The sequence below is a fragment of the Telopea speciosissima genome, chromosome 1, assembly GCF_018873765.1.
Source record: "Telopea speciosissima isolate NSW1024214 ecotype Mountain lineage chromosome 1, Tspe_v1, whole genome shotgun sequence".
NCBI classification, from domain to species: domain Eukaryota; kingdom Viridiplantae; phylum Streptophyta; class Magnoliopsida; order Proteales; family Proteaceae; genus Telopea; species Telopea speciosissima.
The window spans coordinates 82,992,622-83,058,358 of NC_057916.1; the positions used below are offsets into that span (position 1 = coordinate 82,992,622).

Sequence of the window (65,737 nt, forward strand, 5' to 3'; positions counted from 1 at the left end):
AAGGGAGGGGGGAGACAGCCATGAGGAAAAGAAGTGTCAACTTTCCAAATTCCAAGGAGTGATTTTGTTGTCAGTTTCAAAGGAAAGAAGAGGGAACATATAATTAATTCAGAAGGGGATTAATATAAGAGCTCAATAGGTAGCAAGGTCAAACCGAAAAAAAAAAAAAGAGGAAAGAACAAAAGGAAATGGAACAACGTACCCATTTGCTGATATCTGGTGGTGTTGGTGGTGGAGATGGTTCACATTCGGTGGTGGATGAGTGGATCAGCAGAGGCAGGATCAGAAGAAAGAGGCTACTCCGTCTAAGTTCAAGGGAGCAAATTTGGAGGAATTCTACATGCAGCCATGAAGGTAGACAAGAGGTCCATGAGATAATAGTGGTTCTGCACCAGGTTCTTCTATTCGGCTTCAGGCAGGTTTGAATGAGCCACAGCAGCCTATCAAGTCCTTTTTTGTGAAAGAATACGCTGAAAACTTTCTCCAAGTATGTTATGCATTGGGAATCAAAATTCTGAATATGTAGTAAACTAGAAATAACTACTCACATACACTGGTCATTAACCAACTAGGACTCTTACGAATTTTAATTAAAACAAGCTTGGAATTTATATGAAGTATTCCAACCTTACAAGGAAACTATTACACAATAAAATAATAAGAAACTAGTCCTAAAGATGACCCCAAGACTGATTCTTTAGGTGAACCAGAACCAGGACTGCAGACCAGTTAAAACTGGTTCAAACTGCCTAGGTTGCTTCTTCCTCTGATGGTGTACTTCTGAAAGTACCTATGAGCCGCATAAACTGAAATTCAAGAGCATTGAATTTGGAAAGATCCTGATTCATTGGAAAACAGTTTAGCTTTTTAAGAAGCTTCAGTATCAGAGAGTAAAGTATGGAAACCGATGGAGCATGCCAAAATGATAATTTCAGTGATTTGGCATCCAGCATGACCTTAAAATTCCTACTCCCAAATATTACCTAATGATACTAGACATTCAATATAGGGGGGGGGGGGGGGGGGTAGGTGTGGATCCAGTCCATTCTGCTTCTCCAAGGGGTCAACCAAAATAAGGACAGAAAATTCCCCTTTCGAGAATGTAGTTCAGTGGCCAATTAGCAGTACATATCCATCAAAGACTATTGATTACATGAACAATTGGTACAGGAAAGCAATTTCCCAAGAGAGGCTCTGTTGAGTAAACTCTAGCAGTCAGGTTGGGCTCTTAAGCATAGGTCGTAGCAGATCTTCCTTGTATTTATCCCAACTCCCCCCACCCCAAAAAAATAAACATAGTATAGAACAGCCTTGTAAGGAATCACATGTAAAGATGAATAGATTGATTTGGTTCATTAAAACTTCACAATAAGGATCTTGCAGATGTGGCAGATAGTACAGCTGAAAATTCCTTCTCATTGCGCTCAAGGCATATCTATAATTCAACACTTTGAGCAAAAACCAGAAGACAATAACAACCGTATGATTCCTTTACTGTAACAATGAATGATTCACTAAAATAAGTATGAAGCAAGAAAACATTACATGTTCATGGGCACGAAACAGAAAGGTGCCCAATTTGTCCTCAGAAAGCCTCAAAGCAGATCTAGAAGCAAGGAAGATATCTCAGCTATTCAGATAATTATCCTGATTCAAACCAAAGAACATACATACATATAGTTTGTCCTAGAAGCACCTCCGACCAGATTGTTTAACCACATCGAGCAAACAAGGAAAACCTGCAAAACCAAGATAGAAAATGATATGCAATTAACTGGGTTCAGCTACTACATAATCCTCCTTGCTATGAATAAAGTTGAACTGAACATTAAGAACATATTACGAGAGCATTCAGCTGTTCCTGTGCTTTTTCCTGTATTTATAACCAAATAATACAAAATGTTAAAAATTGCTGCAGGAATTTGGTAATCTTGTCTCAACTTTGCTTAACCTGAGGATAAAATTTACAAATGCACCAAAATTTCATTGCCTCGACAAAATGCACATTCTGAACTTAATCTGAAGAAGAAGCATGTGCTAATACCAATGCACCCTCACTGTTACAAGGGTAAAAAATTCTCCCAAATAAAATTTGAGAAGTTATTATCATAATAACAAGAATAAGCATACATCATGATCACACCACTGCCTTTGCCACAAAATAAGTAATCTCAATTCTTAAAAGAATATGGAGCCAAAGTCTATACAGTCACTTTTTATGCAAAAGTATTGACCATAGGGTTTACCATAAACACTGAAAAAAACTACGTATTTATAAAGGAATCAAGCTTAACAATTTTTATTCTCTCACAAAGGGAAATTAACAATATATTCAATGCCATTAGTGATGTCAGAATTTCCTCATTTTTGTTTCACAGACTTTATTTTTCTATGGTTGGGTTGGGGAGGGGGGGTGCAATCTTTTCTGATGGTCTGATGGGATGTTTAATCACATCGGTCATTACCTGTGAATGACTAGGGGAAAAAAAAAGATAAATTAACTTCTTAAAGTGATAGTCTCATGCGAGGAATGGCACTTAACCACATAAACAATTATCAACTTCACCTTTGAAGCAAGCATTACCAACATAAATTGAATTTTCACTTGATTGATAATATTTCAGTGGCCTCATGCAGAGGTTACATAACTCAGAATATGCCAAAAGAAAAAATGTCTAAAAAATCTTCTACAAAGGACTGAAGAGAAAAAAGAAGTATGAGCAGCCATCTGCCAATGAAATCATAGTGAATATAGTTCCAGAAGAACTGTAATATGGATGAGGAAAAGGATTGTGAAGCTTCCCCCTACCAAAAGGAGGAAAATTCACCAGATTCACTATGTCTTTATCGATCAACCAAAGCACCCAAAGAGAGAAAAAAAACAAAGGGTACAAAGGTCATGAAGGTATCTCCTTGGAGCACAATCTTCTTCATATTACCGCATGCCAAATGACTTGGAGTTGGAATTATACTTCCAGTCTCGACCATATCTGAAATGGCCTCTCTCTTCTCTAGATCTCCTAGGTGCATCCCCCAGCCTGCTGTCAATACCCCTGTCATAGGTCTTGGGACTCCCTCTACTATGAAACTCTGTTGGCTCCTTATTATGAGACTCATGAGCTGCAAAACCATCTTCCACATCATACCGGAACCTCTTTACAGGGCCATTCGTATCATAACGCCTCACATGATGGACAAACTCATATCTGTGGCCATGTTTCCTTCTATCATCATCACTTTCATCATACCTAGACCCTCTTCCAGCTCCAACCATCTCATTAAACCTCCCATGATGGATGGGTCTATAATACTCATCCGGCTTTGATCTCCCCGTGGAACCCACCAGATCAAACCTATGGCTTCGTGGGAAAATCCTTCCAGGCACTCTCCTTTCTGAATCCTGTAGTCGCTGCTTGTATCCATGCTCCCTAAAATGATCAACTGCATCTTTCCTATTCTCAACCCATCGGGAAGAATGTTGTGGAGAACCACGGATTCTGGACGTTGGGGTAAAACCTGCAACATGATCTGCTAAAAAACCTGGCCGCCGATGAGGTGACCTCACTCTGTCCATTCTAGCCTCAGACCTGAAATTTGGAGGACTTCTACTGTGATGTCTAAAAACTGGACCACTACTGATACCACACCCATTTCTTCCCCTTGGAGAAGGCCAAACATGGGGAGAACGAGTTCTAGATCTTGATGGGGAATTCGTACGGGATCGAGATATATGGGCAGCCCCTCTTCTATGAATGGGAGAATAGCTCCGTTCTCTTGTGACTGAAGGATGTAGCATGCGTAAGGAAGAATCATCAGGGGCAGGTCCATGATATCTCTCCCTGAGGCCGGAATCCACTACTCGTGGACCAAATCTTCCAGACCTATCCCTTCCAACAGCAATGCTCCTATCAGGGCTCATCTCACCCACCAGATCAAGATCCATGTGCATGCCAAGAGCCTCATCCCTCTCTGATGGTGATCCCCTTCGGACAAGAGAGCGGCGCACACCTTCCAAAGATGCATTTACAGATTGTCTACGCCGTCCCAAACCACCAGCTTTTACCACTGTACCATCTGGAGCAACAACAAAACCACTGCTCTCGATCTTGGCAGCAGCTGCTGCTGCAGCATTCTTTGGCCCAGGGTGCCCAAAACCAGGTGAACGATGACGTTCTGGACCCCAATGAGAAGAATCAACCCAACGATCACCTCCCCGTCCCCTGCCATGCATATGCAGCAAAGAGGATCCACCCCTTTCAGCTCTACGATTTGACTCATCCAGCTTGTTGAATCTGGAAATATAAGAATGATATGTCACAAACATTTACACCTTTATAACAGACAAACCTACAGATGAAGAAACAACTAGGGAACAAAGTTCTCACACATACCTATCTTTTCTATACAAAACATCAGATGTGGGCCTCTCAATACGGGAATGCAACTCCCGCCTAGCTGTTGTTGCCATCCTTGCCGCAGAATCCTCAGAATCAGGTCCATCCATACGAGCAACAGAATGAAGCCTGTTAGAGTCACCATCTCTGGCTTCCATTTTTTTATCCACAGAACTTCTGCTGCCTTCAGGTAACTGATCCCATCCAGAAAATTTCATCCTCAAACTTGCTGATTGGTTTGGGCCCTTCCCCGTATGTCCACTGGCATAAAGCTCATCATCTGCATTCACCTTGGCAGCACCTCCCCTGAATTCATTGTCAGTGCTAGAATCCATTTCAAATGTACTATAGTCATCTCTCTTACCAAACTGCCCCCTCAAGTGTCTGCTCACAGTCCCTAACCTTTTCTCACAATATCCTTCATCCAAAACATTGTTTTTAAGCATATTCTTCTCCATAACTTGATCTCTTTCAGATTTGCCATTGATCTCAGTTGATCTCCCCCCTTGGTATTCTGCCAGTTCCTCAACCTGTACAGACATGGAACCAGGACAATCAGTTTTTTCTGCAGCTTCAAAGTCATATGCTTCTCTGTTGTCTGATCCATAGTCAACATGTTCAGCTTCCCCTTCCTCATATGCATCCCCTTCCCAACCATGTAGAACAGACTCCCTGAACTCTCCATCCTCAAACTGAGAATCATAATCTGCCTGAGGTTCGTTCTCCTTTTCCATCCCTTGGGGATCATCTTGAGAAACATCTGAACCATAATCAACATCATCAAAATGATCATCGTCAGGTGCAACATTACCAGATATATTTATAAGATCATCAGCACAGCTTCTATAGACCTCATGAGAACTGGTGCCACCTGGTGCCTCCACTGTCCCTGTAGTCACTGCCAAAGGTTTACATGTGAGTTCTTCGGATTCAATCTGATCTGGGGAATCCACAGTAGCATCAGCTACAAAATCTATGTCATCTTGTACATTCAAACTCACACCAACAGCATGTTCACCACTTCCGGCGTCTCTTCCAGCAGACGCCTCTGAACCAGGCAACACTTCGCAGTTAGTTGACGGGGAATGATGCACTATCTCTGAACTACAAACAGCACGATCCATGCCACTATCAGAAGGCCCAGATTGTAGAGGATCACATGCCACAAGGTGAGTGCTCTGTGGTTTATTGGGGAAGCTCCCATCAGCATGCAAACCCGAAGTTCTGCCAGCATCCTCCCCATCTTCAGTCCGAACTTTTTCGTTTCTACACATGTCTCCAGGAATGGCTTCATAAGACAGAGTAGTGCAATCCTTCACAGACTGAGGACTTGAGCAAATATGTTCAGCTCTTTCTGCCTCAGCAGGATAATCATCTCCTGTTTCCTTACCAGTAGAACCCGCAGAATCTGCATGCCCATTTTCCTCTGAAACTGGTGTATCACTACCCTTATCAGCTACAGGAAGGGAAGAATGATTTATGCAGGTGCCCTTGTCAACAAACTGATGAGCACCAACATTTATGGTTCGTTCCTGATTATGCAAAGATCTTGACCCATCATCGAGGTCTATCAAAATATTTGGAGCACTATTAATTTCAGATGAAGAAACTTTTTCCTGGAAGCAAGTGGATCTTTCACATCTTCCTTCACTGGCATGTGCATCTACTTTATGGTCGTCTCTGTTTGATTTGTCACACCCCACAGTCGAACTTCTCGAGTCTGTATGGCAACAAATACCCTCACGTTCATCACCCACGACACCGCCAACCACAGGCCACACTGTATTTGCAAGGTCAAGTTTCGTATCCGCAGGTTCCCTTTGCTGCTCACAACCTTCCAACTTACCTGGCTTCTCATTACATCCACCATCAAAGATATCATCAGTTCCATCTTCTTGAGGATCCACAGCATGATCACCACAGGGACTCTCCCAAGCATCCATAACAGTATTCAGGTCCCACTGTGATCTATCATCCAGCGAAGTATCATATCTACTTGAACTTGTTTCATTCCCGTCACTTGGAAGCTTCTGCTTCGAAGACAGAAGGTTATCCATATAGTCGGGGGCCTCTGTGGCCTCCGCATTTGTTTTACATGCCATATCTTCCGGGGAGGATGTGGCCGTCACCAAGGAGGCAATCGTTTCTTCCACATGCATCACTGAAATACAGGAGCCAGTTCCTTCATCTGAAATTTGAGCACAGTTGAGACCAAGGCCCCTGCATGGTTCCTTCACCACAAGACATGATTCCTTATTCACCATAACATCATAGGACCTTTCTTGCACAGAAGATACTTCAAGGGCTGAACCATCCTCATCATTATCAGTGCTACCGTCCATACTGTTATTGCAGGCAGCGGCTGCCAATATTGAAATACCAGAGAAGTCCTCACTCTCACCAAGATTTCCGTTTATCTCTTTCAAGTATTTTCCATCACTAGCAATACCTGTGTCAACGACTTGACCCAACTGAACAGCTGTGTCCGTTGCCACAATTTTCTGTCCCACAATTGCATTCAGAGAAGACTCCTGACCTGAAGCATGTTGACAAGCCTCGTCTGGGTGTGGAGAAGATGCCCGCGGTGGGGGTGATGGCGACCGAAACAAAAATCTCCTTTTCTTAATTGGTATATGTTCCACTTTGTCACTAAACCGACGTCCAAGGACAGTTACTCCAAGCTGCAAAATAGAGAACAGGATTTAAACATTACAGAGAAATTGTACACACTGTCCATTGCTCATAAGTGAACCATGTGAAATGCAATAACCACCTTCTCAGATTCAGAAACAGGCATCTCCTCAACTTTTTCTGGATCCCTATCAAACAGATCTCCACTCCTTTTATAGTTTCTTGAAATGGGTTTTCTAGCCCGCCTTGATGCACTTCTGTTACCTTTTGAAATTGTCTTCCAAGTCAATTCAGGATTGATAACACTAGTAAGTTCCAGTAACCCGGTGCTCAGCATGCTACCGGATAGAGACGCTCTCCCGTCAACCAGTGGTTTTCCCCCACAAGTCTTGCAGGATGCTGTCACTACTCGTTTTTCTATTGGATCTATAGTAGAGGCTGACCCCTCAGAGCAAGAACACAACCGAATCTGTGAAAATAAAAAGAAAATCATTTAGAAACACGGAAGATTTATAAGCATCTATACCACGGATATAAATCATGCCAAAATTTTTAGATATGTCTGAGCTCACATGTTGTACGTGGAAACAAGAGTTACCCACCATTAAATTGGAACCCTCGTTGTCCTAGCTCATTGAGGGATATTGTTAATTAAAATCACCACCCAGTGCCCACAGCAGGATCCAATATGAACTCACCTGCAAAAGATGCAAGATTTAGAACAGTAGCAACGTAAAAGAACTTAAATAAATAACAATTACTAAGGCCTTACTGAGACCTAAAGCTGATAACAAGACTGCCAGATATGCCTCACGAGGCCATTACCTTGAGGCAGATCATGTTAACCAGCCTTCAAGGCCAGCATGAAACTCCTCAGTTGACAGTGAAGCTGTGGAATAAGGCAGTAACCTAAGGTTGGAGTGAGGGCTTCTTCTTAGCCTACTAAACTGGAAGGAAAATATCAATATACCATGACCCTATCCTTTCAAAAACAGGGATTAACACCCAGAAATGAAACTCGAAAAGGGTTCTCCAGTTCAACATAACTTCCACCACATACTAGCTGAGTAACTGAGCAATCATTGCTAATTCAGATTATGCCTAAGAAGGCGGCAAAGCCTAATTATACCCTTAGTAAGAAACAGAATTGCAACTGGGGCCTACTGTCAAGTGATCCAAAGCTTATCCATGAGAAGCCATTCCATACACGGAGGAACTAATCTCCTGTTCTAAAAAGCTTGGACCGATCCTTCTATAACTCACTACAATAATTACAGATTGAAGGTCAGCACCCTGTGTATAGTCCATAATCAAGGAATAATTGATCTGCAAGAAGCCAAGAACATATAATTTCTTTCCCACTCCAATCACCCTTCGAATCAGTAGAACACCCAAATCCCAAAGGGGAGATCTGCAAAGATATGGATGAAGAACAGGAACCGCCTAAACTCCACAAGATACAGAGAGTTACATTTTGAGAACCTACGGTTTAGCACAGACTAGTAAATTGGAGGGAGTGTCCTGCTGGAATAATAACTTTCTCAGGCAACATTAATCAACAGATCCAATCAAATGAGTAGCAGCAGCAGAGAATAGATCCTGTTGTCCTAAGACTATTTTAGGCCGATCCAGTGTTTTCTACATCGAAAAATCATGACCAACAACTCCTCCGCCATGTAGATTAAGACGCCTTATGCGTGTATGGTGTACGGAGAAGTATCGCTTACACCTAAAGAGGTTTCTCTGGAGCAAATATAAACCCTAAAAATAACACAAACGCCCCCAAGGGAGACCTAGATCCAGGATGAAGGCGTCTCTCCAAGGAGTGCACGAGGGACTGACGATGCCAGCTCTTACCGGGTGAGTGGAGACTGCGTGAGCCCAACCTCAGTAATTGCAGGCAAAGCAAAGCAGGATACCAGCCAACCAAACATGAAGAACACCAAGCCCCGATGCAAAACCGCGTAGCTCCGCCTCAAGTATGCAGCTCCCTTTACTCAGCCCATGGAAACCTAAATCTTAAGACCCGACAGATCTAGGGATAAAAAAAAACCCTAATCGGGAGAGCTTCTCTTAGGATAGTAACGCCGGTTCATCAACAGTGATTGCAAAAGGAAAACCCTAATATTTTTGTCTTGCCCTCCTTGGTCTTCTTCAACCTGTTTCAAATTCTTCAAACTGATAATGCCTTCTTCTGAACTAAAGGAGACCTCTCGGATTCTGCAAACGATTAAAGTCTCTGCCTTGGACCAAGCAGAGCTTCTACTCCACGGCACAATCCATCTTCGAGAGGGTAAACAATTGCCCTTTGCCATAAATTTATTTTTCGTTTCTCAATCGATGGAAAACAACCAAAAACATATAAATCAAAAGCTAGGGTTTGAATACCTGAGAAACGATTTTCCCGATCGTTCGAGAAATCGCAGCGATGAAGTGAACGAAACCTTCGAATCAGTTGCTCAACATCGAGAGACCCAAATCCTCTTATGAGAGAACCCAAAAAAAAAAGCCGGAGTAATACAAAAGCAAACAGATGTGTATTTTATATAGCTTCTGAATTCTTCTTCAAAACATCTTCAAAAGCACGTATGAGTATGTGAGAGATGTAATCGGATTCTTCTATCTGCTTCTCTTTTTCGTCTTTTCCTTGGTTTCGATTCGATCATGGAGGGATTGGTATTCTTCCCTGGCGTTTCCTTCCACACATTCCTTTTCTGATACGCCGACCCTGCTTCCTTTCCAATCTCTAGCAATCCTTTCCTTTCTTTCCTTCCCTGTTCGTAAGAAAGAACCTATACTTTGCTCCCTTTGCCACGTATTTATGGTATCGTTACTACCCAAACTACCCTTGATCTTAATATGATATTCCCGGAAACGCCTCCACACTGGCCTTTTCCGATTAGCCAATCGGTATCCAAGTCAACACCTGCGGTCATGACTTTGTCGACTCTATCTCTAAGCTCATAATATATTTAAGATTATACAGTACAATAATAAATAAAACAAAGGGACATTCCCGTACTCCATCCTTCCCTTGGATGCCTTTGCGCACGTTCTCATTGGTCTGTGTTTGTCAAGCTAACAAGCCACGTGTAATCATCTGACAACAACATAACATGCAAATGCATTAAAAACACATAATTTAAAAATGAGAAAAAAAAACATTATTTGGTCGCATGGTTACTATGCCCAAACATAGTAGTGTGTGAAAGAAATACCCTATCCCAATGAAAGGGTGTCAAAATGGAATTGGATCCGAATTTTAGAATCGCACTGTACCGATTATGATCGAACAACGAAGAAATGATCTGATTCTGATTTCATATGTTCTCTATTTAGAGTGATTTAGTTCAAATCAAGAAAGCCGAAAAAAAAAAACTGTTTGCACTAGATGAACATATATACTTTTGGTCCATTAGTACTAATTACAAACTACTAACCAACTTAAGAATTTTGACAGTGCTGGTTAAGGTATGTTAATGGTTTCGTAAAGAAATAAATACCTAAATAAGAACATCCAATTCCAAACTCCCAAATACATTAAACGTTATTAATGGTTGGATCGAGTGGCGACAGACTTCCCAAACATTAGGAAAGAGTGCAACATGGGTAAATATGCGATTGTCTATATCTTTCCTTTTTCAAATAAGAAAGATTTAAAAATTAAATGGCATCTTCTAGGGACTAAGATACCTTCTAAAATTGGGTTGCCTTCCTCTTACTTTTTAAAGAAGGATACTACAAACCGTGGATTAAAATCCTCTGCAATGCAGGCATCTTGCGATGCACTGCAATGCGGGCCTGAGAGCTTGACCCGTGGAAGAAGCTTCATCCAACGATGCAATCTAGATGCAAGGTAGTTTTTTTTTTCTTTCTTCTCGAGCTCGGCATCGTTGGATGTCGCAACTTCCATGTGTCGAGCTCTCAGGCCCATACTGTGCATCACAAGATTAAGACGCTACAAAGGTTTTTTAGTGCTGCGGTGACCTTGCAGCAGTGTCTTGATCTTGGAGCATGGATAGTTGTAGCGTCAATTAAGAAGAAATTTTCCGTTTCAAACCCTAAACGATTTGGGGAAGATAAGGGCAATTTGGTCACTTTATTCTTTAATTTTGGTGAGTTTTTATCTCAAGGGCATTTTTATCATTAGATTCCTGAAACTAACATCTAACTTTTAATGGATAGACTAGATTATTACAAAGTTACTTTATTCTTTAATTTTGGTGAGTTTTTATCTCAAGGGCATTTTTATCATTAGATTCCCTGAAACTAACATCTAACTTCGCAGGCTAATGGACTAGACTAGATTATTACAAAGTTAGGGGTGCATTTTGGAATTAGTAAACTTTTAAGGGTGCATTTGTACATTTGATCAATTTGAGGGGAGCATTTGAAAAAAAAACCATAACTATTAATTGGAATCACACACTGTCCAAGATCAAGAGAAGAACATGAACTTATTAGCATTGAGTCATCGAATGATCATCAAAAATAGGATATAATCAAGAAATATTGATCTATTTAGGAATATACTTTTCTAAATTAAGTGAGGAAGGGGTTGGGAAGGACAAAAACATTATGTTATAATTCCATACCAATGTTCAAATAACAGTAGTCACATTCTTTAACAATTAAAGGGGAAGAATCTTCAAATTTTACTATTTTTGAGGAAGGTCCATTGTTGTGACATTTTAAATGAGGAACAACCATGAGATCGAAGATGATCGAGTCCTCTACTTTACATGATCATTGATCTGAATACCCAAAGCATAGAGCTGGAATTAAAAATCACAAAATTTATAAATCAAAGAGTACATATCTAGCCCATGTAAATATATATATGCAAAATTGAAATATATATCATTTAGTCTACCTACCCTATAAGTAAATACAAACAATTGATTTCATTGGGGAGTATCAAATGTGAAAAAGACAATATGTTATAAGAAAAAACCCAAATGCAATTTAAAATGGTGAGAGTCTTCCGTTGTTAGGTAATAGAAAAAGCTTAAATTATTTGAAAAGAAAGATATATATATATATATACATGTGTTATAGCAAACACCAACAAAATCACGAAAAGAAATAAGAACAAAGCAAAAGAACACAGAGATATAACGTGGTTCACATCCCAGTATGGTGTGTTACATCCACGGGCAAAGATGAAGATGATTCACTATACAAATCGGAGAAAAAGATTACAATGGAACTCTCAAGAACACCCAAATCGATGTTGATGTTCTCTCTCAGAAACCCTAGAACGAAAACCCCAAATCTTACACTCTACTTACAATAAAGTGGGTAAGGAACATAAATACTCCTCCATCGGATCCGGATCGATCCATCGGGTCCAAGAATTCGAGACATACATAACAACATGCATTAACTTCTCCTCATATTTTACTGACATGCCCTTTTGTGCATTCGGTATGGTTTGGTTCTAGTTTTGTCTCACAAAGCGAATTACATCAAAACCATCTCTCATCTCCATAGATCAGTTTCAACATCTCAGTCCATCACCTTCCTGCCGCCTCACTGGGAGCCACTGCCTTAAAAATTACTTCAAAAGTAACTATGATGCAAGTCTTCTCCGGGATCAATGCCAAGAGGTATTGGGTATATTTGTTGTGACCATCAAGGTTGTCCAAGGGTTTGCTATATCCGATCCGGTTTATTTTCAAGCGGCTACAGTGGGCGAAGCAATATTAGCAATCTGTTCAGCTCTATTGGAAACTATTTCTGAAGACCTTACTCACGTTATGGATGAGAATGACAATAGAGAAGTCATCACTAATTTGCGCTTGATTGTCAAGCCCATATTGGAGGAGAACATTCTTCATTTGAGTCTCCTTTGATTCTTGTATTTTCTCTTTTGTTTCTTGGGAGTTAAACAGTTTATTTGACTCTTTGGCAACGAGGCTCTGTCTATGATGGGAACGACATGGGAACGACAGTTTGACCTACTTCCGATCAATATATGCTTGGCATCCATGTATTCTTCTGTTTCTCTCAATAAATTTATTTTCACCAAAAAAGCAAAAGTTACCATATTCCTTCCTTGTTTGATCATATTTACATAATCAAAATTAGGCATCATAGAGAAAATAACTCCACATTGTTAAATGTATCTAGCCTTGCGCATATGCTCGTTGCAATCCTTGTAACAAGCTCCGCAACACGTACCATAATTCATTTAGGAATTAAAATCCTTTGCAGTACCGGCGGGGTGGCAGTGCACATCCAACGACACAGCAGAGGCCATGTGTGCCATGTGTGCCACCTGACCTCTGTTGTGCCGTCGGATGTGTACTGCTGCTCCGGCAGTACTACAGAGGATCCTGGTCCTTCATTGAGACCAACACAAACTGTGAGTCACACTACCTAAGTTCCTTGTTTTAGGATAATAACTTCCATCACAAACAAGCAAATGCTTATTTCCCTTAGATAGCCTTAGGTGTTCTGTTTTTTTTTTTTTTTTGATAAGAAAAGAAAATAAGAAATAAAGGAAAGATAAAAAATCAATTATAGGTATCTTCGTGGGTCAAGGAACTTATTACTCAATTGATGGAGGTTCATAATTACTATGCAACTTACTAGGTAAAGGTCTAAAATATCCTTTAATATTACGAGAGTTCCAATTTTTATTTATTTTTTGGTAGAATCCAGAGTTCCATTTGACCATCAAAAAGGAGGTTTTTAAGAAATTCTCTCTTCAACGAACTTAAGGAAAAAGAACATCATTTGGTTGCGTGGCTCAATGCCCAAAGAACATTATTTGGTTCCATGCTTCCATTGACCCTATGCTGGCGCAGGGACCACTAGATCGCATTCTCACTCCGATGCATTCTTTAGAATGAAGGGGGAGGGGAACGTAGGGATTGAATGTCATCGAAGAGAAGGAAAAGGGAAATCGCAAGCATCGAATAGCACCCTTTTTGTGCATTGGAGAGAGAGGTTCGCTAGAACACTTTTTGTTCTGTTTCCAAATTTTTTCATAACACAGAATAAAGACTGGTTGAATCAATAGTTTTTTCTTCTTACTGTTTCCTCTGAACAATGGAAGTTCTACAAAACTTCTGAATTAAAATTGGAATATCTCGAATTTGTGCAATACCCGAATTAATTCGTTTCATTATCAAGTTTTTTCATAACCAAATTCACCTTGACCCCAAAACAAAAAAATTGTATTGCTCATTGAATTACATGCATTTTTCTTCATTCTCCTTCAAAATTATTCCCAAATTCGAATTTGCTACGAGTTATGGATGTGTGCCCTCTGCGGCTCTGCCTAATCAAAAAATCTGGGAAAAACCTTCAGACCCAGTTTAGGAAGAATTCAAAACAGAAAAATGATGGAAGGTGAAGAGTGATAGAAGAAAGGAAAGGCTGTTGGGGTCGTATTCGTTTTTTAAATCCCTTTTCAGTGGTCGGAAGAGGCAGCGGCGATTCGAATTTGTGGAGGCCGTTCAGGGCCGCCATTTCGTTTCCAGAAAGCCCTCCTCCACCACACCTCAAACCCTCTCTGGATGTTGGGGCAATTCTCACCGGAGTTGAGGAATCGATTGAACCAAGCCAACAGAATCTCCTGTTGCCAGGGCAAAGGCAGGGTGAGGATGGTGTTGCTGAGGCCATCTTCGATCAGGTGACGGTCGAGGCCCTTGGAAGCTCTCCTCATCCAACCGAAATCTTCGTAAAACGGTTCCAGCCATGTCTGCAAGAACAAGCATCTCACCTCCTTTGAAGCCAACAGCTGTCCCTTTCCAATCCCAACAAAGAACCTGGCAGTGACCCTACTCACCTCGTACCGGTGAACGGCAGGAACCCTGCGGTGCGCCTCTGACAGATCCCCCTGAGACGCCCACGTCTTCAAGAAATCCTCCGCAATCTGCCGATCGATCAGGATGTCCAGAATCCAGTGCAGGTTGTCGGCTTGCCGTGCAATCTGACCTGCGTCATTTAGGTCTGATGACGCTGCCTTGAGGAAATGCTTGCGAAGGAGTTGCAGACATCCATCGGAAGCAGAGTACAGGGACTCCTTGCTGAGGTCGTTCTGGGATGAATTCTCTCGAAGCATTTTGGACACCAAGCCTTTCATCTCCTTCCTAGCCTTCTCATCTTTGCCTTCCAGAACTGCCTGCAAGAGCCTTAGAAGCACCTCTTCGTTGTTATTGTTCCCGTCTTTTGCCCCCGTCGCCGCTTCCACTGACACTCTTTTCAGTACTTCCCCTGCTCCAGCCCCCTCAAGATGGAGCTGCGACAAGAGCGACGCCACCTTCTCCTCTTCGTCTTCCGCCCATGGAGCTGCTTCTAGGTACTCCAAACAAGACACGATTCCAGCATCGAACAAAATCGCAGCCGAAACCTGACACAATCCAACCAAAAAACAAAATCAAGATCAAGTAAACCCCGACCAAAACCCTGGTGAAGTGGTAGATTATTAGCTTACCTTCAAGATGCCGAGAACTTTGGAGACGTCTTCCTTCATGAGCTTCTTCCGAACATCCTTACAGTACATCAAACCCAATGTCTCCATGTAGATTTCGATATCTTCGCAATCTGAGATTTCAATAATGTGGGGCAGTGATCGCTGCTGCTTAGACCACCGATCCGACAGCTTCGCAGCGAAGAACCTACTATGGACGACAAGGATATGGCGATGTACATTCATGGAGACGGTTAATCCATCCTTGGAGCTCAGCGTCAACTTAATATCGCTGGAGGTGGGATCATTAAACTGGTTCCCAGGGCTGCAACTGCCCAAAATCTCCCCTGCTCGCTGCTGCAGTAGTATCTGCCTATCCTGAACAGTGATTTGGGGTTTCCCGAGAAGCACAGGGGCATGAATCGCTGGAGTGGAGTTTCTGGGGTGACAATCGGGCTCGTTGGCCATCATTTCAAAGAGCGTCGGACTCGATCGGGTCTTATCGAGTGGTGGCGGAGGAGGCGACATGGGGTTTAAGAGGCCGGCGTTGAGGGCGGAATTGAATTTACTGTAACTGGAAGGGAAAGAACCGAAATTACTACCTCCATTGACACAAACGCCGGAGGCAATGGAGGAATCCATCATAACCGGAGAACCAGTACAAGGAGAAAAGCCAAGCTTGAAAGCTGCTGATGATGACTCCGACAGCGATTGCGAGGTTGAGGACGACGAGTTAACGGTAATGGTCACAGGAAACGGTGCTAATAGCTGATCTGGAGGAGGAAGTGTGGGAGTAGTAGCAGAGATGGTGGGAATCGTACGGCGCTGCTGTTGTTGACAATGAGTTGGGGGTGGATGAAGAACAGAAGAAGAGGGGTTATGTTTGGAAGCAGAACAGCACCAAGAGGTGTCAGGGGCGACTACGGTGGGAGGGTCACGTTTACGGAGTTGGAGGAGATCTCCGGCGGAGGATGAGGAGGAATGCTCCGGGGAGTTGGGGGCGGCGGCGGAGATGGTGGTTTCGCGACGCTTGCGTCGTTTGGATTTGGTAGGTTGGATCTGGGTTTTTAGATGAGCACCTGCTGCCATGAGTCGTTGTTTCTTGTCCTTTAGGGCATCACGCATCGGCACAGGTCACCACTCACCATTCACCACACCGCACGGAGTGGGGGGGAAGAGAGAGAAAGAAAGAAAGAAAGTTCCGTTAACTACACTTCACTTGGGTTTTTGTAGTGAGAGGATAAGGAGAGAAACCCAATTAAAAAATTTGGGATCCTTACGAGCATTAAAAGAAGGAGAGCGACACTCACTCGAAATGGAAAACACAAAAGAACTGAAGAACACAAGCTAATAAAAACTCAAAAAAAATTAAAGCAGAGAATTAATGGAGAGAACGAACCAGATATATCGATTCCATAAATTGCTGGATACGGTGAAGGTGGAGTTAAATGCAGCTTTGCATTTGCGCTCTATCACGTAAAATAGGTGTAGAGAGAGAGAGAGAGGCTCGAAGTGAAAACTCTTGGTATATAGTACTGAACTGAGGCAGTTGATATGATCGAATTTGTATAATTCTCTGGCACTGCGGAAGAAGGAAAGAAGAACAGAAAGATCTGGGCCAATGTTTGGTAGTCTCAAATAGAAAACTAGATATGCAAAACCAGGTCCAAAAAAGAAAGAAAAAAAATCTAAATGAGACCCGGCTCCACATGCAGAGAGCCAAACACTGAAACTGCCTTTAAAGTTTAAACTTGAAAAGTGTTTGTGTCATTTGGGATTCTTTTAGGGGGGTGCCAAATTTCAACCTGAACCGGTCAGACCAATAAAAATATAATGGTTCAGCCAATAGTGGATTTTGGTCTGTTTCTTTTTATACAATATAAATCGAAACGATTTAAACCGATAAAAACAAATCAAACCTGATAAAAAAAAAACCCATTAATTTCGAGTAACTGGACCAAATCGATCGATTGACACCCCTGCCATTCTTTTATTGACAATGTTGGTCTGACTTCTATTAGAAGAGAGATGTCGCTGCTGCAACTCAAGCTTGGGCCTTGGACGAAAAGTTGATGTTGCAACCCTTAGAGCTTGAAGGATGAAAATGAAGGCCTTGGATGAAGATGCTGCAACGAGTTGAAGGATGTGTCATTTAGGGCTATGGGCTTGAAGGATGAAGATGAAGGTTGTGTGATTTAGAGCTTTCAATGTTGGGAATGTTAGGGTTTTACTTCATTCCTTTTTGCATGTATAATACGTCTATAGGTGTATTATACATGTTTAAGACGCATACCTACAAAAGTCTGTGTTTTTTTTTTTTTTCCATTCCATATAGAAGGTTTAATATGTGAAAAACTGTTTCTTTAATATATACATATATGTACTCATATAATACATATATTATACGCATACTTACTAAAAATATGCTCTCAACTGATGGTGTAGCTAAAGGCCCAAAGCCCTGGATTAAGAATGGAAGACAAAAAGGGGCCAAGATACTCAAAACCTTTAATTGATGAGCCCAATTCATAATAGATTACAAAGTGGTAGGCCTCTAAGATACTCAAAACCTTAACATTAATTAAGTCCAATTCTCATAATATAGAGTTGTCTTTTTCGTTGGTGATCTTTTACGTTTGGAAGAGAAGTGTTAATTGGGGGGGTACACGCGAGGGAGGAGAAGGAGGACTAGGGAAGATAAGTTATGAAATTCCTTTTATAATTCTCAGTTTCAAATGCTTAATTGCTACTTTCACTTTGTTTATACCTCTGGGCACACCATCTACCATGTTCTAAGTTTCTTTTTCTATCTTTTTTTGTATTTATTTTCTTTTCAGACCAGAAAGGAAGCATATCCAGCTTCTCTGAGATAAATATTGCTTGGAGATCGATCCAACTTTACAGCATATCTTTGGCCCTCCACTAAACAAGACAATCACAGCCTCCTAACTCGCATTATTAAAGCTGTTAACGAACCCTATTCTGCAACTTTCCGATGTGTGATGGCAATTTTTTATATTTTCTATTCTTTTTGATCAAAATCTACGCTGATCGATCCCCATTTTGGACATTTCAAAACGGTAAATTCTTATGTTTCTAGGATCGAATTGCTGGGTTTTCAGATTTGAGGAACTACTAAGTTTAAGGTTTTTCGAAGCGATTAGATCTTGATTCCAAATTTAAATCTTTGGCACTGGTTATTTCAATTATTCATTCCATTCAGGTCATCGCTAAACATGGCTGAATCATCAATAGAATCCCAATTCTCTAGTGCCTACTCTTCTAATACTATTCATCAAAAGAATATTCTGATTTCGTATACCAAATCAATCCACTAATTTAAGGGTGTCAATCGATTTGGTTTTCATTATTTGATTCAATTCGAGATACAAAAATCAAAATCAAACCAAACCAAGAATAGAAACACATTTTCAAAATTGAAACCAAACCAATTCCTCTCCCCCCCCCCCCCCCCCCAAAAAAAAATTTTAAAAAATCATTTGTTACAATCATAATCCACTAAATTTTTTTTGAAACATTAAAAACAAATATAATTTATTATTCACATTGATTGAAATATTTAAATATATATATAATTTTACCCGATTACTTATTCGATTCGAAAATAGATAATTTGGTTGGATCAATTGAAGAAAATGTTATAAATAGATATCCAGGTCAATTTAACTTCTTATCCCCAAGCCCCCAACATCAGTTATGATAAATATCAATAGCACATGGAAGATGATGTTCTGTAATACTTATATCATTGGAACATGGAGGAAGAAGAACATAACTATTACAAGTAAAAAAAGGATCTCTAACAACTTAAGTTTACCCAGCAGCATACCCATGTGAAAGCATTAGGGTGTAATTTATTTCGAATCCAGTGTCTTTTATGGAAGAGAGAAGTTTACATCTCATCCAACTTATCCTTCACTGAACTTCCAAAATTAAGGGGCCCTAGATACTCAAAATATTTCCCTTGCTTTTCAGAAATCTCTCTAATAGATATGACCATAGTCCAATTCCATTTCTTAAAAAGAATTTAATGAAGTTTGTTGTTAGGGTTAGTGTTCTCTATGGGGGAGTGTAGCCCTTGCACGTATGCGGGAACCAATGAGAGTGTGCATTGACATCATGGGGGTGGAACGATTATTTCACCTTCCTCTGTGTCTGGGTGGGATGTCATACTCTCCGCAAATAGAGAATTTTCTTTCTAATTGTTAATGCAAAAACGTCGATAACTATTTTCACTATTATTCCCAAGGTGATTTTTCTGCCTACCAAATTGTTCTTTTCTTTCTTCTAATTTGCACCATATAACTCCTTATGCATTCAATGGCTTTTGTTGTACATCCTCAAACCACTTCAAATGACTCTCACTCATCATTTATTAGAGTCACTCCTAAGTCATCTCAAATATGTGCATATCTTATTTTATTTTTTATAGTTTTGCCGCTCATCCCCCTCAACATTCTCATCTCAGCTGCACTTATTTTATCTGTGTTGAATAGCTAACTTTGTTCCAAGGTGTCCAACTCAACTTTCTTTCCTACATCAGTCAACACTTTCTCAATAGAAAATGCAATATTTAAAACCTTAACGTATTGTCCTTCTTCCAATGGTACAATTATTGTCATGTAACAGGTAAACAAAGTAAGTTGATTAATCTTAGGTAGCGTTTAGTATGCATTTTTGGAATGCATTTCGAGTTGATTTTGCATTCTCAAACGATAAAAATAGTTGATTTTATCGTTCGAGAATGCTAAATCAACATAGAATGCATACCAAACACATCATTTAAAAAAACAAAAACAAAAAAGAGAGAAGTAGAAGAAGCAACAACTTCAATGTCATCATCCAAAAAAACATCATACAAAGAAGAAAAAGAAAAAACAACAACATACACAAGTAGAAAAAGAAGAAGCACCATTAGTTCATAAAAAAATAAAAAAAAAAACAGCATCGACAGAAAAATAGAAGGAAAAGAAGAATAACACTATTTATTACTCTACTTATTTTGATAGAATAGGGATAGTTAGAGGAACACTCACCGGGAAAGTCGGAAAAAATCTATTGGAACCAAAATAGAGGGAGATAATGCTGCCAATGAAAAGTGTTTTCTGGTTTTCTTGCAAAGAGCAAACAACAGAATAAGAGATGGGTTGAGGGTTTTGGAATTAGGGATTTAGAAACTTTAGAAAAACATTATATAGTGTTGATCCCACGTATCTGTGTGTAGAGACTTAACATACATCTACAAATCAAAACCAAAGAAACAGCATATTGAATAAATGCTAATACATGAAAAATATAAAGAAACACATAAATATTCATCAATACGGCACTTAACACAACTATTCTTAAGAGTCGCGTACGGAATTAAACTACCTCATAAATACGGTAAAAGTCGGGTATGACAATTAATATGCAAACTTACGAACTATGGGCTGGGCTTAGTCTTGTTTTATCATTAGACCATTTTGTTACCCAATAATAACCATCATTTTGATTCTTTTTTTTATAGGTAGGCCTTGAGGAGAATTTAACTCATGACTTCTTAATTGTGAAGCGTTAGTTTGTGCTAAGTAAGTTATTCTCTTGTATTGTTTAATAATCAACTTTGAAAATATTCATCATCTCTTCCTCTTATCCATAAACTCTCATTCTCTTCTTCTTTTCTTAAATTTCGAGTGTGATTAAAAGTGATTGCATTCTCTTAGTCCTTTCCCTTCCCTTAAAGCAATAACCAAAACAAAAAACCAAAAAAACAGGCGGGGTCACACTCACTGGGCCAAACTGCATCCCTAGGGATTATGTTTGCATATGATCAAGTCCATGAACTATAGAAGGGGTAAAAAACTTTTGAGTATTTTTAAAATTTGTGAAATGGGTAAAAAAAAAATGTTCATAGTTCGTGGAATTGGTCAGGTGAAAATATTATCCCAATATTGTGCTACTTAGGTTATTTTTGGGTGAAAGAGGATCTGGCCACTGGGTGTTGTTATTCTCTTTATCTCTTATTGTGCGAAGTTGGACATGCCTTAAGAGATTCTCTCTTCACTTCATTTTTTTGGTAAAAGGAGAGATTCTCTCTTCACAATGGGTATAAAAATTATAAAAAAAAGGTAACAAGTTTTGTACATGGTCGTGTATGGTGCACGATCGTACTATCAACCATTGGATGGGGATGAGAAGCCATGTATTGTACACGGTCATGCTCATCTAATGGTTGAAAGCACAACCGTGTATCATACACGATCATGTACAAAAACCTGTCCCAAAAAAAAAAAAAGTCTAGAAATATATTTTTCCCTATATTGAGCCACCCAACCCAATGCAATTACATGGATTCCTTTTCCTGCCATTTGATTTGATTGGATCTCTAATGTAATGAAATTATTGCCACACTGGGGTACAACCATTATAATTTTCAACTCTCCCCTCTCTGAGAGGAATCAGGATTGTCTCCAGGGAGCCCAGTGCCCAGGGTGCTGCCATGGGGCATCCAGCGGTTGAGCTGTGCTGCACACATCTGGGCACACGCCTAGGGATGTATGCGGCACAGCCCAACAGCTGGCAACACCCTGGGCGTGCTAGGCTCCCTGGAGACGAGCTAAATTCCTCCGAAAGAGAGAGAGAGAGAGAGAGAGAGAGAGAGAGAGAGAAACATGTTTGGGCAGTTTTAGTGCCGACACTTATATGGGAAGCAGTATGTTTTTGGGAAATGGAGGTCCAGCAAAATACTTGGGTGGATTCAGGCCCAGAGCCCATGAAACAATATTGCCGCATGAATTGTTGGGTTGATTCAAGGTCTAAAGTCCATACAGCAACCTCTAGTCTGCAATAAAGAAGAAAATGCTCCTAAAATTTTGGGCTTTTGCTTGTGGGCTTTCTAAAATCCAAGACGCCATTGAGGGCTCACATTACCTCTTAAATCTCTTGTGCCGCCGAGCAAGGTTTTAAATCAAGGTATTGGAAGCGGAAGATAATTGAAATCGGTCTCGGCCAAGCTGAGCCGATATGGTTCAGCTGCATTAGGCAGAATCGAACGGTTTTGCCCTTGATTTTGATTACCAAATCCTTTTTGGGACCATTTGGCCTTAATATATACCATTCCACTGATCCCATATCGGTCAAAACACGGTATTGTCACCATGTTAAGAAAACACATTTTCTCTCTCTTGTACCCAGGGTTTAAAAACACAGGATGACAGGAATTGGGACTCGAATTGAATTGGAATGAGTCAGAATCGGTGGAAATCGGCAAAAATTCCCCTAAACCCTAGTTTTTATATAGGATAGGTTCATTCCAGTTGGGCCGATTCGATCCAATTTTTCTAACCCTGATTATACTAGACATAGTATTGCTACACTTGCACCCCATTGGTGTCCCTCTGTACCTCTACCTCTAAACCATGAGTATGTGAATTTGTTGAATGGTATATATAGTGGGCCTGGTAGCAAGATCCAACATGCCTCATCTTAGGTCAAACCCAACCCATAGGACAAGTTGGAAGCAAGCGGCCCGACAGGCTTTGAAGGAACCTTTTTACGGTGATTTGACGATATGATTGGACTTCTAGAATAGAGAGTTTTATCATTAACTCTCGTTTTTATTAGCAAAGGTCTGAAATATCCTTCTTCAATCAAAACAGAGGATTAGACCATTGAAGAGATTCTCTTTTCATTATGACGAGAGGAAAAATCTTTTTTTTTTCATCCAATTTCCTATATAGTAAAAAGAAATCAAGGAACAAAAGAATAACGACAAAAATAAAATCACTCGTAATCATCATATATATTACTTAGAACTTAGTATATTCGAACCAAGTGATGAGAAACAAGAGTTGATCATTCTTAAACCAGAAAGTTGTATTTGAGGGCTTTTTTTTGTAGTGAGTGTCCTTAATGTGTGGACTTATCAAGTAGAGAAGAATTCAGATTTTTTGGTTTTTTTGGGAGGGGGAGGGGGGGGGGGGGTTGAGTTGAATTCAAATTTTGAAGTATTTGAAGGTATCATGAAGAACCAAGAAAAAAAAGAAAGGCTCCCATCTTGTCACCATGTGAAGTAGATAGATTGCATTACAAATCACATTTTACATAACAGAAAGGGTTTGATACAAACTACAAAGAAGACCAACATCTCCATATGGCTTCATGTCCCACGGCACTTTACCTATTGTCGGTTTATGTCTTTTTATCATCTCATCACAAATGTGGACATGGAAATCAAACCCACCCACTCACCCACACATCATGAGATGTGTAGAAGCCTTTGCTCAAGTTGGATCCATCACCTAGTCTCCAGTCCCCACCACCAAAACAAACTTTCCCTTCTATTTTAGAGTGCAAGGAAAGACTAACTAGTATATCAAATCAAACAAAACCACAAAAACATGATAGATATAACTTCTTACTCTTTTTTTTTTGGGGGGGGAGGGGGTAAGTATAGCTAAGCCCTTATTAATTGTTGCCTTAAAGGAACAAATGGGAGCCAAAAAGGTGAAAAATGATTGAGAATAGTTTTAAAAGATATCACAAAGGCAATTATTTGATTAACTAGGCCCTTGTTAATTGTTTGTTTGTATACATTAGACCCTACTTTTAACAAATATTACAAATTTACAAGGAGTTGAGGCCCTTGTTAATTTTTATTTATTAATTGTTTTATAGTACGACAAGTTTTTGCAAAAAAATCCTCTCTAGCACGCATTGGATGAGAAGAGCTGTCCTTGGGGTGTATGGTAGACAGCTCCAGCCGCCCGATGTTTGCTGCACTCACTGGCACACTAGAGAGGATTTGGACTCCAAATCTTGATGAGATCCCCTAAATAAATTTTTTTTGGGTTCAAATACCTCAATGGGATACATTTATTAAAGCTTATTAGACAAAAACTGATTTACAATGCAAAAAAAAAATTCTTCAAAAAGGATGAATTCAAAAACCCTGAGGGTACCTCAAAGCCCATTTTAGTGGTCTTGATTGTTTTACATTTGTTATTGCAAAGGGAGACTGGAAGATTGTATGTCCCAAACTTGACTGACAAAATAGTCATCTTTGAAGGGCCTTATTAGTATTTTGTTTGAATAAGGTTTAGATGAGAGAAGCCACCACAGAAGTTTGGATTAATAATAGATTAGATTTGGGTGGGAAGGTTAACATGTTAAATAAAGCATCATAAAAAGAGATAGTGATATGCATAAAAAAAATATCCACTTATGGTTGATTAACACGTGGCATGAGGTCCAATTAAAGTGAAAGATTTAAGGTGAATACTATTGTCCATCCATTGAACCTTGAATTCTCCTCACATAACCGCCGCTGTGACAGGAGACCTTCAATAGGAATAGTTAATTTACTTCATCAACATGATAATCATTTCTACAAGGCAATAGGATGCTTAATCGTATCTATTACTCTCACCCATCGCCTCATTCAACTTCCAACTCTCACTATTATTGCTTGGATTATTGATTTTACCATCGGAGAGTCCACCTTGGAGCAAGCTCTGATCCTCTCTCTTGCTCTATTTTAAGCTTGTGGTGTACTGGTCTCCCCACTAATGTGGCTATTCAGATTCTAATTAATGGCAACAAATAGTTAGAACAAATTAAAGCTTGACGAAGACGGGTTTATCGAAATAAATCTAAATCAAGAGTAATAATAATAATAAAAAAATAGAGTAGATTGGATTTGAGTGGGAAGCTATATTAGCATATTAAATAAAACATCATAAATAGATATAGTTAGAACAAAGGATTGATGAAGACACTTTAACGAAGAAACCTAAATCAAGAGTCACGAAAGAGTACAACCCAAGTGACCACTTTGCACAGAAGATAACGTAATTATAGTTAGAAGGATTGTGTGGTTGGGGGTGGAGAGTTTAATAAAATATTAAAGGGAATGTGACTTCAAACAGACAACATATGTGGAGACAGTACTGCTCTCTATCTCTATCTCTATATGAGAGAGAGAGAGAGAGAGAGAGATATGGCAATGTCATTAGTAGAGTAGTAGTATTTAAGGATTAAAAGGCTCAAAACCCATCTGTAAAGAACATTCGAGTTTCTTAATGGAACACAGAAGGATGATCACATTCATATTTTTCCTTTCCATACTTTCATTAGTGATTTCATTTCAGTCATACAAAACCAATTTTTAGAGAAAATAAATAACTGGTTCATTGTTACTGAATTGTGGTAACAAATTCTTGCAAATTCACACGTGGTATGTGTTAGGGTTTAGGGTTTAAGCACTAAGTTGCTTAAAGCATTACACCCTATGTATCAAGTTTGGAATACCTAGGTTGTTGTCTCCAGCTAGTATTTATAGAAAAATTAAGGTTTAGGTTAGATAGATTAATTACTAGATTGCCCCTCATAGCTTGAATCATAATACAAGTAAGATTATATTAGAACACATAAAGGGCTATTATCATAATACCCTTACATTATGTGCGGTCATTTATGTATTCGGACACGAATATATCATTAATTATAGATACATTGCTCTGATACCATATTGAAGTGTTCAACAAAAAATCTTAAACCATTAGGTGGAGAGACTGTGAAATTATTCCCAATATGGACCATACGCTTAAATGGCATGGCTGAAATACATTCCTACCTCATATTGAGAATTCTTTTTTGGGGGGAAGGAGGATTAAGGGTTCTAAGAGTTTTTTCTGTATATAATTTACTTTTGTTAATTGAGAAAGGAGTGACTTGTGCTTCATTCTTGATTCTTTACAACCCCACTTGCTAAAACAATGTAGAAGAAGAGCAAAACTAGAGAACCCACATGGGCCACATCAGCTCTCGATCATCTTGCAAATGATCAATGTGCTTCTTGCATTCTCCTTTGTTTTATTATAAGGGAAGACATGGTGAGACATTGTGAATTTGAGACTGCACTTTGCTTGCAATGACAATTAGTTTATGCTTCAAATTGCCAATTAATTACCTCGATTAAGTAGATTAAGAAATTAAATGTCTAGTTCCATGTTTTGGTCAGAAGTTGCCTCTTGATCCCTCTACTTACTGTGGACAACTCCTGTCATATTCTCATTTATTAATTAATCAGTTTTTTAACTAATAAGGAAAGATCCATAAAGTAGGAAAAAAGGGAGTTAATAATACGTGTAACTGAGTTGGCAGCCCGACAAGTGTTCTCTTGTTCTTCAAATTTTCTCATTTTTAATACGTTAAGCTTAATTAGCCCTATAATTCTATAGCTCGTGGTGAAAAAAGATGTCTATAACCCTATGCCACAAAAGGGTGTGAAGCCGCAATAATATTTCTTTGGAGAAGTGCTTCGTATAGGGGAGCATGACCATTATGTATGTGGGGATCAATGAGAGCATACATAAAAGCATCAACAACGGCATCATGTCACATTTCATGGGGGTGGGATGGTCATTTTGCTCTCGATGCATGTGACTCTCCTACCCCCTAGAAACGATTTTCCCTATTTCTTTGGCTTAATGTTCAACAAGGGATACACATAAATAGAGCTCGGATCAGCTGCTCATATGTGAAGTCATTATATGTCTCTTTGTTAACACAAATGCTCGAACCCAGATCCTCTCCAATGACATTTAACCAATAGAGTTGATCTTCCACCATCCATGGGATGTGGAGCGAGAGGATCCGGGCTCCAAATGCTCCTTCATGTTATCGTTAAAAATGTTTAAAAGAGCATTTGTGAAATAAACAAAAAAAAAATTTTTTGGTTAAGATTTGTGAAATAAACATGAAACTGTATGTAAAGAATCATTACACCATGGTTCTAAGTATTGGTATCGTATTGCTCGTATCGGGTGATACGTATCGATTTTTCTAATCATTGATATCGATGATATCGATACCGTGCCGATACTGTACGATAATACAGAACGGACAAGGGGTAAATGATCAGAAAACTTAGGAATTTCAGGGATAATTTTATCTGATACAATCAATCCAGTCTGATACTGTATCGATATCATATCAGTTTTGCGTATTGCCAATATCCATTTCGATACCGTGTACTAAAACCATGCATTACACTCCATGTATAGGAAGATGATCCGAACTTACATAAATGTATGCAATAGAGAATGGGAGCATGAGAATCTTATCCTCTCATCGATTAGAGGAGAGGAATAAAAGATTGCACACAGAGAGAGAGAGAGAGAGAGAGAGAGAGAGAGAGAGAGAGAGAGAGAAGGAAGGAAGGAAGGAAGGTGAATCCATAATTGAAAAGAAGTTTAGAGGAAATTTTTTAAACCTGATGGGTCAGAGGAGAGAGAGAAAGAAGGAAAGCAAGAAGGTGAATCCATGATTGAAAAGAAGTGTAATCAAATTTTTTTTTACCTGATGGGTCAGAGGAGAGGAGGAAAAAATTGGCCAGTGATTCAGTGAATCCATGATTGAAAAGAATTTAGAGACACAAAATCTTCGACCCTTCATAAGAAATAAGTTATCGAATGTAACTATTCATAGAGGGAGAGGGGGAAGGTGAATCCATGATTAAAAAGAATTGAGGGAAAACCAAGAAGGTGAATCCATGATTGAAAAGAATTTAGTGAGAAAGAAAGGGCGGGGGAGGGGGGGGGAAGAGAGAGGAGAGAGAGAGAGAGAGAGAGAAGGCTCCTGGGTGTCGGATACATGGTGACCCTGACTTAAGGTCCAAGTCAAAAGTCTTACATGGTGTGAACGAAATAAAAGGAGGAGTCATCCGATTCATGGGGAGTGGTGGGTCCTCCGTGTTTCGGCAGGACAAGACAGAGTCCAAAGCAGCGTGGCAGTCAGGTCTTCCATTGTGTGCTGCTTTTCTCTCTCTCTCTCTCTCTCTCTCTCTCTCTCTCAAGACTCAAAGGTGGAAAGTCATTTCCACACCACCCCCCTCGCCACCGACTTTGGTCCACAAGGGTCCCCACATGCAGGACCTCTCTTACCAATCTTCTCTCCAGGCAGGCCCCCATGCTGTGTGGCCGGTTGGCCAGCCAGCCTCGCATCACCCAACTAACACACTTTTGTCCTTCCCTCCCTCGCTGCTCAATCGTGTTCTGCAATTCTCTAGCTATGCTTCTGTTTCTTAATTGCCTGGTCTATCTGAAAGAATCTGTGGGTGTAACAGAATTGAAACGCCTGTATTCCATGAATAAAATGATCCCATTAACGAAATCCAAGAGATGGGTCTCTGATTTTAACTATATATATATAGACCGGCTCATTTGATTTGATTTGATTTGAATACTGTAGTAGCAGAAGACAGTGAATGAGACAATGAAGACTGGACGACGCGGAAGGTTTGATAATGGTGATGACCCCATATGTCACAACTTTCGGTCTGACGATCCCTGCTTAGACCCACAAGAAGAAAACAAAATCCCAACATACTGTGGTGGTGGTGGTGGTGAGTCTGTGATCTTAATTTGGTCCCTTTTGGGAATGATATATTTATATATATATATATTAATCTACGACCATTCTATACAGATTAATTCGGGAATTGAAGAAGAAAAGGTTCACAGCCAGAAACATGTTTGTGGATTCAAATTTCAGTCCTCTGGAGAAGACAAATCACAATCTTCCAATGCCTGCACTATTCTTACAGTATAGCTAGACACCTTTTTCCCCACAGACAAAACACACATCACAAACCAACACCACTCTTGCTATCTTTCTCATGGCAGAGACCATGTCCCCTCATCCCCACACCTTTACAATCTCTCTCTAATTAACCCTAGTTATTTACAATAATAGATAAGGGAGAAAAAGAATGCCACCTTGGTCGTGTGTTGTGACGTGTGTATCTTTAGATTTCTCATGAAACCCTAAATCAATTCTATATAGTAAATTAGAACACGATGTAACAATATTATAGAGAAGAGAACCGATGTGTACCTTTCACCGTGTATGCTAATGAAGAACAAATAAGAAAACCCTTTTGATGAAGAACACGAAGAATATGGACGTATATGGAGTGTTCAACTCCCTAAGGATCTGATTGAAGATAATTATAGAAACCCTATGGATTTGATTGGAGACAAATTGAAGATTTGATTGAGTATCAGTTAAGGATTATTGGAGCTTTGATTGAATGTATTTTAGGCAAGCCAAGTGTAATATTGAGTATAATATTCTATTATCACATGTGATAATAGGTGTAAAGATTGTATAGGGATTCTTGTAATCACCCAACCGATTGGGGCATCCATGTACTATTTAAACCTTATGCAATACAAGGTATGATAAGGCATTTCAACCCAAATATCAGTGTCCTAACAAAGAACAATGTGAGTCCGCGTCGAAACTTGGACAACCGTATTAATGGGGATCTTCTATAGTCTTCTAGACTCTCGTCAACATCTCTTTCTTGTGGAGAAAAGAAAAAAGAGAATAGTAACTACAGGGACCTCTCATCATTAGAATTTATGATACTCCCCAAATCCTAACCCACTTCCACAATGAGCTAGGCCGGTCCGGTCCATCTCAATAAAATAAGTAGCAAGCCACGTCAGCCCTTGTATTTCTTGATTCCCATTAATGATCGATCCGATAATTAATCAAACCCACACATCGTTATTGAAAAATGTCTAACAACGTGTACCTATGCCTAGACACAATCGGGTGTAAAATGACAGGCACACCCCTACCGTACCATGGGAGCTGGGATAGTCATTTCATGCATGACTGTGTTTGGGTGCAGGTACACACCACAACACACGACCGGGTGGCATTCCTTTTCCCAATAGATAATAATCACATACATACATATGAAAAACAGGAGAGAGATAGGTTCTTTTATTGGGACTTAGGTATAGAAAATAACCCTTAAAAGCTGAGCTCATTCTTATAAGTGTTAATGTATCTTCATAATTCATTGTATATTTGTTGTCCATATTTGTACACTTGTAATTTAGGTAGCTTCTATTTTATATTTGCTGTCCTACACATTGGTTTTCTCAAATCCGACAAGGCATCATTGCTTTCACGTGAAACTCAACAATCTCCTCCTCCACACAGTAACACATGTGGGAACTGAGATCATTCCTGTTCCCAGAGATTTTTTTCTATCCTCGAAGAACATTAAAAGTAAAACTCACCTTAAATGCTAGCCATTGAGAGAAATGTGTCTAGATCCTTATAAGTCTTCATATCTAGTTACTCAAACTCGATGTAAAATTATTGCTTTCGTGTGAAATCCCAATAAATGCAAATAAGTTGTTTCATATCTTCTTACCCATTTTTATTTTGAAGAAATGAGAGGTACCCTTCAGATATGATTAAGAAAAAGTGAAGAATGGAACCAGGCTGTAAGAAACGTAGCAGTAGGAGAGATGAGTTGCCACCGGGGCCACTCCCACTGATGAGCTGCAAGAAAGCCGGCATGATATGTCAATGCCTGTGTCAATATATGCTTCCATTACCCACCACCACCACCACCACCACTAGCCCCGGCCATATGTATGGCTCACCGCTCACCTCTTCTTCTCTCCTCTTTCCCTGTCAATGTGTATTTTGGCATGATGTCATAGCATCCCATACGCTCTTTGCTTGTTGAAACTTTTTGCCCCACTAGATGCTGTAGGCCATGCTAACACTGGAGTTTTTCTCTTTTTGGCAACTGTTTAAAAGTTGAAACCAATCATGCTTCATTACTCACATTTCCACTCAACTGTATAACAATATATCTGGGAAAAAGAATGCTGTCCGGTCCTATTTTCGTGCACCCACAGACAAAGTGGTGAAATAATCGAATTTTCATCTTCTCAAGTTCAGTGCACCTTTAAAGTGTATCGGACGGTAGTCACTATCCTTGGAGTATAAAAATCCAAGTCTCAAGTGCGATGTACTGTCCGATGCACTTTAAAGGTGTAGTAGCACCGCACTTGAGAATGAAAATTCAAAATGATTTCTTCGCTCTTCCTATTAAATGCCCATGCATGCCTCCTCATTGGCCTCCACACTGATGCAAGGGCCACGCAACTAGGAAGCAAACCTCTATTGTCAGACCATGTCTATATCTCTCCTCCCTTCCTATGAATGACATATCTACCCCTGTTGTGGAGGAAAGAGATAGACACAGGAAGGTGCTATCAGCCATTTGTGTTTATGTATGTGTGAGGCATTAGCGTACATCATTCAACCCTGTCAACATTCTTTCTCCCTATATATACACAAACAATATTATAATTCAAAATATATGATGATTAGAACGAAAAGACCTTGTCTCATCAAAATAATTATAATCCAAAATAGGATCGAATTTCCTTCTACATATCCATGTTGAGAGAATCTTTTAATCCACGGGATTTGACTGTTTAAGCTAAATAAGGAAAGATATTTTGAACCTTGGTCAATAAATAGCGAGAATTAATAATGATAATCATTATTCTAGAAGTTCAATTTTTGAAGAGATTCTTTTTTCACTCAAATGGGCAGTAAACTTTTTCGAAAGAGAAGGGATGGAAGCCCTATTTATTTAAGAATCAATTCCAATGAGCATCTCACCACAACAAAAATTAATGATCAACGATCATTGATTGGGGCCCACCAAAAGAAAAATCACAAGAAAAACAAAGAGAAATCAATGATCAAACCGTGTCATTCATACTTAAATAGTTAAATTCCCCACGTCAATTATAAAGAGATCCCAGAGTTTCGGTCACTGAGAATTGTTGGAATTATTATTGAATTTGGTATATATTGAAATTTATTTTATAAGAGAAAAAAGGTACTTTGAAACTTCTTAGAAAGAGAAGACCCCAAAATATTAAAGAAAAACAATTGTTCTAATCTCTCAAATCTCTCTCTCTCTAAGTATATGGATTAGGATTGTCTTCAAGGAGCAGGAAACGCTCAGGGCTTTGTCAGTCGTTGGATTGTGCCGCACACATCCCTAGTCGTGCAGCGAGATGTGTGTGGCACAGCTCAACCGCTGGATGCACCCTGAGCACACACCTCCCTGGAGACGAGCTATTCCCTCATTATATTTCCCTAGTTTCTTCTCTCTCCTTCCAACCTCTCCACTCTCATACTATAGACACTATTACAAATAAAATAGAGACTATTGAATTAGTTGAACCTGTGAAAAATAAGGGCTCCATCTGCCTTATGCTGTTGGTGTTTCTTCATGTTCTCTCTCTCTCTCTCATCTCTATTCTCTCCTCCTCAAAAAGAAGAATCTGTTTAGGAGTGGAGGAGAGCCCAACTTGGTATTCTCTACAAGTTTTTCTAAAAAAACTCATAGGTATCAAGAACCCTATACAATAAAGAAGTATAAAAAAATTATTGAAAAATATTGTTGTAATTAAGGTTGGTTACGACAAGATTGTAACTTTACTTTTTTTTTTTTTTAGTATAATACATTTATTTTTAAAGAGGGTAAATCCTATAATTTCATGTAAAAACTGTATTAAATGTTGTATTAGAATAACTTTTAAATTTTGAAAACCCTTTTTTACCCATGCATTAAATAACGTTTGAAAATAAGACAATAAACAGTTAAAAGAAGATTACAATTACTTCTTAGTTCACCACTTTAGTGACAACCAGCTGTTTCCAAAATTATTTTTCTAAGATATAATTGAATGTGAGGCTCATGGAACAGGAGGTTAGTATTTTTTTCAAACCAAATGTACCCTATAATATATAAAAAATTGCATGGTTTCTTGAAATGGGAGGAAGAGGTTGGTTGATGGAGAAAGGTGGTTAGGAGGGCCCATTAATATATAGTTTGAAATTGCAATCTTTTCATTTCCTCAACTCTTAGTTTCTTCATATGGTTATTTAGAAAAGAGAAAAAAAAAAAAATAAAGCAAGTGAGGAAAAAAATAAAGCAAAGTTTCATAAGTTGTGATATGAGAAAGGTGGTTAGTAGTACCCATTAACATATAGTTTGAAATTGCAATCTTTTCATTTCCTCAACTCTTAGTTAATTTCTTCATGTTTATTTAGAAAAAGGAAAAAAAAAAAAAACCCAATAAAGAAACTGAGAAAAGCAATAAAGCAAAGTTTCATTAGTTGAGATATGAGATTGATCTCTCAACAACTTAAATTTAGGAGGAAGAAAATTAGTCTCTTGTTGTACTATCATCTCAAAATAGGTGCATAACATCAATAACAAAGTCATCTCTAGTTGGACTATCATCTCAAATAGGTGCGTACCATCAATAGCAAAATGTCACTCCTTTAAAGCATCGTAAATTTTACTTCTCTTAGTGGGGTTTGGAGACTTTTTTTTTTTTTTTTTTTTTTTTTTGGCGGGCAAGTGGCATAGGGGGAGCACACCAATGAATTGTAACAAAACAGTATCATGCATAGGAAGGCAGTGAGTTTATTTTTCATGTGTGGAGAAGAGATATGGCACCGAGGTGCTAGCCTTCCTTGCTCCAATAGCTCAAAGAACCTTAGCTTTCTATAAACTAAAATATCTCACAATGATGACAATTGCTAACATAGCTAACTTAAGGCTAGTGCAGTAGAGCTTGGCTCCTAGGAGATTTCGAGTTCAAGATCTCATGTTCCTCATTTAGTCTAGGCTGAAATAACAAGAAAAAGAGGCGAAGACCTTAACTAGAATGGAATGGAAAAATATTACTATTCTATCAATTTGAATACCCAAGAAGTAAGTAGTGGGATCTTGAGATAAAGCTAGTTTCACTAGCTGCCACCTTGGATAGTTGCTCATTCCATAAAAAAAAATCTGATGATGATTGGTTAATTCTCTAACATTTAAATCAATAATATTTATAGGGCAAGAGATTGATGTCTTGAGTAGTGTCTACATAAGCATGAAAAACGAAAAAGCATGTAGGCCGTGGGGCATCAACATATATGCGATTTTTCATTTCATGGAAGATAGGGCAGCATTTTTGTGCACTCCAGTGTCTCGGTGCAGGAGCCATACAAGGTAGTGCTCTTTTTCCCATATTTATATGGGTTAGGGTACTTAATTACCAGGTTGCATGACCCTTGCAAGTTGCACCAACGTAGAGGCCAATCAAAGCATGCATAGGAGCATCAATAGGGGTGGAATCTGGCCAATCAAAGCATGCATAGGAAGATCAATAGGGGTGGAATCTATAATGGAATTGGCTTCCATCAATTTCGATTTTGTAGGAAAAAACCAAAATCAGCCTAAACCTTGGAAAAAATAAATAATGAAAAAAAAAAACCAAATTTTTTGAAGGTGGAATTGGTGAGACTTGAGAATCGGATCTAAATCACCAATTCAGATCCAATTCTGATTCTTTCAACCATGATGCGAAGGAAGATCAACTACAACTCTACCAACCGTATCACTCCCATATTATTTGAGGAACGCACTTCTGATAATGTGAGATTCCATATCCGAATCGACAAGAAATGGCGATCCAATTCCGATTCTAAGAATCATGACGGATAAACAAGAAGGTGGAAAATCAAATTATCCAATTGAGAGTATGAGAAAAAAGATTGTGGGGTCCATGAATGGGATGTGAAAATACGTAAGAATCTACATATTGGTATCATGACAATCTTTTTCTTGTACTGACAAAAAATAACTGGCAATGTTTTGCCTATGTCAGACATAAAGAGAGGTGAAACGACCACACCACACCTGTGAATGCAAAAAACGAAATGACCCGCACCACATCCATTGATGCTTCCCTCCATTGAACCCTCTTCAAAACAAAAAAAAAAATTGAGATCCAATCATGGTTTGAGGTATAGGGACGGTATGTACAGGTTTTGCAAGTGACCGCTCTCGATACCACATAGGTGACACAATACAAACATGGGTAAAATGATAAAAAGAAGAAAAAAAAACCTATTTTTTAAGGAGAATCAAGAGCAAATTTGTCTAATATGACCGATGCATGACTATACCAATCCCATACCCGTTCTTATACCGTGCACTAAAACAATGGATTCAATAGTGGTGAGTTCAAGATCCAGATCCTCTATTGCCGAGCTGCTCGGCAGGACTGTGCTATGTGCAAAGACCGCCTTACCCCTACTTGAACAAGGTGTTTAGGAAAGGGTAAGGCAAAAATTGCACATAGCACCGTGTTTGGGCAGCACGGTCCTGCCGGGCAGCTCTACAGTAGAGGATCCAAATTGGGTGAGTTCAGGGTTCAAAACGGAGACCCGGGGACCGCCCTATCTGGATCATACATCACACCCATGACCCAACTAATAAAAGAGAGTCGGATGAGTCACGGATTTGAACTTACAAGACAAAAAAAAACCCTCCACACGAGTGACATGTGCAACACGTGGGAGGCGAAGGGTTCCTTTATAATAGGGGAGCCGCCTCATTTAATTAACGTATATAAAATTACCATTGCAACCATGGATTAATCCGAATAATTACTTAAGTGGAAACCTGAAAGCTTCCTTCGCTTACGTCCCTTCGCCGTCATTCCTTATAAGAGTTGTGGTCATCTCTCAGAACTCCATACTCTCTCTCTCTTTCTCGTTTCTTTCAGTCAGGACTCAGGACTCAGGACTCAGATGAGAGGAGTTTGTAGTTAAATACCCACAGACTCAGAGAGGAACAAGTATAGAACCCAATCTCCTCTGGCTCGTTTACTCTATTGGGGTCTTTCTCCATGGGTTTCCCAGTAGGTTACACAGAGCTCTTCCTTCCAAAGGTCCTTGTTCACACACTTTCCTTTCTGGGTTTCATCAGAAAAATCATATGCTGGCTATTTCGATTCGTGGGTTTGGGGGATTTTCTTGAGCCCGACATTGCTTGGGTAGACCGACCTACCCATCCTACTGAATTTCATTCTGTATCTGCCGTTCTGATCCGAGAAATCCTACCGGTAGTTAAGTTCGATGACTTGATCTCTAGCGGCGACGGTGAAACGCCGGACAGCTGCGCTGTTTGTTTGTATGAGTTCGAGGGCGGAGAAGAGATCAGACAGTTAACGAACTGCCGACATATCTTTCACAGGTGCTGCTTGGATCGTTGGATGGATCATGATCAGAAAACTTGCCCACTTTGTAGAACCCCTTTCATACCTGACGAGTTGCAGGACGCGTTCAACGAACGGCTCTGGGCTGCTTCCGGTATTCCAGATTATTACGGCGAGTACTCTTCGGTTTCGGGTTTGTAGCTTTTTTATTTTGAAGAGAAAAAGAAGAAAACAGAGGGCTTGGGAAGTACTTAAATGTACATATAAGGTGGGTGGAAACTCCGAGAATCCGGAAAAGATATGGCTTTTGTATACTCTTTTCTTTGTTTTTAATCTTCTAATGAAAACTCAGAAATTTAGCTATCTCAAACTCTGATCTTTCTCTTCATTTCATTCTTTGTTTGGAAGACCAGACCAAAAAGTTCTTATTTTTCAGCTTTGGCCGGATTCCGGCGGTTTTTGAACAGTGGTTGAGTACTTCGAGTTGGGTTTTTTTTTGAAGATGTAAATGGTTTTAGACTTTAGAACCAAATTAAAAAAAAAAACCCAAATGCGAATGTGCAGAAAACCTTGATCCATCGAAGAGCCAGAGATTGGTGAGCAGAATAGGCATACGAGCAGGGATTTGATTGGTGTGGTGGATGTAAGGATTTACAGTAACATTGGGATCTGGGGCAGGCATTTAACCGGTTTAATCCGATCTTGTCATCTATTCATTATCTCGGGTCTGGTCTGGTTATGGCACTGCGGGGGCAAGATCATTTTCTTCGATTCTTTCATCCATTAATCCTCTTTTCGCCCGCCCGCCCGCCCGCCCGCCCTTGGATTCTTATCTTGAAATTATGGGCGGATGGGGATTTAGTACTTTTCAGCCTTTGCTTTGATTTTATCCTGATATTTTGTTTGGGAGATCTACCTACTTCAATTTCAATATTGCCTTTTCTTACAGATTAATTTAGAAAATACTGAGAATTACCCAATAAAAAAAAAAATTAAAATGTAGGAAAGATTTGGAAATACTGTAGAGTCCTTTAACAAATTTAACAATTCAGTATTCAGAGACATAGCCATGTGAATCTGTGATTCATCTTCGTTTTCCTCCCGTAATCTCTCTTTCTCTCGTCTCTGTAATGGATAATGATAGCGCCGCAGGTTCTTTATTTCTGATACTTATCAGTCGGGAGCAGAGAGGAAGCAGGTAAGCAATGATCATCCTCTCTCTCTCGTTCTTCGCTTCTTCCTTTGCCGTTTGTCCCCTCACTCTTCCAAGTTCCAGAAATAACCCCCACGGAAAAGAACGGTAGAAAGCCCTCTGGGCTCTGGGCCTCTGGGCCTCTGGCGTCCGATCAGATCCATCAAGTTCTGCCCATGAAAGTAAAATAATGTAATAAAGCTCAGGTTCGATCTGGCCCATTCCACCCAAATCCCAACCCTGAGTTTTTGTGTATGGTGGCCTAAGGCCACAGCTGCAGGGATTTTTATCCTCTCAAGTGCAGTGTATCATATTTGAGAATCCAATCGTTTAAACATGGGCAGTAGCTTTTTTTATTTCTTCTCAGATAAGCTGGAATCAGTCAAGAATCAGCTAGATTCTGACTGAACCCTAGCAACCCCATATGGATTGCATGCTCCGAAACTAACAAATCGGGCTCTGCTCCGATTTGCCCGATCTGATTTTGATTTTTAAATACATTACTGTCAGTAGCTATTTAACCCAAAAAACTTAATAATAAAAGAAGAATGAAAGTTATAGCTTAATTATATGATGTGATGCCATCTTAAGCTTGTAAAGAAAAGCCGAGAAGTCATTTTTATTTGGACCAGTTTCTTTTAGTCATAGTGAATGAGAATCTATTCACCGCAATGCCTTCAGATATACATGGGATATCGAGACGGTATTGGTGCGGTAAACATTTCAATGCAATAGAGGAAAACTTTTTCCTTTTTATTTTTACTCAAGTAAGAATAAACCAATTCAAATTGGTCGATTTCAATCTGAATCGATCCGATTCCTCAAAACATGATCTAATAAAACCAAATTTACCATGCACTTCAATGGTTGAAAAATGATCCTATAAACCATGAAATTTGAAATTGGACAACCCACATGTTCTCTTACATCCTTCTTTTCATATTTTCAACGATGGGGGGCTTAAGTACGTAAAAATTGGATGTCATTAGACATTGTCCCCCACCCGAACCTGCCCATTTATTATATAGGGTTGTAGGTCTAGCTAATACCAACCCATTTAAATTGGGTAGGAGTGTCAAGTGAGGGGCCCAGGTAAAAAAAAAAATTTAAAAAAAATTTAAAAAAAAATCAAAGGGTCTAATCATGTGTATTTGGTAAGTTTATTAACTAAATTATAATCAATAATAGCACTTGTGGACAATTACCCACATATCAAATGGATAAAATCAGGCCAATTGAGCACAACTGCAATAATCAAGGATATTAAACTCGAAATCGGCCCTTGCTAATTTTGATCTGGTTTGAATTTTGAATCGGTCTCAAAAACCCTAGAATCCCCATTCTGAAACATCCAGAATCAAGAGTGGTCCTGCTTGACTTCAATCTAAATAAACTGATTTTACCCAAATCTTATTGTTTTTGTTTATAGATGTTAGGTGAGATTATTGTTTTTTTATTATTTATTTATAGGAGTGGTTTTCCATAATGCCAGATTACAGTTTCCTACCAATAAGCATCATAAGAAATGATTCGAATACATGAGGCATTTAATGTGGAGAGAGAGTGTAGGATCCATGGCATGGAATGTGAGACGACGTGAGATTGAATCTGCGTATTGGCATCTTGGAATTCTTTTCCCCTTTTGTTTATTAGGGTTTCTATCAGTTTACATGCTTAAGTGAATAAGAGAGAGGATTTAATTAAAGGCACCCATATTTAACAATAGATTATATGGTACTTTGCTACATTTCTACATTGTTGTTTATCCATCCCAATGACATAAAAGTGCAAATAGAAATAGATTGCAATCCTCAACCTAATCTTCCAACTTTGAATGCCTTATAAATCTGATAAAATTAGACAAAGTGAGACTGCATGTGGTCCCATAAAAACTACCCACTAGGTCATGACACGATTCTTGCAACATGAGCTGATTTGATAAATTTATTATCTCAAAATGGAGTATTTATTAAGGGAGAGAGAATGCAACAACATTAGAGTGCAGTTTCACACCAATGAGATGGTAGGAAATAGAATCGTCCAATAGAGAGTTTTAATGACGAGAGAAAGGGTGGAATTCATGAGTTGGATGTGAGAGGACGTACGTAAGAATTTGCACACTAACGTCGTGACAATTCTTTCTTATTTATTAAATATTCTGAAGTACACATTTAATAATAAATTGTATGGTACTTTTGCTTCATTTCCACCTTATTGTTTATCCATTCCAATATTATAGCGCAAAGAGATATAGATCACAATCTTCAACCTAATCTTCTAACTTTGAAGTGCTCAAAACTTTGATAAAATTAGACAAGGTGAGACTGTGGTCCTAAAATGACTACCTATAAAGCCATAACACTATTCTTCCAACATGAGATGATTTGATAAAATAATTATCTCAACATTATATAATTATACATAAGGAACAACTTGTCATCAAAATGGTGAACTAAGAATTTGTTATCTTCTTTTAATTGCCTCTTATTCTATTCTCAAAAGTTTTTTAATTCAATATTTAATACAGAGTAGAAAAGGATTTTCAATAAGTTGAAAGTTATTTAATGCAGTTTTTGTTTAAAATGACCTTATTTACTCTCATTAAAAATGAATATGTTATACTAAAAGGTCAAAACAGTAAAGTTACAGTCTTGTTGTATCCATCATTGGTTACAACAAGATCTTCCCTTCTATATAAATTTGAAATTTCAAGTAGTAGAAAATTCCAAGATTAAGATTTTGAGTCCTTCAGCCAAAACCCAATCTTTGACAAAATTTAATATATTACAACTGGCAACCATACACAATGCAATTATTGGCTCCGTTTGGTTGCAAGGGAAATTAAAGTGAAAGAAAGTTAAAAATTTAAAGCTTACATAGGAAATTTTTGGAAACATTATCCAACATGATTTTTACCACTAAATCCAAATCATTCCATAGTATTTCACTTTCAATAAAATTCAAATCCCTTGAATTTGAAAAGTAAAATAAAAATTACACTAAAAAATAGCATTACTAAATATGGTATAAAATTTAAGTAGTTTATATAATCATGTCAGGTAATGTTTACAGAAGTTTCCTTTTCAAGTTTAAAAATTTTCATTTCCTTTCGTTTAATTTCTCTTGCAATCAAACCAAGCTTACAAAAATAAAAGAGAGGACTTCTATTCACCCCATTTTTTTTCTTCATGACATGTGCCACAAGTTTTCTTCCTCCATGAAACATGTGAAACTACTTTTGTCGTACCATTTCCTTTACATCTATTTTTCAATCACGTGGATAAATGATTTGGCAGGCTAACTATTAAATTGTCTTAGTCCACCTATCTATTTCATCTATTTGACTTAATTTGTGTGGGTTATCCCCCTTGATTTGTCCATGTTTTACGTAAATTTTTTGTTTTGCCCTCCTTTTATATTATCAAACGTATTTTAAACAATTTAATTGATATGATTGATTAGTTTGAAAATTCAACCATGTACAATATAAGAGTGTGGAGTTGTGACTACAAATCCATAAAATTTGTGGTCCAACTGAACTGCCGCATCGTATCAAGTATCAACACTAGACATGATGAAAGGAGTCCAAGTCCTAGATACATATAATAGGGCACTAGGAGTCTAGGCCCACCCCATTTTTGTATCCACAGACATCCCATTAAGGGCAGTATAGACAATACACTATATTAGATTAATGATTGAATTTTGGGGTTAGAATTTTACACATGGCGAGAGACCATTCTCTACATATCTAATGTAGGGATGTAAACGGATCAGAATCGGCTCGGATAGTGCTATATCTATATCCGCATCTGATTAGCTTTCGGACGGATTCGAATAGTGCTAAACGGATACAGACACGGATACGAATGGGATATTTTATCCATTTACCTGTAAATATAGTTTTTCGGATAGCTATAGTCTATCCGTATCCGTTTAGCTTTCGAACGGATTCGAATGGTGCTAAGCAGATACGGACACGGATACGGAAATGAATTTCAACTATTCATTTACATCCCTAATCCAATGCTTAGAATGGCTGAATCATCCTTTCATATGGGGCATAATATAAGGTGTGTTCATCCACCTATTTTCTCAACATGCTTGTCGAGAGAAAACTTTTGTCTGAACTTTTCTTTTTTTTTTTTTGTTTTTTTTTTCAAGTAATTTTTTTGTTGAAAAAAAAAAGAAAATATAATATTAACTAAATAATATATGGGAGACCGTTCTCTATGGGGGAACGATGGGGCCAAGCGTGTGCAGGTATTTTGGGGGCAAAATTTCCACATTTCAGAGGGGTGGGGTGGTCATTTTGCATCCCCACTGTCTAGGCTTCCTGTCCCTGCGAAAACATTTTCCCATAAGATATTGTTCAAGTTCAAGCTTATGAGCCACAACCATCCAAGCTCTATCTACTTTTAAAAGATTTATAAAATTAAATTGTTTCATGTGATAGTTTTGTAGTTGGCTAACAAAGAGTAAATTGATGGGTGTGTGCATCTGTTTTATCATGTTGATGAGTTATGTACGTGGTGAACCATTTGATATTTAAGAAAATGGTCCAGATTTTCCATGTGTCAGATTTCGGCCTCTAATTTAATTATTTGTCCTCTTATCTATCTCGATGCACCCCTTTGGTAGTCTCATGTACTCTTGGTTATCTTAGATTTTTCAATGATTTGCTTTACCACGTGTTTAGCTTTGATTGCGCTACTTTCTCTCTCTGTCTCTCTCTCTTGATAATCCTAGATTGCTGTTTTTTGTTTAGGGGAGAGGTTTCTGTGACACTATAGTGCAGTTTTCTACTAATAGGCATTACAAGAAATTATTCGAATCCAACGTAAAAAATAAAAAAAATAAAAAAAAACAGAATACAAAGGGATTTTAATACGAAGAGAGTGTGGGGTCCATGACATGGAATGTGAGAAAACGTGGGATTGAATCTGCACATTGGCTTCGTGAGAATCCTTTTTCCTTTTGTTTATTAGGGTCTTTTGTCAGTTTACATGCTTCTATAACTAAGGTTGTACATAAAGTGATTACGAGATAGGATTTTGTCTCTAATGTTGATCCTTAATTAAAGGCATACAGATTTAACAATAGATTATATGGTAATTTGCTTAATTTCCACATTGTTGTGTATCCATCCATCCCAGTGACATAGAGCACAAATAGATATAGATTGCAATCCTCAACCTATTCTGCTTACTTTGAAATGCCTTATAAATATGTTAAAATAAGACAAAAGTGAGACTCTAGTCCCCTTAAAAATGACCCATAAGGCCATGACATTACATGGAGTAATTATATATCATTCTGAATTACAGATTTAATAATAGATTTTATGGTACCTTTCCTTGATTTCCACCTTGTGTATCCATCCCAATATGTGAGAGCACAAAGACATATAAATTGCAGTCTTCAACCTAATCTTCTAGCTTTGAAGACTGAGATTGTGGTCCCACAAAAACTGCCAATAAGGTCCTGACACCATTTCTTTCAACATGAGGTGTTTTGATATAATAATTATCTCAACATGAAGTAATTATATATAGGGACAGAGTCTTCTGATCAAGCTGCATAGAGGAGAGAGCATGGTGGATTGGTTTTGTAGATAAGAGGACAACAAGGTCATTTTATATGAAGAGGAGAGAGAGGGTGCTAGCATATCCTCTTTTGGCGACTGGCTCAATAACATTTTCCTTTATATATTATTCTGAAGGGCTGATGTTCTTTGTGCCGCAGCGCAACCTGCATCCACTTTTTCCCTCCTTGATTGGATTGGATGGACCACAAGTTCTTCCATGAAGCATGGACAAAACTTCCATCATACCTGTTTCTATGTCTTCTACATCTTGCTTCCACTTTTAAGTCATAAGGGATAGGAAATTTGGGGGTAACCATTAGAAAGTCTTGGGCCTAGTAATCCATGAGTTAGATTTGGAGATCTATCGCAATCATGACTCAATATGTTGTGTATTGGCAATGCTCCCTTGATTTGTCAAAGGTTTACATTTACTTTCTTGCTTGTACACTTCTTAAAGAGTTTTCAAACATATTTTAATTCATCATTAATGGCATGTGTGATTAGTCTTAAAATTCAACCATATATATGTGATTGTGTGGTGGAATATTTTTTTTTATTTATCCTATTCTTTCTTACTCTATGGGGAAGGGGAGGTGTGAATCAGGAGACTTGAACCTAAGACCTCTAGATAGATTTTCACGCGCCACATGCTACCAAGTGTGTGCTAAAAACTTGTTCACAATGCAAGTGTGACCAATTAAGTTTGGCCAATAACGACCAATTGGCACCCCTAATACATATAATACCACAGTAGAGCCATCACATTTGATGGATGATGATTGTGATTGCTATTATTTCTTTGTGATGGTAGAAAGTGGGGTTCGATCGCAACTTAAAACATTTCAAAAAAGGGGAAAAAAAAATAGCAACATGAAACATATGCTTCCTGTTCATAGAGCTCAATGACGCCTATTTCCTTGTAAACCCTTCTCTCTTGAAAGGCATTCATGTTCATTTTTCTTTGCTTATATGAAATCTCGCTAGATGGAAGAGTTGCTCCAAATTCTTTTGACAAAAAAAATTTGACACCCAATGAAGAAGGCCCCACTCCAAAAAATAACATCTACAATCTTCCATCTAAATGCATTAAAATCCTCTCCAATTCCCCTTGATGCAGTTCGGGGTAGAGATGTCCACACCTAGCAGGTGTAATATCCACTGGTCCAAGCTGCACCGCACTGCATTTTTATTAGGGAATATGAGAGAATTTGTTTTTTCCATCCAAATTATTGCATTGATAGAAAATGTTATGGTAACCTTTTTTTTTTTTGGCTAAATTATACGTCACCCCTTGAATTTTGAAAATACTCATTCGTCCCTCTTTACAGTAATGATGTTAGTGTGCTGTTAGTTATTGGTGTGAAAAAACTATTACACTCTTGTATTAAAACATTAGAATTAAATGTACAAAACTATCCATCTTTCATATTTAAAGGTAGTTCAGGAATTTAAATTTATTTAATTGGTTGACATCATCACTTATCAGCATAAATATAACGATAGAGCCTAATTTGTTATATTGGGTCTAAGGTGATTTGAGTATTTTTTTAAAAAAATCACGGGATGATTAGAGTTTCGTTTGAAAACTTGGGGTGACGTGTACGGTTTGTCAAATGTGAAATGACAAAAAAAAAAACCCATTGAATCCTTGCTGCTTTCCACTTATCCTTGAAGTTCTTGAAAGAGAATAAATGAGATTGTCATGCCCAACAGACGTCCTTTCAACTGTTCCCCCCCTCCCCCCCACCTCTTCAACGGCTTCAGCGACACAGCATCTTCTCTCTCTCTCTCTCTCTATGACAGTTCATAAACTCTAAAAGAACCCACCTCTTCAACGGCTTCAGCGACACAGCATCTTCTCTCTCTCTCTCTATATGACAGTTCATAAACTCTAAAAGAGTCTACATTTTATCCAGAACTTAAAAATTGCAGAGAAATCAAAATGTGAAGAACAAATAAACATCTCTCTCTCTAGTAAAAGAATGGATTTATATTTGGATCCGAGAGCTATTTCAACTCTAGCTGTTTCTGTTCTTATCCATCAATGCTTCTCTGCTGCTCTACCCACGATGACAATCGGTGCAAAACCGGAAACTGCAACAGCACACCATCTTTGAAGGCGATCGACCATTCTTTCGATACCATCTTTGAAGGTGATCAACCATACTTTGGGTACGATTTCTCCCAATGATGTCGAGTTTTTTTTTTTTTCTTCTTAAATTAGGGTTTGAATAAATTAGGTATGGTTTATTTCTCCTTAAATTCAGGGGGAGGTTTTGCGATGAGGAGCAGATTATTTATGATGGGACTAATTCGTTCTTGTGCGAACACGGGGCGACCTGCGAAGAGATTTTTCACGGAGAGAGATATATGTACTTGTAAGTTCCTGCCTCTGGGACTCTTTGTACTTGCTTTTTTCCTTTTTCCCCGGTAATGTCATTTGTTCTGTTCTTCTCATTATAGATCATCATCTGCTATAGATACAACTACAATTCAACCACTACAGTGTTGACGCATGTGGATAAGAAAATAATATAAAGATGTGTATGAATCACCACTCCTATTTGTTTGGTTTTGCTAGAGAGGGGGAAAACCTGGAAGTGGAACCAACATGCAAGAAAAGAAAAACCTTTTTATCCTAGGATTTAGACATTAACCATCAGGGAATCCTGTTTTTTTCTGGGAATTTTGTGGAACATTTGAAATTAAGGTTTTACACAAATCAGTTAGGATATTTTCCTTGAAGATTGAGGTATAGGAGAAGAAACTAAAGCAATGTCTTTTTTTTAAAAAAATTAAAAAATTAAAAAACGATCATCGAATGTGTGATGCACCACACATCCACCCCCTGTTATTCATTTCCTCCAAGCTTAGTCACTGCACCCTAGATGGCGAGAGTTCAGTAATCACCTGTTTGGATTCAGATCACCATGTCAGCGTAACCACATAAGGGGGTAATTAGTTTCACAGAGAGTTTGTTCTTGGATCAGTGATAGAGAAAATTATTAACGTCCAATGAACTTCTGTCATGCAATTAGCAAAACCAATTCCACATTGAAAATGCACGAAGACACAGCTTATAGTCTGAGAGCGGTCACTTTGTGAAAAAAATGCCAAAGGTAGGAACATCTCCAGTCCACCCTCCTGGGACCCTGTGGCAGCGGGTCATGGCGCTCTTGTGGTATCCAGGAGGTATGCCTGAATAGGTATTCATGGCGATATTTGAAATACTAAAATGAGAATCATAAAAAAGTACTTTATAAATAATTTGGTAACAGATTCACTTGATCGCCTGAAGTGAAGTAAAATTAGAACAAAAGCAAAATGGAAAGTATTTTACTTCACTTCACATCTTAACCAAACAAACCCTAAGTGCTTTTCTCTCTTGTATTTTATCATACTCGTTTTGTTTTGGTATTGGAGATTAGAATGTAAATTTTACATTTATGATCCTCAGAATTTTGATGCTTCTGAGAATGATAATCAAAAGCTTTTGAATGCCTCATCCAATTCAAATGTGTTACTTCCTTCTGATTTTCTGTGGGTTTATAGCCCAAAATGCCAACCATAGAAACTAGCAAATTCTGTGTTAATCATTAATCATGAAGCAACTAAAATAAGACAGAGAACAGGTTTAATCTCAAAATATTAAAAGATCAAAATGGAGTGGAATGATGATAAATTGATGTTGGTCCACAAATTTGCCTAGGATAACAAGACATGGCAGAGGTGCAACAGGACATATAGGTTGGATTTTTTTATGTTACTTCCTTCTTGTGATTGTAGATTAGAAACTAAAAGAATAACAAACAGCTATAGTATATATTTTTTGGAGAAAGAATCCTCTCAGCATCCATCTTTATTGCTGATAATTAGTTGGATTAGAAAGAGTCCTACATGATTACCGTAATCATCTGCTTCATTTTGATCATTCATCAAATGATTGAAAAGGCCCTTTCATTTTCAACCATATGAAGCACGTAATTTCATCCCTTCTCTGTTTGTTTTGATGTAAAATAGGTGGAAGTAAATGAAGGAACAGTAAAAAAAATTTATTTTAGATTTATTTTGTCAAGACCTAGAAGTAAAAAGAAGGGATGTAAAGTAATTCTGTTCTTTGTAGCAAAAGAAATGTATAGATACAAAAGGCTTTGATAACCATATTGAGTTGATTTCTAGCTTAAATAATCTCCAGCGCTGAACCATCCAATAAAGACTCCCAGTCTTCTTTACATGAGCTAGTTATCCCTCAAATTGTGTCACTAGCAGTTCAAATGATCCTGTGGTAGAAGGCCTTCGATTATGCAGAAGCTGGCCAACCTCTCCAGCGGTTCATTTCCCTTTATACTCTATAACTAGGGACATTTTTGGAAAAAAGGTTTCCTAAGAAGCCTTCTTATGTGTCACCTTTTTTTTTTGCCAGGTGTCTGGATGAGTTGGTCATTTTGATCAGTTGATAGGTGAAGAATTCCTTAAATATAAATGTCAAAATTTTCCACCTTGATTCTTTAATATGCTTACAGTTCTTCAAAGTCCCCTAGAGAATTTAGTTATTTTCAAAAAAAAAAATAAATTTTTGAAACATTATATTGACATGAAAAAATCAAATTAGATAGAAATCTAACCCACCACCAAACTGGCTGTGTTGGAGACCTGCCCGAGAAGGAGCTTTCAGCCATAAAGGTTTGCCTTTCAGACACCATATTTTACATAGGTGTTCATGGTTCAAGTGACAGTGATCAAAATCTAACCCACCACCAAACTGGCTGTGTTGGAGACCTGCCCAAGAAGGAGCTTTCAGCCATAAAGGTTTGCCTTTCAGACACCATATTTTACATAGGTGTTCATGGTTCAAGTGACAGTGATCAAAATCAGATTACATTTTGAAACATAGAAGCAAATATTAAAACTTGGAAAAAGGTTCTCTCAGAAGCCGGGACAGGGTATGCTTGCACTTCTGTCTCTATCTTTCTCCTTCTCACATGAAATGACTTCTCTGGCCTTCTATATACGATACCATTTTATCACACCTTATTGGTGTGCTTCCCTATGCCGCTTGCTCAGAGAACAAACAAACAAAACGAGCCCAAAGGTTCTAGAGATCCTGGATCTCTGATCTAGGGTTATGATCCAAGATTGAAAATCTTGGATTGCATGCCAAACGCCCCCCAAAATGAGGCTTACTTACTTTGCTTTTGGGGTTTTGGGGGCGCTCTTGAAAAATTGAGCGCTTATGGTGAAAAAGGAGGGTTCACTGTTCAATCCGACAATGGGAAAGAGGACTCTATACTTCTAGAGTATTGTCACTCACAAAAATTTGTTGGGCTGATTTCACTCCCCCCTATACTTGCCTTATATTTACATGGAACACCCACCCCAAACTTCTTTTTTGAGTCCCCTTCCCCCCGCCCCCTCCCCCCTCCCGCCCCCTGCATCTCTATCCCACCACCACCTACACAGCCCCACCCCTGCCCTCTGCATCTCCCCACTGCAACCCAGGGAGAAAATGATTGAATTCCCTAATCATACTTATATACTTTGTTTTCAAAAAGACAAACAGAGCAGGTGTTTGTTCGGTCCAAACAATCTGATTGTCTGGCCAGGTGGTGAACCCTGGAGCCAATCACCCAGTCCTATCCTTTTAAGACAATGCTGCAAACCATATATTGATTTCAAGGCAAAAGAATGTCCAGGTGAACAATATTCTTACAACAAAACCCCAATGTATTACAAATAAAAATCATCAACAAAGACACCATCATCACAATAATTTCAAAGTAAAATCTAAGATGTTCAGACACAACTAGTATGCTATCTAGACAAAGGGTCAAAATGTACCCATCATCTGTACCTATAAAACCCATTCTTCCTAAGAAAATTAAATCAATGAACTCAAGGAAAGACCGTGTCAATACTTCAATGGTGATTTCACTTGTGTATCCATTTGCATTGTGATACAGATCACCTAGTATAAGCTGGAGGTGGGTACCCGTATGGCTGCCCATACCCTGGCTGAGATGGATATCCGACAGCAGGCGGAATTGGCTGATCTAAACGCGACATCTCTTGAAATTGCGGGACAGCCATCACCGACTGTGGTCCAAATTTACCATCTCTTTTATCCATTTGAATCTTATGCTGTGTCTGCAATACTCAGCAGTGACATCAGTAGAGTCAAAATAAAGTGGAAACACTATAGTAAATGAGTATTTCATAATTGGTTTGATTTTACACATACCTGCATGCATGCACAAACCCTGGAGGGGGAAAAAAATTAACTCAAATCAATGAGAAATCCTATTACCATTGGCACTAGTTGACAGGGTGATAAAAAGGGAAGAATGGACTTACGAGCAATAAACATAATCAGACAAACAGTTTAATATCTGAGAAGCTTGTGAGATTCCATCATTTCCAACAATCATCGCAACAATGGAAAATACACATGCAACTTGTTGGAGGCAGAACATGAAACCCTATGGTAACAAAGAGCATTGAGTTCAATACCACACTAAAATATGTGCAACAGAGAGAAAGGGAGAGAGGTAAGTACAATAATGCAGTTGTCGCATTGTGTTGTTTGTATGTTGAACTCATCTTGCAACAGGAAACGAGTTGATGCAACTGAATTTCCAAAGCAGCAGAAGACCTGAGCAAAGAAAAGAAGATGTTGGAGAAAAAGAGAATACAGAACATAGAGAAGAAAATTTGTCTGAAATCAAATAAATGTTGTACCTCAGTGCAGAGGCAAAATTCAGGGCACTGGCTTTCTCCACACTTGCCACTACATGGCACATAACCAGCACAGCATATATACCTACAAAAAAAACCAAGTTTATAGGTTCAATGCCATGAAATCACTTCAGTCATTATCAAAACTAAACTTTTCAAGAAGGTAAAGCATTGATTACCTTGACATATCATCGTAAAGAGCTCGTTTGCGGAGCAAGTATGATACGCATGGTCCACTACAATTAAAGCAAGAAAACCACAAAATGAAAGAAAAAAATTAAATAAATTCAAATAAAGACATAATAAATATACTAAAAAAAATTCTCTTCAATAGGCCTCTGTAAATCCCAGAAGGGTCCCTAAACTCACTCCTTGGACTCCTTAAGCTTCATAACCCTCTTCCACTCTCATTCTCTGTGACCAAGGCTTCCTAGTTTGCTTCCCCAACCATTTACAAATCCAAAGTTTCACTCAATCAATTCTCTCCCATCTCTTAAATGATCAGTTCGTTAGTCACTCAATATTGATTTCTTAAATAAAATTAGGCAGACTCTTTGGATTACAATAAACAAGAGGGTGACCAAATGATTCTTAGGGGCATTTTCCCATCCTTAGAAAATAAAGTTTCTGTAAATTTCCAGATTTTTAACAGTAGAGACAAGGGCACAGAATATTGAAGTGCATAAGAAGACTAGCCACTAGCCAGCCTGCCATATCTAAAACTTCTCCACCTGAAGAGAACTATTGGTAAAGTCAACTGTCAAAATGGCAACCACTTCAAATATCTAAAGATGCATTGAATATCTTAAGAGGGAGAGAGAAGAACAAAAGGAGATGCATTGAATATCTTAAGAGGGAGAGAGAAGAACAAAAGGAGATGCATTGAATATCTTAAGTGGGAGAGAAAAGAACAACAGAAAACAAGAATGTCATTGGCAAATCATGTGAGAAAATTCATGGGCAATTTGACAAGCTTAAAAAGACTTAAAACAACCAAACTCACACTGCCTTTAGCCAGCATCCTCGTCAAGGCCTCCATATTTTAATGATAACTAGAATGGGAACCAAACCATTAAGATCCTCTGCTTAAACTCTAAAGCAGAATAGGACAAAGGTGATTTGATTTTTAAGGTTCTCTGCTTAAACTCTTAAGCAATTATTAATGATAACTAGAATGGGGACAAGGCTAATTTGAATTTTAAAGCAAAAAGTATTGTAATAGAGTCCAATGAAAAAAATTAGATATGTATTGCATATCTTTATACCGAAAAGATTTAAAAATCCAAAATCTATTGATTTTAAATGTCAAATCACCACAACAATATATGTAGAATGGGGTTAAACAACTTCCTTATTCTCAGAATAAGTTTACCAAACAAATGCCAGCAATCAACTTCTTACTTCAAGAACTGTGAAGGCTGCAGGCACAACATTAAGGAGGGCAAGTTACATATAATTTAAAAAAGGAATGGAGAGTTGTCCAGACTCTAAACAAGAAAGTCAGTTCCTAGACTCGGGATGGAAAAACGCAGTCGAGAATATTCAGAGTCTAAACCGATGCATTATTTTCTAATTCAGATGAACACATGAACATGCATTGTACATGCACCATAATGCTTGGCCATGTATTTGTCAGGAAGGATTTCAATTCACAACCATTGGTAGGAAGTTAATTCCATCTCTTCCTGTGTATAACAAGAATGAACATGTGTAGTAGTCATCTATTCCAAAAATGAAATTGAAATTTGGTTAGACTATTAATTTTAGGAATATTTGGATTTCAGAGTTTTTGAATTTTAAAAGTTGGAGATTGAAAGCTCAAATAAGGTGCAGTGAAATGAAAATTAATTCCACAGGCAAGATCTCTTCATTTGATTAATACCTAAGGGTCCTTTAAAACACTAAGAAGAAAGAAAAAAAAATATAGGTCAAAATATATTATATACCCTGAACAAATTAATACATCCTGTAATCATCAATTTTTTTGTTTATTTTGATCTATCACGTACTATAACCCAGTCAAGCCAATTCAACTTTTCTTGTGAACAAGTAGAATCTGTCACAAACAAATTCACAATTGCAATAGAACTACAATAACAGCGACGAAAAGGAGAGGCTATATGCAATACCTTCTTCAGTCTAAGCAAAGATGGATGGATTAGCAGATGAGACTACTCCTAAAACACATAATCAATATATGGAGCAACCACGGGTTGACTCCATTGATTAAGTGTTCAAAACAAGCTATTAGCAGCAGATCATTGCTCAACAACATAGAAACCAGAAATTTCCTAGCTAGTACGACCAACCAGGAAAATTCATCCAAATTAACCAAGAAATCTTAACAATAGACTGAGGAGACCAAGATCATAAACAATAAGACAGCTCCAACATTGCTCGAAAAGTTGAAATTCAAAAAAAAGAGAGTCAAACCCCATTTTCACCAAGTCAACGAAACCTATACTTAGAGCATTAGAGGAGTAATCATAGATCTGAATATAACCATAACCAACCACACACGAGAGAGAGAAGTATGCAAACATAAAATCAGAAACTAAGAGGCAATAAATGGCAGGGGGAAAAAAGATTTAAATTTCACATAAAAATCGACAAAATTCAAGAGATCGGGGAATGCATACCACCACAATGCAAAGCAGCAATCTGCAAACAAGAAACCAGAAGAAAAATCTGTGTCAGATATCGATTAAGAAAAGGCAGTCAAAAGAGAAACAGAGAAAAAGAGAAGAAAATGGAAAATTCTGATTGCTTACAAGGCGTATCAGCTTGAATTGTGTTCAAGAGATCGCTGTGCCAGAGATTCCTGTAATTCTGGCGAGACTGCATCTTGTCCACATACTCCTGCGACACCATGGTTGCCTTAATTACTACCCTCTTCCCTGACACCGGAGAAGAAAAGTGTTTCTGTTTCAGAGATTAGAAAGAATATAGAGCTCTCTCTCTCTCTCTCTCTCTCTCTCTCTCTCTCTCTCTCTCTCGGAGAAGGAGAACTGAGACGACTTTGGAACGTAGTAGCCAACGTGAACTCCTCTCCTCTTCGGTTCTCCACTTCTCCCCAGCGAAGACGAAGCAAGGAAGGACTCTTTAACTTCTCCTTTACGAAGAGCAAGAATAAGGCTACCAACGACAGCTAATATATCGTAGAGAAAACGGCTGAATCATGATCCTATGTGTCGTTCCTTGCTTACAAAAGTTTATTTGAGAAATTCTGATAATCGCTAAACCGTTCGATATGAGATCAGAGGAATCATGCAGAAATGTGGTATATAACCAACGGAAAGATTGAAAAAGGATTGTCGTATTAAAAATAAGCAGCGGATCATGTGATACAATTCCAGTCTGCTTTTCTCAATGGGAATACGGGAAATAGAGGGAATTTTTTTTTTTTTTAAAGGTTGAGCTGTAGGAGAGTTGAACTCATGATCCCTCTTTTAAAAACCAAATTATGATTTCTTGATAATTAGGTGTGGACCACACCGTGTGGACCTTGCCAATTGACCAAAGGGTGAAATGACCACCCAACCCTTGTGAAATGAAAATTTCCACCCTTGTTGACTGTTTCCACTTGCATTCTCATTGACCATTGGGTTGGTAGGGAGCCACACAGCCTGTCAACAATTTTTCTTTATTTGGTAGGGGGATTAAGTCAACCATCAACCCAGAGGACCAATTCCTAGTCCTACATGTTAGAATTTTAAATGATTTTAATATTAAGATTCAAAATATCATTTTGTTTTTATAAAAGATGTGTTAGAGGGTTGAGTTATTTCCTAATAGATACCTAATAGATCGGTGTGCCTATTGAAAGACTTATTTGAATGACTAACAAACAAGCTTTGTTGGAAAAGATATGTTTTAGGGTATATCTTTTGGAAACATCCTTTAGTAATGTCTCTTCCTCTTCTATATAAAGAAAGAGAGGAGATCTTGTCTATTTCTCTAACATTGTTGACAAACATTCTTAAATTTAGTTTTCTTTTCTATCACAGTGCGTTTTTGTCACTGAGTTAGTGAGTATACTCTTCAAATACATCTTTAGATACTGCCTAATTATAATCACACTTGGAGTGTTGTCATTTGTGATTGTAGTTATTTTATCTGAGAGGTGAGAACGTATGGTCAACCCGATCTACACATATTCGAGGCATTCAAATACCTTAAGGATAGTACGCTAGTACGATTCAACTCAAGTACAAACCTACTGATTCAAATGATACAAAAAGATGATATTGGTGCTATCAATCCCTGCTCCAATTTCTACGAAGATATTTCGATGACATACAAATTACCATACAAAACAAATAAGTCTTATACTTCTGCGCATCTTAGTATTTTCTAACACTACGTTGCTCCTCTATCCTCATACGACAGAGATTTCATTGATATATCTTATTTTCAGAAGAGAGGTGACCTGTGGGGCTTTAATCAATATACTTGTTTTAGGTAGATTCCTCTTCAATCACTTTAGATGGTAACTCATTTAAAACTCAAACTTGATACATAAGTAGATCTTATAATTTTTCATTTGTCTTTAAAATCTTAGTCTGTTTCAAATTTTATATGATTTAAATTTTTTAATTTAGAAAAAAAAATCAAAAGATATAAATAAAATAGGTTGAGTGGAAATATTCAAGTAATAATTCGATACAGATAAGTTATATGATGAAATTAGACCACCAAATTTGCCTGGTAGATCCTATTTATCCATACAACTGAAACATTTTTAAATCACATGTCACATGTCACAAATCAAATGGATCATGCTGCGCCGCCAAGAAAGATAACTATTCTACCACATTTTTCATTAATAATCATGATGAGTTGGGTGATGCAACCTTTGCACAAGAGAAAGGTCCATCGAGTTTTTGTTTTTTTTTTTTTCGTTTGGGCCCAATTTCTCTTAACACGTGGTGAAAAAAATATCTCTTCCTCCGTAAGATCTGATCTTTTTAAGGACCTTCCACTATAAAGGAAAAGAGATAATGATGACATTCACTCTTCGCAATTCAAAAGGTCAAGTTTTTATTTTTTTTTGGGAATTGAAGAGCTTAAATAAGGTAGGGATAAAGGTGTTAATTTGGGAGCAGAATTGAAAACCGGCTTAGAATCATCCTGCTAAAACTTAATACCGGATGGTACTAGGATTTAATTTTGATATCAAATAATAAATGAGATGGGACGATTTTGGAACGGAATTCTCAATGGGATCAGTATCGAAATACCAATTAGGTTCCAGATGAGACTAGAACTATCAATATCCTTTCAAAGAGTGGATTTTATGTTCTTTCATTCAAGTTTTATGGTTGAAGTTTGATGGATTTGGGTGACATTTTCTCTTATGGAGGTTTTGAGCTGATAGACCTTCAGTTCTATTTTATCTGGAGAAGTAAAACCATTAAATTTAATTCATCATGGTTTCATATTCTAAATTAGAATCAAAAGTAAGAGATACCTTAGATTTCATAATAATGAAAAGATCTACAATACTATTAATTAAACCATCTCATTAGAAACCATTTAAGTTCTCCCTTTTCGTACTAGGCTTAGAACCGTTTTGGAATTGGTACTGTCCCGTTCCATTGATAATCGGGACCGAGACCTAGATTTGATCCCATTAACTAAACGGGACGGTACCTGGACTGGCACCGATATAGACCCATCCCGAATACTAGGAACCGTCCCATTTGACATCCTTAGGAGGGGGGGGGGCGATAGGGGATAGGGGATGGGGATAGGCCTCAAGGAGGGTTGAACTCATGACCTCTTATTTGAGGAGTCGGTCTTTTGCCAACTGAATTGTCCCCTCGGGATTTCAACAGGGCAAGTTTATTACAGATTTATTATATGCTCCGTATAGCTAATAGATTCCCATGTATTTTCCATTTAATTTATTAGAAATTATAGATAAAATAAATTATGTGGCAAAAGCTTTTCCTTGCAACCAACATGATGCATGGCAACTATGTATATAGTTAAAATTGTGGCAGAATTTACAAGCTCACCCTTTCAAAAAAACTGTGGTAGAACAGTTAGTGTTGCAAGGTTTGACACAGCATATGCCAATTGACTTGTGCCATGTAGCATAAGATTTTAGAAATTTCCAACTGCATGGATAGGTGGGCTTTATTTTGTACTATCCATGTCAAATTTGGTGCTTTTACTCCGTCATATAGTCTATATGGAGTAAAAATCTATTTTGTTACTATTTTTTATGAAAAATAACGTTAATTAGTTGTGTGGTTAGCATGGTTCCTATGTTTAGACACAAATCAATGACTTTGTATGTGAAAACTGTTCAACCTCCAACAAAATTGAAATCGCATCCAAACCAATGACTATGTGTGCACTTTCATTGGTTACTATGCCACTGCAGGGGCTACACAACAAATTAGCGTTCTCTTGTCCTATTTTTTATTTTTTAGTTAAATTTTTACCTTTTTGTTCTCTACATGTAAAATCTAGATTGGACTGAAATTTTATAGGCAAATGATAAATTCTGAAGGATCAAAATCCTCTGTAGTACCACCGGATGGGCGGTGCACATCCTGTGGCACAATAGAGGCCACGTGGCACACATGGCCTCTACTGTGGCGCAAGATGTGCACCGCACAGTCGGAGGTACTGCAGAGGATCCTGATCCAATTGTGAGACCTACCTATAATCCAAATTTGTCCTTTGGATACACTGCGAAGCCCGACAAGACGGCCATTCTTTACCAAATAAAAAAAAACACTAACGTATTCAAAATGGCAGTAATATTACTTTGTCAAGATTCAGCTCAAAATTTATATTGTAAGTATCTTAAGGGAAAAGTTTCTTTGAACTAAGAGCATACCCAACACCTAGAGACAAAGAAGTCTTTATAAAAAAAATAAAAAGCCAATATACTAGGTGTTGGGTGTTGTCACAAACAATATACTAGATGTTTGGTATGTTGTTAATTGGTTTAGACAACTCTTGCATATACCTTGAAACTGAGATTAAATTGAACCAAATTTTCAAAAAGAAGATCCCAAAACATTGATATAGCTTCTAGTTCAGTGGCAAGCAGCTAAGCAATTGGGTTTAGCATAATAAGCCTAAGGAATGGCGATGATTCGACCCTCCTACCCCCCTTCCCCCACCTATCTTATTGAAATGTAGTAGTAGTAGTACTAAGTGTGACTTGGTGCCATAAAAAAGAAAGTGTGACATAGTGCCTCCCTTGCTGGCCCCTAATGGGTCCTCTCTGCCAATGTGGGTCTTGCACAAAGAAAAAATGGCATTATCAAAATTTGAGGATGAGATTCATAGAAGTAGTACCAAGAACTCATTCCTATAGACCGTTATGATTTTTGCAAGGCAGCTTGTTTTTTGCCCAAATTTTGTAAACATGTTGTCCACATCATTGTTTATATATATTTAGAATTACATATTAATCTAACATTCCCATGTGCTATTACTATTAAAGGGTTTTTTTTTTTTTTTTTGCCAAAAAAAGAAGAGCTCGAGATCCTCCAACAACCACTGCGGTTCGGGAGGAATAATATTCATACAATGTATAAGAGGTTTTTAGCACAACTGAAAGGGTTTTTAAGGAATTCTGGGCGCTCTCCACTGACCCAAAGGCACAGAAAACCTCTACCCATGCTCAAGATACTTCCAATCTTTCCCCTTTGGCGCCTCCTCTGGTTAGCTCTTTCAAGGTTAACTGTGATGATGCTTTACCCCTAGATGTTCCTAGTGGAAGCATTGGATTCATTATCAGATATCATCAAGTGAAATACGACAATGCTTCGCTTATCGAGGCCCATCACTAGCTCATCCTCTCTCACCCCCCTACCATCTCTAACATTGTTTTTGACATCCATTATTTGGCTTCCAATTTTAGTGAATGTATTTTTTCTTTTATTCCTAGGGGAGCAAACAGTATTGCTCATGCCTTATCCTGGAAGGCATTGTCTCTAACAAGTAAGACAATTTGCCCAATTTCCACTCCCTGGCTTCAGGATCATTGTAAACAGGAAGCCTTGAGCTCTTCTTGCATTATGCTGTAATAAAATTTTTCTTTACTAAAAAATAAAATAAATTATAATACTAATATATTATAGTATATATTAAGAATACTAGTATTAGATTTTATAATACTACTATATTATAGTATAATATATTAATATTTTATAGGGGATGCATCTATCCAGGAGCATGGAACTACGCCACACAGGCGCCAATGGGAGCGAGCATGGAAGCATCAACAAGGGCATCATTTCCGCTTTTCCTTTGGGGGTGGGGGGGGGGGGGTAGTCATTGCGCCTCCCTTTATCTGGGTACAACACGCATGCTCCCAAATAGAGTTATTTTTCCCTAATAATACTTACTATATTATAGTATATGAATCCGAATAAAGGAATTGGAACCAAACCGTATAAGAACCAAATAAGAATTGAATATAGAAACCAAAAAAGAACCGAAACCAAACCAAACAAGTTTAGTTTGAGTATTGGTTTGTAGAACCGATTCATCTTAATTTGGTTTTGATTTACACAAACACTTTTAGACCGAACCAGATAAGCAAAATCGAACCAATTTACACCCTTACTGAGGCACCCATCTTTATCCACCTTTTTCTTTTGGTTAAAAAATTAAACCATCTTTATCCCACTTGGTGAACATATTATTTACATTACAGAAAGGTTCTATGAACCGCCGCACCTCATTACTGTGCTCTCACAACTTCTTCCTCTAACATTATCATCTATTAAGGCAAACCCAAAAAAAATAGGATTCGCTGCACGTGCATTCTACTAGTCTAAGTCTTTCTTGATAAAGAGGCTTAAAAGTTTTCAATTCGTAGAGTTGCACTTTAGAAGCCCAATTTAAATTCTCCACCGCAATGGAGTTTATAGTTTGTTTGTACTATAGTGAGAGAGTGGCAGGAGATTTAAGACTTCACTAGAAACTCTGGGTCAGTCGACACTCACACCAGCCCTGAGCCTGAAGCTTCGTTTTCTTTGTCTTCTTCTTCCTCTCAAAAGTCTCACCTTTGCGCAAACCCTCAATAAAATAAGTCACTTACTCTCTCTCTCTCTCTCTCTCTTTGTTCAGGTGGGGAAGAAAGAAAGCAAAATTAAATCTAACCTCTCCTTTTATCTTCCTCTCTTGATCCTCCATTTTCAATCTTTGTCTCTGTTTCTCAATGTCCTCTGATCTTTTTCTTTTAGATGGTTCTTTCTTTCGTAATTCAAGCTCTGATATCGTCACTTCCGATGTCGATTTGCAGTCACTATCCGAACCCCTTTTCTCTTTCACTGACCCATCATCTTCGTCTACTGAAATCTTCCATGGCTTCTCTGACCAACCAAACGGTCATCTTCAATTTTCAACCGAAACCGAACTATGCTCCTCTGGTGATCAAACCGCCATTAATCTCTTATCTTGTTCACCTCCCAATCAAAAATTGAATCATTTGTCGCTAGAGCCCACGACCCAGGTTCAATCTGTACCTATCCAACCTAATTATGCTGAAGATGGGATCACATGTTCATCTGTTTTGGAATCTGACACATTTGGGTTGATTTCAGAAGATCCTTATGTGAATCTTGAATCTTCAAATAGCTCTTCAGTTCCTCCCAGCAGTTACAGTAGTAACGGTGCTCAGAAGGTTTCAACTGGAGTGATGCAGAGGAGCTTCAGTAGCCAATCTCTCGACCGAAGACAGGGTATTTGTTACCATCCTCGCATCAGTTCTCTCGTAGAGTCCCCAAATTTCCCAAACCAAGCCATGGATTCACTTCAGGACAGTAACTGCACTGTGTCCATGAGAAGGGTTTGCAGCACAGGCGATTTACAAGTTAGAACAACCATCCATCCATCCATCCCTGCTTTTTTTTGTTCCTCTGTTTTATTAGTTTAACAAATTGTTCCTCTTTAATTGGGTTTTTCAGAGAATTACTATTACACACTTCAATCAAGGATTTTCTTCGAGCCCGTTAGCTGTAGAGAGTTCATTCACGGAGGAAGGGAGTCTCAAAGTACGAAGGTACAACGCAGAAGAGAGGAAACAGAGAATTCATAGGTACAGAAGCAAGCGCACTCAGAGAAATTTCAACAAGACAATAAAGGTAATTAAGGAAAAATAGAGAGAGAAAAGATAGAAATCCGAAAGAACTGGAAGCCCATCTCATAATTTAGTCAAAATCGAAAAGTTTAATTTTAATCAATCTGTATGAAGACGGGTTCTTTGTTATGTCCAGTATGCATGTCGAAAGACGCTAGCCGACAGTAGGCCAAGAGTACGTGGGAGATTTGCCCGCAACGATGAAACAGGAGAGATTCCCAAATTTACTGGTTTCAATCGAGAGGAAGAAGACGAAGATGATCTTTGGGTAAACTAATCTCTCTCTTCTTTTTTTCTCAATAATGGAAAAAGGCAAGAAACCTTTTTCTCCATTTCCTTTTTGCCAAAATGAGGAAAGAGACAAAAGGGTTAAAAAAAAAAATTGTACGTAGAGATTGTACTTACTGTGAATCTAAAACATCTTGTTCAGGTCGAAGGGTTCCATGAGGAAGCTGAGGCTGCGATGATGAGAGGAACAATAGGGGGAGGAGGAGGAGGGTTTGATGGTGGTGTCTGCTTCACTCCCACTGAGTTTCAGTTCTACGGGTTCTGACTTCTGGGTTCTTAGTTGCAGCCTTGCAGCAGGCTCTTAAGGCTTTTCTTAGCAATTTGTTCAATTTGTTTGCACTTTCCCTGCTTTGCTTGCTTAGGTGCTCGGATTCTCTGTCTCCTCCTCTTTTACCTTTTATTTGTCTTGTGAGTTCTGTTCAAAGTGGTCACGGGTTTTAGTTTGGAAACAGCTTCTATGCGAATGCAAGGGTAAGAATTCTACATTGGGACCCTTGTTAGACCCGAGAGTGGTGGGGGAGCCTTGCGCATTGGATGTGCCCTTTGGGCCCTTTCCTTTTTTATGAGTTGTCGCGACGCTTTCATAATTCACATGCTTGGCTTTGGAAACTACTTGATTGGACGAAAATGAAAATTAAGGCTATGTTTGGAAGTCAAGAAAAGAAATAGTGACTGAGGTTGGAGGATCCGATTGTATATTTTCAATTTCTCATTATGCATATCTTGTAAATAAGCTTACTTCTAATTTTATGGAAAAAAGAAAAAAATTTCTGTCAGATATGGGATTTGAGAAGATTGTTGCGGTAATTTCATCATCCAATAGAGATAGTATTTAATGTTTTCTCCAAACACGATGACTCAGACCACCATATCTCACCTCTGATATGCTAACAAAAAATACATTTGCTGTACTAAAAATCATGGTTTGAAAATTTGATTGGAACTTTTGAATTTTGATTCCATTGAGAAAAATGGAATCGATTTATCCCAAATCCAATTAAGTGTGATTTTCAGCATTTTGACTCGTGTTTCAACTGAGGCTGACCAAGTTGCCAAATTCCAAAATGATTTCGAACTGATTGGAATCAGAATTGATGGAGACCGACATTATTCTAAATTTCAAGTTCTAAAACCTTAAAAAAAAAAAAAAAAAAAAAAAAAGTAGTTCATGGATAATTCTGTGGTTTGTCAGTATATGAGCTAATGATTTGTTTTTTTTTTTTTTGTGTGGGTAAGGGCTAATGATATGTATTAAAGCTATGCTTGCAAGAGAATGAAAACAAAGAAAACTTTTTGAGGGAAATTAAATTATCTGGTTTTGGGCTTGGCAATAGAAGACTAAATTCTTTTGGGGAGAAAGTTCTATGTTCGGGAGTGTGGCCTATGCCAGCACTCCCATGAGTTGATTTCTCTCCTCTCTGTTTGAAAAGACACCTCTACCCCCTTGTTTTAAGGAGGAGAGAAATAGGCACATGGGAGTGCTGGCATAGGCCACACTCCTGGACAGAAAATTGCTTCCTTTTTTTTTTTTTTTTGGTTCTTGTTTTTTGTTGGGGAGATTCATAAACTAGATGAAGAACAATAGATTTCTAACTCAAAACTTCCTCCCATGCACAAGGCAAAGCCATTGCGGGGTCTGAGGAGGGCAATAATGTACGCAGTCTTACTCCCGCTTTGTTAAAAAAGGTTTTCCCCGACTCAAATTCATGACCGTACCATTGGATCGCAATGGAGCAAACTTGCCGTTGTGCCAAGGTCCACACCTATAGTAAGGGGATCTTTCTGGATCTTTCTTCTCAATAATAACAATTTCTAATTACAAAATTAATTACACAAATTAAATCCTTCTTTCATGTTAATTTTCATCAGAGTTAATTTTCTACCTACAATAATTGTCTTCTTCTTTTGGAAAAAAAAAAAATGTAATCATTGAAGAAAGAAGAGTGCAATTCTTGAACATGATGAGCTAGTTATAGGGTTGCAAAAGAGAACTCCCTATCTATGTAAGAATAGTGGGAATGACAAGAAAAGCTAAACATGATGAGAATGAAATAAAAAAATAAATTGAAGGGATTCCTCTATTTTCTTGGAAGCTCCTTTATGAAAAATAAATTTAGAGTGGTACCACTTGACTTTATATGATGCATAAGACACTAGCAAAATTTCTTTGGCAAAAATTTCCATATAATTGGCGAGTCAATTCCTATCATAACCCTTTAATGAGTCAAAATCACATAATGGGGTTTATTCTTTAACCTAATTAATCGAATATTCCAAACTACTCCAGTCCACCCAGAATACTATGCTCTTATATTTTGTGATAAATTTCCAACACTACGGAAATAAAAATAAAAACAGACATTGGTTTAGGTTCAACACAATCTTTGAAAAGGGTTGCTTGATCTAATCAGAATTTATATGTGTGGTTTAGCAACTTACGTAACTTGTGTGGATGCTTGGACTAAACCACTCTTGACTCTATAACCAATCTATAATTTATTGTTATATTCTTTAACCCTAATTATATAGATATTTAAAAATAAAAAAAATAAAATAATAAAAAACTGTGCTATTAAAACCAAGGTGAGTGAGAAGGAGGGTGGGGCCTCTCACTTGCAAACTTAGATAATTCATAGAACCTGTTGTTCTAGACTCTAGAGTTGTGTTCTCCATTTTGGGAGTAGGAGAATCCAATATATACAGTGAAAAAGCACTTGGGCTATTTTTCAAGGTACCTTGACTGAATTTTTATGACTAAACAGTCAATGTGGAAGCCAGATTTAGCATGTTGAGATGTTATAGATAGACTCGGATCCATCATCATCAGCATCATTCTCCCTCTCCGGTCTCTTATGGATAGGCCTGTAAATGGATAATCGAAAATCCGAATTTGATCCGCATTCGTATTCGTTTAGGGGCATCCGTATTCGAAAAAAAATCCGAATACTCTAATAAAAATTTGAATCCGAATACTTAATTATAAAAAATTAAGTAAATAATGATCTTGAGGGTTTTTGAAGATTCAACAGGTTCTAGAATATGAGGAGAAGAGAATCATGATCTAAAACTATGGATCGAGAGTGAATTGTATCCACTAGGGGGAGGAAGGTTCGGGTTACACAAGGCAGAGGTGTAAACGGATGATCGAAAATCCGAATTCGATCCGCATCCAAATCCATCCGAATCCGTTTAGAAGTATCCGTATTCGACCAGGAAATATCCGAATCCAATTACATCCGATCCGTATCCGAGCCGAATCCGATCCATTTACAGGCCTACCTATGGGTAAAGTTGCATGTTTTACCAATTCAGATTATTGTTGGGGAAGTTAAAACCTAGACACTAAGGTTGTGTTCGGTATGTATTTTCGGAATAGATTTTGGGTCTAGAATGCATTCTGAAACTTGATTCTTCTCTATTTTCTCGCTTTAGAATGCGTTTTAGACCCAAATTCTATTCCAAGAATGCATACCAAACACAATTTTTCTCAGAATAAATTAGGGGTCTATAACACATTATGAAGCCCAAGAAAATAAAAAAAAAGAAGAAGAATTGGGTTTCAAGATGCATTCTAAACCCAAAATCTATTGTAATAATGCATACTAAAACAAAAAAAAAAAAGGCCATACCCAGTACACAAGGCTCCCGCGTTTAGCAGGGTCTGAGGAGAGTCAGATGTATGCTGCCTTACCTCTGTTTCCAGAGAGGCTGTTTCTAAGATTTGAACCCGTGACCAAGCGTTCAGCAAGTGAGCACTTGAACAACGCGCCAACACATACTAAAACAAAGCCTAAGAAAATAAGGTTATTGGAGGGTGGGGTTGCAAGGATGGCTGATTGAGATTTCTTGATCACTTGTGAGAAATAGAGGGCTGTTTTTTTTTTCCTTTTCTTTTTTAAAGTGAAGGGTAAGTTACACATTTGGGTTATGGACCCTTATTTGAGAGAGATGCTTGTTAGAGTCATAGCCATGGATTAGTCCTTTTTACAAATTGCTATTGAAGGAAGACCAAAGAGAAACCATTGGCATCCGTTGAAGGTCTCAAACAAAGCAATCCAGATCCTCTACTGCCCCTGCCCAAATGCCTTGCCCGAGTAGGGGTAAGGTGGTCATTGCGTGCCTTATTGTGTCTGGGCTGCACGGTCCTGCCAGGCAGCTCGACAGTAGAGGATCACGATCCCAAACAAAGGCATTATAATCCAAAGAAAATGAATCTTGATGAGATTGACACAATTAATTTCAGTACCACACAACGTTGTTTGGTCTCCAAACTGATGATTAGCTTTCATTTATGTTCATCCCAATAAATCATCTTCCTGATTTCACTGAAAGAAAGAGGAAAGTCAGGGAGACAATTTAGTTAATGGAGAGAGCAGAAAACAAAGAGATAGTTTATTAAATTGATGTATAGAAGAACCTAGCAGCCAACAAATGATTCCCAACACTCTTTTGACCACCACTTTATTACTATTAATTAGTGTTAAGTTATGAAACACTAATTAAACAACTGCTTCAATCTCCTATCATTGCATCGCGATAGATTAATCGATGATTAATCCGTGCGAATGGTTGAAAAAAGATGCCCGATAACATTATTCCTTTACAATTCAAAGATTGTATTGTATAATTGGGTGATCCAAAAGTTGTAATTCTTTAGAAGAAATTTTTTAGTATGAAAATTATAAGCTCTATAAAGAATGATGAAAATCTGTATTAAGAACTATAATTAGCATATATGCTAGTCCACGCATTTAATCAACAGACATGGACTGAATCAATATTCCTTTGCAGGACAAAGTTATAATTCTTTAGAAAAAAATTATATATTGAGGGTGAGTTCTATTTGAGTCTCAACAAGTGATATCAAAGTCAAGGCATGGCAAGTGTGATGTGCCTCTAAGCTTCGTAAATAGAGAAAATTTTTGGGGGGAAATCTCAATTCTCACATGTACTCCTCCTGCATGGAAGAAGAGATTATTGAGGTTCAACGCGAAAGCAATGTTTGTGGTGGGAACTAGAAACAATATATATATATGTCATGTTGACCAAATCTAGTCCGGGAATCTAATCGACAGACATGGACTGAATCACAGAAAGGAAGATTTTCTTACTCTAGAAATCTATAATGATAACCCTAAGTTAATAATAAACTACTCTTGTAATTGAAAGGTTTAAGACCATCTTCTTTTTGATGTGATATTCAATGGGTGGAAGGTCAATTAGTAGATTGGGTTATTGTACCAGGCCCTAGTTGTTGGTGGCTCTTAGGTGATTACATCATTAAAGCAAGTTGTATTGGATTCAATTGGGTTATATAGTTTTTAGAATGTCACAATAGGAGGATCATTTAATTCCTTTTAGAATGATATAGTGAAGTTAAGGAAGTATTTCAATTTTTAGAACAATTAGTCAAGTTTAAGAAGATGTATTCAATTTGTTTCTAACCTTAGTGCACTTGGTCCTCCATTACAGCA

General features: G+C 38.1%; 5 protein-coding genes across 9 annotated transcripts; 2 read left to right on the plus strand and 3 right to left on the minus strand.

Moving 5' to 3' along the window:
- Window positions 1-2,589: 2,589 nt before the first annotated feature.
- LOC122672757 lies at window positions 2,590-9,815 on the minus strand. Of its 5 annotated transcripts, XM_043870271.1 has the most exons (6): window positions 9,414-9,814; window positions 7,598-7,723; window positions 7,168-7,494; window positions 4,739-7,075; window positions 4,392-4,687; window positions 2,590-4,292 (listed from the first exon to the last, which is right to left on the minus strand). In XM_043870271.1, the coding sequence occupies exons 2-6, from the start codon at window positions 7,628-7,630 to the stop codon at window positions 2,936-2,938; spliced, it is 4,350 nt and encodes a 1,449-aa protein (XP_043726206.1). In that variant the 5' UTR covers window positions 7,631-7,723; window positions 9,414-9,814; the 3' UTR covers window positions 2,590-2,935. The 5 variants fall into 5 exon arrangements, with proteins under 5 accessions (XP_043726206.1, XP_043726192.1, XP_043726175.1 ...); XM_043870257.1 differs by having other exon boundaries at window positions 4,392-7,075; window positions 7,628-7,723; window positions 9,414-9,815; XM_043870240.1 differs by having other exon boundaries at window positions 4,392-7,075; window positions 9,414-9,815.
- A 4,433-nt stretch (window positions 9,816-14,248) lies between these two features.
- LOC122672787 (BTB/POZ domain-containing protein At1g63850-like) lies at window positions 14,249-16,707 on the minus strand. Its single transcript, XM_043870283.1, has 2 exons — window positions 15,472-16,707; window positions 14,249-15,387 (listed from the first exon to the last, which is right to left on the minus strand). Exons 1-2 carry the CDS (start codon window positions 16,570-16,572, stop codon window positions 14,446-14,448), a joined length of 2,043 nt encoding a protein of 680 aa, XP_043726218.1. The 5' UTR covers window positions 16,573-16,707; the 3' UTR covers window positions 14,249-14,445.
- Window positions 16,708-36,004: 19,297 nt separating this feature from the next.
- Window positions 36,005-40,285, plus strand: LOC122652177 (brassinosteroid-responsive RING protein 1-like). Its single transcript, XM_043845890.1, has 2 exons — window positions 36,005-36,556; window positions 40,278-40,285. The coding sequence occupies exon 1, from the start codon at window positions 36,042-36,044 to the stop codon at window positions 36,549-36,551; it is 510 nt and encodes a 169-aa protein (XP_043701825.1). The 5' UTR covers window positions 36,005-36,041; the 3' UTR covers window positions 36,552-36,556; window positions 40,278-40,285.
- An 8,785-nt stretch (window positions 40,286-49,070) lies between these two features.
- LOC122652081 lies at window positions 49,071-52,820 on the minus strand. Its single transcript, XM_043845785.1, has 8 exons — window positions 52,633-52,820; window positions 52,501-52,522; window positions 50,041-50,097; window positions 49,865-49,946; window positions 49,683-49,778; window positions 49,481-49,605; window positions 49,368-49,386; window positions 49,071-49,273 (listed from the first exon to the last, which is right to left on the minus strand). Exons 1-8 carry the CDS (start codon window positions 52,730-52,732, stop codon window positions 49,091-49,093), a joined length of 684 nt encoding a protein of 227 aa, XP_043701720.1. The 5' UTR covers window positions 52,733-52,820; the 3' UTR covers window positions 49,071-49,090.
- A 6,228-nt stretch (window positions 52,821-59,048) lies between these two features.
- LOC122643856 lies at window positions 59,049-60,620 on the plus strand. Its single transcript, XM_043837431.1, has 4 exons — window positions 59,049-59,708; window positions 59,803-59,979; window positions 60,112-60,243; window positions 60,406-60,620. The coding sequence occupies exons 1-4, from the start codon at window positions 59,055-59,057 to the stop codon at window positions 60,526-60,528; spliced, it is 1,086 nt and encodes a 361-aa protein (XP_043693366.1). The 5' UTR covers window positions 59,049-59,054; the 3' UTR covers window positions 60,529-60,620.
- The last annotated feature ends 5,117 nt before the right edge of the window (window positions 60,621-65,737 follow it).

Coding starts and splice junctions, on each gene's coding strand:
- LOC122672757 (XM_043870240.1), bottom strand. CDS start 7,630: ATGGTGGGTAACTCTTGTTTCCACGTACAACAT. Junction 7,495..7,597: donor CTTGTTTCCACGTACAACAT/GTGAGCTCAGAC, acceptor TTATTTTCACAG/ATTCGGTTGTGTTCTTGCTC. Junction 4,293..4,391: donor GTTTTGTATAGAAAAGATAG/GTATGTGTGAGA, acceptor TTATATTTCCAG/ATTCAACAAGCTGGATGAGT.
- LOC122652177 (XM_043845890.1), top strand. CDS start 36,042: ATGGGTTTCCCAGTAGGTTACACAGAGCTCTTCCTTCCAAAGGTCCTT.
- LOC122652081 (XM_043845785.1), bottom strand. CDS start 52,732: ATGGTGTCGCAGGAGTATGTGGACAAGATGCAGTCTCGCCAGAATTAC. Junction 50,098..52,500: donor TGCTGCTTTGCATTGTGGTG/GTATGCATTCCC, acceptor CTTTAATTGTAG/TGGACCATGCGTATCATACT. Junction 49,779..49,864: donor AATTTTGCCTCTGCACTGAG/GTACAACATTTA, acceptor TTCTTTGCTCAG/GTCTTCTGCTGCTTTGGAAA.
- LOC122672787 (XM_043870283.1), bottom strand. CDS start 16,572: ATGCGTGATGCCCTAAAGGACAAGAAACAACGACTCATGGCAGCAGGT. Junction 15,388..15,471: donor AAGTTCTCGGCATCTTGAAG/GTAAGCTAATAA, acceptor GGATTGTGTCAG/GTTTCGGCTGCGATTTTGTT.
- LOC122643856 (XM_043837431.1), top strand. CDS start 59,055: ATGTCCTCTGATCTTTTTCTTTTAGATGGTTCTTTCTTTCGTAATTCA. Junction 59,980..60,111: donor ATTTCAACAAGACAATAAAG/GTAATTAAGGAA, acceptor TGTTATGTCCAG/TATGCATGTCGAAAGACGCT. Junction 60,244..60,405: donor AAGACGAAGATGATCTTTGG/GTAAACTAATCT, acceptor CATCTTGTTCAG/GTCGAAGGGTTCCATGAGGA.